General features: G+C 45.9%; 7 protein-coding genes across 23 annotated transcripts; 5 read left to right on the top strand and 2 right to left on the bottom strand.

Moving 5' to 3' along the window:
- Positions 1-1,648: 1,648 nt before the first annotated feature.
- Positions 1,649-4,875, bottom strand: LOC6506190 (POU domain protein CF1A). Its single transcript, XM_014909173.3, is given in 1 exon segment — positions 1,649-4,875. A coding segment is annotated over 1 exon segment (2,274 nt). The 5' UTR covers positions 4,081-4,875; the 3' UTR covers positions 1,649-1,806.
- Positions 4,876-31,991: 27,116 nt separating this feature from the next.
- Positions 31,992-39,524, top strand: LOC6493753 (radial spoke head protein 3 homolog B). 2 transcript variants are annotated; one of them, XM_001958339.4, is made up of 4 exons: positions 31,992-32,325; positions 37,941-38,031; positions 38,106-38,521; positions 38,633-39,524. In XM_001958339.4, the coding sequence occupies exons 1-4, from the start codon at positions 32,120-32,122 to the stop codon at positions 39,144-39,146; spliced, it is 1,227 nt and encodes a 408-aa protein (XP_001958375.1). In that variant the 5' UTR covers positions 31,992-32,119; the 3' UTR covers positions 39,147-39,524. The 2 variants fall into 2 exon arrangements, with proteins under 2 accessions (XP_001958375.1, XP_032310083.1); XM_032454192.2 differs by lacking the exon at positions 31,992-32,325 and adding an exon at positions 34,594-35,627.
- Positions 39,525-39,850: 326 nt separating this feature from the next.
- On the top strand, positions 39,851-42,099 carry LOC6493754 (IST1 homolog). 6 transcript variants are annotated; one of them, XR_001408941.3, is made up of 5 exons: positions 39,852-40,154; positions 40,209-40,920; positions 41,118-41,168; positions 41,335-41,402; positions 41,474-41,536. XR_001408941.3 is itself a non-coding variant. In XM_001958340.4 (5 exons), the coding sequence occupies exons 1-5, from the start codon at positions 39,973-39,975 to the stop codon at positions 41,969-41,971; spliced, it is 1,236 nt and encodes a 411-aa protein (XP_001958376.1). In that variant the 5' UTR covers positions 39,853-39,972; the 3' UTR covers positions 41,972-42,099. The 6 variants fall into 6 exon arrangements, 5 of the variants coding, with proteins under 5 accessions (XP_014764530.1, XP_001958376.1, XP_014764529.1 ...); XM_001958340.4 differs by lacking the exon at positions 41,335-41,402 and adding an exon at positions 41,744-42,099 and having other exon boundaries at positions 39,853-40,154; XM_014909044.3 differs by lacking the exons at positions 41,335-41,402; positions 41,474-41,536 and adding an exon at positions 41,537-42,099 and having other exon boundaries at positions 39,851-40,154.
- LOC6506189 (ribosome maturation protein SBDS) lies at positions 42,081-43,075 on the bottom strand. Its single transcript, XM_001958341.4, has 2 exons — positions 42,887-43,075; positions 42,081-42,814 (listed from the first exon to the last, which is right to left on the bottom strand). Exons 1-2 carry the CDS (start codon positions 43,015-43,017, stop codon positions 42,187-42,189), a joined length of 759 nt encoding a protein of 252 aa, XP_001958377.1. The 5' UTR covers positions 43,018-43,075; the 3' UTR covers positions 42,081-42,186.
- Positions 43,076-43,254: 179 nt separating this feature from the next.
- LOC6493755 (sentrin-specific protease 6) lies at positions 43,255-53,178 on the top strand. 4 transcript variants are annotated; one of them, XM_032454717.2, is made up of 9 exons: positions 43,255-43,880; positions 44,343-44,403; positions 44,510-45,208; positions 45,276-47,705; positions 47,768-47,879; positions 50,560-50,678; positions 50,740-50,968; positions 51,037-52,496; positions 52,557-53,178. In XM_032454717.2, the coding sequence occupies exons 2-9, from the start codon at positions 44,353-44,355 to the stop codon at positions 52,872-52,874; spliced, it is 5,418 nt and encodes a 1,805-aa protein (XP_032310608.1). In that variant the 5' UTR covers positions 43,255-43,880; positions 44,343-44,352; the 3' UTR covers positions 52,875-53,178. The 4 variants fall into 4 exon arrangements, with proteins under 4 accessions (XP_032310608.1, XP_032310607.1, XP_001958378.1 ...); XM_032454716.2 differs by having other exon boundaries at positions 44,343-44,427; XM_001958342.4 differs by having other exon boundaries at positions 44,343-44,433.
- On the top strand, positions 48,335-50,091 carry LOC26514721. The gene is made up of 2 exons (XM_014910171.3): positions 48,335-48,967; positions 49,020-50,091. The coding sequence occupies exon 2, from the start codon at positions 49,052-49,054 to the stop codon at positions 49,880-49,882; it is 831 nt and encodes a 276-aa protein (XP_014765657.1). The 5' UTR covers positions 48,335-48,967; positions 49,020-49,051; the 3' UTR covers positions 49,883-50,091.
- Positions 53,179-54,019: 841 nt separating the features above from the next.
- LOC6493756 (cat eye syndrome critical region protein 2 homolog) lies at positions 54,020-68,210 on the top strand. Of its 8 annotated transcripts, none has more exons than XM_032454839.1 (10): positions 54,020-54,117; positions 55,214-55,353; positions 55,424-55,512; positions 55,574-56,250; positions 56,313-56,510; positions 57,123-58,298; positions 58,787-59,323; positions 59,385-59,515; positions 59,571-63,743; positions 63,804-68,210. In XM_032454839.1, the coding sequence occupies exons 2-10, from the start codon at positions 55,326-55,328 to the stop codon at positions 66,437-66,439; spliced, it is 9,645 nt and encodes a 3,214-aa protein (XP_032310730.1). In that variant the 5' UTR covers positions 54,020-54,117; positions 55,214-55,325; the 3' UTR covers positions 66,440-68,210. The 8 variants fall into 8 exon arrangements, 6 of the variants coding, with proteins under 6 accessions (XP_032310730.1, XP_032310733.1, XP_032310732.1 ...); XM_032454842.1 differs by lacking the exon at positions 54,020-54,117 and adding an exon at positions 54,124-54,256 and having other exon boundaries at positions 59,186-59,323; positions 59,385-59,509; XM_032454841.1 differs by lacking the exon at positions 54,020-54,117 and adding an exon at positions 54,124-54,256 and having other exon boundaries at positions 59,186-59,323.
- The last annotated feature ends 835 nt before the right edge of the window (positions 68,211-69,045 follow it).

Here is a 69,045-nt window from a genome sequence, read left to right as displayed (position 1 = left end):
AGAGTTTTTTTTACTTTTTGCTTATTTTTTCTTCTTGGTTTTTCATCTGCATGTGTGTGTGTGTGTGTGGAAGTATCTGTGTGGGTGGAAGAGCACCTCTTTGTTGACTTGGTGCCTCCATTTTTCCATTTTTGTATGTGTGTGTGTGTATATATAATTTATTATACAATTGAGGGCATGGCTTAATCTTAAATATTCGGTTTCACTTCTCACGCTCTTATAGCATAGTTTTTTCTTGTCAACATTCCAAAACAAAGTACACTAAACAGAAATTTATTTTACTTTCTAGAATCTAGAACCTAGAGTCTAGAATAAATGGTTATTCCCAAAAAAAATAAAAAAATTGTAAATAGAGAATTTATACAACAAAGTTATCGTAAATCAAAAGACACATGTACGATTTTTTTACACAATTTTCGTTTATTTTTGTTGTTGAAATAATTTCAATTTTGTGGTTTAGCATTTAGGCTGCCTTCGGTTTTTTAATGTACATCAATTAATATATTACAATTTAGCATTTGTGGTATTTGATTATTTGTTTGTTTAAATTTTAAGATTTAGCTATATTCTTGTTTGTTTTCCATTCGATTCCTTGCTTATATAGAAAGTACAGTACTAAGTAACTAAACTTCACGTGCCTATTCATTAAAAATTACCTCCTAGAAATTACAATTTATATTTTATAAATGTGGTTTTGTTTTTGTGTTTTTTTTTCTGTTGGATTTTTATGATTTTTTTTAAGGGTTTATTAAAAAATCTACAATTGCATTTAAAGCTAAAAATATGACTTAACTGTAAGTTGTTTATTTACAGATGTTTTGGATTTTCGATTTTCATATTTTACTTAATTCATTTCCATCTCGTATTTTTAACTTCGCCGCGCGTTAAATTCTACGTTTTTCATTTTTCTGGTTTGTTTCTGGTTTCGTGTATTTATTTATTATTATTTTTGTTTATATATAAATTTTTTAGAGTACAATCTACTGGCTGTATATATATAATATATATAAACACGGCTTGCTTAAGAACCTAGAACCCTAGCTATAACCGACCAAAATGTCTTACTGCTGCTGACGTGTTTTTTGCTTTACTTTTACCCATTTTTTTCTTGAGCGTTATAACTTGATCTATGTAGACGCCGACATAGTGTTGAACGAAATAATATTTGCGGACTTTTGGGCATGGAAACATTTACCTTGCTTATGGAGAGCAGCTGAGGAATGTGTGTTTCTTTACTCTTCTTTCCATTTTTTGGTTTCATTAACACTTGGGTCGCACTTTTAACTAGTTTTTGTTTTTATGTTCATCATTTAAGTTTAATTTTTAGCATTTAGTTTTCTTTTTTAAGTTTTTAGGTTAAAACAACATCACTTGGTTTCACGTTTGATTTGAATTGCGTGTTTCTTTCGCTTTTTATACAAAGGAAATTTCGTTTAAATTGTAATTTAATTTAGTTAATTTGATTTAATTTAAGCAAGTTTTTCAAACTTTAAAACAAACTAAACTGGTGGATGGCAGCCTCCCCATCTCTCCTACCCGCTCCCTGCTCACTGCTCCCTGCTCCTATTTAGCTGAATTTAACACAGATTAATGCACTGGTAAAAAAGAGGATCTCCCAATAAATTAACATCCTTACTTTATATTTCTATGGATTTCCTGCGACAGCCGACCTTCTCCAACCTCAACCTATACACTTTAAAGTCTTTAAAATAACGTTCTCAAACAAATAACTGGCTACAGGACGTCGTAGCTCTTAGGAAATTGGCCACGGAAGAGTTGACATTGGAGAAGCTCGACTGTTCGGCTCTAGGGCTGCTCCCGCTTGAACTGCGGCCACCCGTTCGACACCGAGTCCTAGGAGGACTCATAGCCGAACCAGGCGGCCGACGAATGCTATTCGCCGCCCGCTCCGCCCGCCCCGCCGAAGCTGTTGAAGTGACGGACCGCTCCGGGCGCCGCCGCCGCCCCAAACTGGAGGCTCAGCTCAAAGAGACGGCGGGCGTGGAGCTGCTGCTGTTGCTGCTGATGATGGTGGTGCTGCTGGTGGTGGTGGTGCTGGTAATGGTGGTGCTGGTGCAGCGGATTAAGATTTAGGTGACCGCCCAGCACACTGGAGGCGGAGCCGGCGGGCGAGGCGGAGCTGGGCGGCTGGAGCGGTAGCCCGCTGTTGCTGCCGGCGCCGGGCGACAGTTGGGAGTTGCTGCCGGGTCCGCTGCCACCACCACCACCTCCACCGCCGCCGCCACCAACGCCGCCGCCGGCGGACTGCTGCTGCGAATGCTGCAACTGGTCGCTGGTATGGAACAGGTGCGGATGGTGGGCGGGATTCAGGTGCGGATGCTGGTGCGGATGCGGGTGGGGGTGATGCGGATGCTGGTAGCGCATGGGATCCATGTACATGGCGGCTGCTGCAGCGGCTGCTATGCTGGAGGCCTGCTGTTGTTGCTGTTGCTGATGGTGTTTAACTTGCTCCTCGTTGTTGTTATTATTATTGTTGGTGCTGCTATTGTTGTTGTTGTTGTTAGCCTGATTGCCAGCGGAGGAGCTGCCCAGCGGACTCTGTGGCGACATCACCTGACTGGTCATCGTCACTGACGATCCCGCACTCGACGACGGTGTATTCGGTGTGTGTTGCTGCTGCTGGTGTTGCTGCTGCTGTTGCTGGTGTTGCTGCTGCTGCTGTTGTTGTTGCTGCTGCTGCTGTTGCTGGCTTAGACTATTGAGGGATGCAGGAGTGGACGCAGCTGCAGCTGAGTTCGACTCCTGGATTTCTGATTGCTAGTGGGCCGCCAACTGGTGCGCCGCTGCCGCTGACTGCATGTTCTGGGGGCTCAGCATCGGCGGGCTGTGGGAGTGCGAGTGGGTGCCCATGGGACTGCCGTGCATGTCGTGGTGCGGATGGTAGCCACCGTGATGCATGTGGCCCGGCGGCATGCCGTCCATCATGTCCCCGCCTATGGTATTCGGTGGCGTCATGCGCTTCTCCTTCTGCCGCCGATTGCAGAACCACACGCGCACCACCTCCTTTTCCAGCTGCAGGGAGTCGGCCAGCGAGGATATCTCCTGGGCCGAAGGCTTCGGTTGCTTGTGGAAATGCTGCTCGAGGGCTCCCTTCACGCTCACCTCGATGCTGGTCCGTTTCTTGCGCTTGCGTCCCTGCGCCGCGATCTTGTCGATCGACGTGGGTGATCCCGTGGTGGAGTCGGCCTCCTCCAGCCACTTTTGCAGCAGCGGCTTCAGCTTGCACATGTTCTTGAAGCTCAGCTGCAGAGCCTCGAATCTGCAGATCGTCGTCTGGGAGAAGACGTTGCCATAGAGGGTGCCCAGGGCCAGGCCCACGTCCGCCTGGGTGAAGCCCAGCTTGATGCGTCGCTGCTTGAACTGCTTGGCGAAGGCCTCCAGATCGTCGGAAGTCGGAGTGTCCTCCTCGCCGCCGCTGATGGCGTCCCGGTCGCCGCCGCCCATGTGGTGGGCGTGGATGTGCAACTGCGGGGACTCCCCGCGCAGGGCGTGATGCAGTGGCGCCACACTCTGGTGGTGGGCAGCCGCGGCCGCATGACCCGGATGATGAAGCATCCGGTTCATCGCATGGTGGTACTGCAGCGGCGATCCCGTGGGCGCATAGTGGCCGGCATGGGGGGCGTGCCAGGCGGCGTGGGGCGAAGGCGAGGCCATGCTCTGCTGGATGCGAGTCTGCTGCGAGAGATGGGACATCTCCTGCTTCACTGTGTCAGCCGCCGAGGCAACGGCAGCGGCGGCGGCGGCGGGATGATGGTGCGTGTGATGGGTCGGCAGTGACCACGGATCCGGGTGCAGGGCACTCCACGAACCCAGACTCGAGCCGGGCCCCAGGCCACCCAGTCCACCAGTGCCGTTGCCCTGGCCATTTGGCGACGGGGACGAGGGCAATTGGTGATGGGCTGCCGCCGCGGCTGCGGCATGGTGATGGTGATGGTGTTGCATGTACTTCATCTCACCGGCATCGGCCGCCGAACGGGGCGACGAGGTGTGGTAGCCACCGCCGCCGAGGGCCATGTCCAGGTCGCCGCTCGGAGGGGTCATGTACGACGTAGCGGCCATCCCCACCGCTCTGGGGCTGTTCAGGCCCTCCACGCTGGCGGGGTAGGGCTCCAAGTTGGGGCTCAGTTTAACGACTTTGTAGACCGATCGATCGAAAGGAAGACCAGGGTCCCTATGCTCATTCCACTCGAACCGTGAGGCAACCGTCTTGACGTCTTTTACGGGTAACGTGGCAGGCGCAAAAATCTTCTAATTCTTCCGGGGGCGTGGCTCCCGCAGCGCGCGCTCAACAAGTTTGTGGGACAAAAATAAATTCCGTCGGCAAATCACTTTTGACTAGCTGTAGTACTCCTTAAGCTGCTCTCTTAAATCTTCTTTTTGAAATTTTCAACTTAACTTTTTCATCAATTTGTTTATTTTCTTTATTAGTTAGCACTCTTAAACACTTGGCACTTTTTGGCTTATTTCGTTATGGAAATTTCGCTTTCGATCATATCATTGCTCTCTGTTCACAAATAAACCCGAAACTCTGATGCAGCTACAGATGCGATATGCGAGATGCGTTATTGGGACTCGAATTCAGATTCAGATTCAGATTCAGATTAAGATTCACATTCAGATTGAGATTGAGATTGAGATGAAGACTCAAATTTAAACTCTGATTGTGTGTGCGTGCGTGTTTGTTGGTTGACCGATTCCGATTGAATTTGAGAATTGAGAAAGCCAGACGACAGCCGAGAGCCCAGGGAAAATTCACGTGCAGACTCGTAGAGCTATCGAAGTGAACTAACGTCATGTCTCGCACCGCAGCGCTACGTTGAGCGCTCTCGACGGTCCCGAGTATCTGTGAGATACGCACGCACACACTCGCAGCCGCAGTTGCTGCCACAGGCACAGGCACACACACACACACACTCGAACCCCAGCCGCTTGGCGCTGGGAAACCAGTTTTCAGCTCGGCTTCCAGCCCTCAGCGGGTTAGAGCAGCTCAGCCAGCGGTGCGCAGAACGGGACGGACTACGGCCCGTAAACTGGAAGGCGACTTGCGCTCTATTGGGCTCGCTGTATTCCAGCGTTACGCCCCCAAAAAAGAGTCCAACAAAAAAAGACGGCCTGACTGACTGACTGAGTGGAAGAGGAGAAAAAAGACAATCGCCGAGCCGGCTCTGAGGCTTCGAAGCACAGCGTTTCTTCAGTGCATTCCCATGCAGAGTGACATTTTTAATTGCCCGGAGTGCGAGCGAGAGGGCCAGAGGAACAGACGGCGCGCAGCTCTCTGCGTCTTGTCACCAGGACTCGGGACACTGGATACTGGAGTGCCGGTGGAGCTTTCGAAGCAGGACATCTCTCTCCCTTTGGGAGCTTTGTTTCAGTTCCTTGCAGCTCCTTGGTCAGACAACTTTTGCTTTCCCTCTGCCAGTGTGTGAGGGTGTGTGCGGGAAAGGGGGAGGAACTGGGGCGGTTGTCATTTTGTTTTCCAAAATATTTCAACTATTTTGTGCTAAAATAAAAAAGGAACAAGAAACCCGAACTAAACAAACACGTTCTACTTGCTGGTGTTAAAAAGATGAATTCAAATTCCTGCCAATAAAATGGCAACAGAAAAATTGCAAAAATGTGTGAATGAGATACACAAACATGGCAGTTTTTTAAATTTTCAGCTCATTTTTTGTTCAAATTTTAGGTTTAATATTAATTGTTCCATCCACGTGACACAAACTTTTACGTTTTAAATTTAAATATAGAAAAAACTCTCCACTTTACTTGCCGAATTAAATCGAAGCGCCTGTCGTTCATTTTTTGTTATGCATATCAGTCTATTATCCACCATAAAAAACGCACCTTTCTTTGGCCTTTGTGATTGTGACTGTGTTTTGACTAGTTTACAGTTAAATTATGTGCCCGCTTACAATAGTTATTGATTTACTTTATCTGTCAGCTCCATTGATTCTATGGGCACTTTGCGAAATTGCCGCAAACCTCACCAATTTGCATACCTAAAGGAACTGGCATCTCGTTAGAGCCGCCATCAAAATTCCACTTTTGTCTCTCAGTGTGCAATTTTTGATTTAGTGGAGCGGCTTGGAGCGTTGCGGGACAAAGGGAAGAATCGAACGGAAAACCTCTCAAAAGTTTATGTTTTTTGGAACAATGAATGAATGGAGAGCGAGACAATCGCAAATTTTACTAAAATGAATGCACGGCAAAAAAAACTATTCTTTTGTTTTCAGGGAGAAATAAATATACAATTTTTTCATAAACAAAAAAAGAGTTTGATTTGGATCTAAAGTAATTTCCATTAAATACCGTAATCCCCTCAAAGTCATACATTAAAGCCAACCACCCCCCACAAGTCTTATCATATGCCAAGACCTCTTTTTGTGGCAGGTCAAGAACTCAATCAGAAAAATTATGCAAACTAAGGTCATCCCGGCCAGCCAGACACAAGCCAGACAAGCCGGAGTTCAACATTATTTGCATGAATTTGTTTACATTTTTTCCATTCCATGACCATATCCTTTGGCCACGCACTTGGGCATAATTAATAAGCCAACCGTTTTCCATCCCAAAATTCCAAAAACCCGGTGACAAAACAAAGTCACAGTCACTCATCGCATTGTTCGTCCTTAGACAAAAATTTACATGATAATTAGGTGGCGGCGCTAAATACAGCGAGTCAGCGAGTGGTAGAAAAAACTCTGTATTTAAATTTCAAATGTCGATGGAAAAAATCCTGTTTTGGGTTTTGTGCCGGCCTGGCTCTTTCCCACTCCTCGGAGTGCCATATGCTAAGTGCGCACGCGCCGCGTTTTTGGTTTTTGTGGCCACGAAAGGACTTGTTGCATAATTATGCGCCGCATGCGAGTAAATAAAAAAAATGCTTAAAAAAAACGCCGCAAAGGAAAAAAATAACTAAGCGCTGCGTTTATGAATGGGAAGATCTCTCGTGGCCGCCGCGGCCACGGCGCCGTTGATTTGGATGATAATGAGCCCGATTAGCATTTTGGCTGCATTTTTATATCCGCCCTCTCCGCCCCTCCCGACGTCTATCTCTGTCCCACACCTCGTTCAGTGGCCGTCTTTGGGCGCACTTGTTTATAATTATTAGCATAATTTTCTTCTTATTTTGCATTAATTTGTTGTCGGGCTTCTTCAGCCCGGATCGCCAGAGCGAGAGGGCGAAAACTTCGGGGTCTGTTTTGGTAATTAAAGTGCCATAATTTCCGAATCAAGACATATAAACTGGTCTGCTTTTGATCGCTTTGTTTATCGCGCAATACAATTAATGCACACAAACACACTTTCGAGTGCATATAGTATAGCTCTCGGTATGAGTGGGTTGGGGGCTCCAGGGGACGACTAATTTGTGGCAAATGCAAAGCAATTTTATTCTGTTCGAAGGCATTTATTGCTTTTAAACAGGATTATAAAAACCGCAGCATTATTTTATTTGTCTCGCCTTAAAAGTAAGTGTTAGGTAAGTGTGGGTGTAGTTCTCGTATTGGGTGACAACCTCGAGTAATTCAGCATTAGCCTAATATTATGAGATTTTGGAGGTAATCTCTCAAGTTTTGACAACCATATTCAGCTGAATCCAAAAATGGAAAATTTCAGAGGAGTTTTCATAAAAGGTTGCAGGGATTTCCGGATTTCTTCAAGAGCCTAGAAAAATATATATTTATTAAAAAATATTTACACTGCCATTAGAGTTATAAATCATTAAGGTTTCAAGTATGTTAATTTTAAGATTTATGGAAAATAAAATGAGGAAAATACACAATCTTTAGGATGGTTTATTGTTTAATAATGAGTCTGGAATAAAAATTATTACGGTCTGAAAATAAATCTCAAAGGCCTTTGAATTTATAAAAATCACCGAAGCCTATAAAATCGATTTAAAGATTCGCCAACAATTAATCCAAGAGTCCCCAGAGCCTGTCCTACCCAAATCATCTTCAAAATGAGTTTCATGCAAATAATCCTTACATCATCTTCCCTCCCGATTTTAACCCTATCTTATTGCTCAGCTCATTTGCAAACAAACGTTTCATTAGAAAGACACATCAGAGGCATCATCATCATCGTCAGCCTCAGCTGCAACCCATTTGCGTAGAAGGAAGCCTCGGACAACTCGTTACCATATGCCCAACTTTCGATTATTTTTTGCGCGCCAAAAAAACAGACAACTCCTGAGGAGGCTCCTAAGAAGGGCTAGACGGAGGACGAGCTGAAGAAGACCGCCGCAGAAGACAACCCTTGAGCAACCCTTTATTTCCCGTCTTTATTTTTGGCAAGGTCAACTATATCGCTCACGTAGGCAAATTGCATATAGGCAAATGCGAATTGTAGTCTCCCCGTGGATGCAACCAACCCATTTATCATTTTTTTATTTTCTTCGGCGCGCTCTGCAATTTCAATTTTTTGCGATTTTGCATGAAGCGACCGTTAAAAGTCTCTGGGTATTGCAATCAGGGCGCTTATCCTTTCGGATCCTTTCACTTTCGCTACCTACAAGCCGGCACCCCACAGCCAGACCGTGAGTTTGCCAAATTCCAATACACACACGCACCGAACACATCCTTGCTGTCATATGCAAATTAGCTCAACCGAAAATAGAAAATTTCCGCGTCCCGCCAAAAAATACACAGCCGAAAAAAAGCAAGCCGGGCACAAAATGGCAATTGTTGTCGAAGGGGTAACATGGTGGAAACGGGCCAGTCACTCTTTGGGTTTAAATGCATTCTCGGTGCGCCTCATTGGCTTTTGGCAGTGAAGCGATCTCCCGGCGCCCAACTGTCAATGAGGCCGCGCAAAGGGCAAATATGCAAATTAGTTAGCATTTTTCCCTTTTTTTATTTATTAACTAATTTATCTTTGCGGCGCTGTGACACGTCCCATAGGCAGGGCGAACCCGTCAGGGTCGTGAATTATTGGCAATAGCATAGAGGAGGTATGAAAAAAGTGTTGCAACACCTGGACATTTTTTTCGTTTGTGGGGTAAACGATGCTTTCAACGCTTGTTAAGTAGTTAAGTTGGTAATCGCTTAGCAGATTAAACAGGGATTTAAAGAATTACTTAAAAGCCTTACAAAAAACATCCAGAAATTTTAGCGAGCTCAGCTTATTATATAAGACAGTGTCTCCAATCTACTTTCTTTTAAAGTCATAAAGACTAGCCTGTAGTCCTAAACTGGTTTAATAAAAAACAAATAAATACATAGTTATATATTCAATATAGATCATAACGACTAATCATAAAAGCATCATAAAATATATCCAAAACTTTCAAACCCGAAAACCCAACTCACTTTCAAGATCTTCCAAGTTCCATGATTTCGATTATCGTTTCGATTTATTGGAAAAGTCAAGCAAATGGAAAAACTAGAAAAATAAATAATTCATTAAGGCGTCAAATCTCCATAAACTTCACTTTTGTGTGTGCTGTGCTCTCACTTTCAGCCGCAACCCAATCCGAGTGCAACCTAAGCCCAGCCCAGCCCAAGAAGTATCGCTGGAAAATGTATGAAAATTAAAACTCTGTTCACACCCACCAAAGTGGCGACAGGAAACCAGGCGATACACATATACAAGCGGACCAGCTCCGTCCCAACAAAAAGCCAGAAACATATGTCAATAAAAATCTCTTTCAAGGCGCATTTGCATAATGCAGTCAAAAGGGCAACGCGTTCTCGGCCTCGGCCTCGGCCTCTTCCTATTCGTATTCCTCTTCCTGTGCCCAGGTGAGGACTTCAAACAGAACCCAAAACTATGGCACAACTACGGCACGCATGTGGGTTTCCTTCGAAAAACAGCAAAAAAATAAACGAATGCGTCAAACGATATCCATCGCATTTGAGGGGTCGCGGCCTCGGCAGCCCAAAAGGGTGCATATCATTAGCGACAAAAACAGTGGCACACATTTCCCGACTGACACTTTTTTCCTCGACCAAATGCCTCCCGACACATCAAAGGCCAATCAACTCTTCCAATTGTTTTTATGCCCTCTCATGTTCTTAGTGGCTTTAAAGTCTTATAGGAAGCGGAAGTGAACCCTTTCAACCCCATTAGTCTGCCTTAGCCTGTACATGAACCATCTGCCCACAGGGGGTGGAATTCGTGGTGAGTTTATGGCAAGGCTGCCATAAAAATTGCAAACTCGAAAGGGAGTTTCTTTCATTCTTGTTTTCATACTTATCATTTAATTTTAATAACTCTCTTACTAGCAGAATGCCCTCGAAATTTCAGCCGCAATTACATAATTCCAGACTTTGTTATTATGCTTGGACAATGAATTTTAATTGAAACATAAACGAAGATTTTTATTGCGTAAGTCGCACGCGCCACTGGAGGGCCGAGCACACAAAAAATTGACGTCGCAAATTGCACAAAAATCGCAAATCGCCCATAAGACATACATGAAATTTTTATAATCGACGCGAAGCGTTGACCAAAAGCGTATTGGCTTTTGTGACTGCTGGTGGAATCGTTTATACTGTTACTGTTATTGTTATTAACTTTGGCTGGCGGTGACAGGAGCTGCGGAAAAGGCCTTGTGCCGACAAAGAGTTGACGCCCTGACGTGACATGGTCAGCTCTTGCAGTTTTTTCTGTTTCTCTTTCTGGACAAGGGATAACCCGCTTTGATCTCGAGGCGACCGGGGGTGGCTGTAGCACGTGCAACTCTCAGTCGGCGATCCTATCGGTGACTCCACTATCCTCCAGAGATGTGGTGGAAATCAAAAGACTTCGGACACAAACGCGTTTTCATTGAAACCGCTTTAAGCGCGATGCTTTACACCTGATAACCGACCCAAAAAGCAAAAAATACAAAAAAATGAAAGCAAAAAAACCAGGAGACTCATTCATTGAGACCGCCACAGGACTGTGATGTAATCAGACTCGGACCACTGGCCCCTCTCCGCACTGCCGCCCCCCGCGATTCGCCGTACGTGATATTGTTAAAAGCTTTTAATTGAAGTCATCTTCTTGCTCAAAACAGGTAGCTGCCCCCAAAGAGTTGTCTGAGCTGGCTACTTGGGCTTCTGCGTCTGCTTCTGCTTCTACTTTTGCTGTCGATGTCGAGCATTTTTATGATTAAACTAATTTTTCTTTACCCATAGCAGGTGATGGTTCCCCCCAGAGATCCCTCGGATCCGTCCATTCCTGTGCGTCCCTCTAGCCAAGTTATTTTAATAAACTGCGCGACGTGCCGAGCATTCTGAAATGCGATCAGTTTCAATTTTATTATTGCTGGTGCTGCCGCTGATGCGGTCGCTTCTGCTTTTAGATTATGTAGTTCCATCACTTGTAAGTGTTGTTAGAAGGCAGCCCCAAAGATCCAAAGAGGAGTGCCCCGGACACGGACGCGACTGACCAGGCACAACGTGCTCATTTAACAGTAGCCAGCAAACGTTTCATATTTTCCTGTTGTTTGTACCTCTTTGTATAATAATTTAAAGCGGCGTAAAAATATTTTAATGATAAGACATAATGGCCGTTCAAGCGGCGATGGCGCCTAAGCCAAACAAAGCGTTTAGTGTGTGGCTTCTAACATGAATTTTGAAGAGGTTTTTCATTAAACTGTAATAAAGATGATCTTTTTTTTAAGACATACGTTGACTGTTTCCCAAAATTTCCTTAGGCTATTAGTATGTAAGGTTTTTCTGCAACAACTATTAATGGGTTGGTATATCTTCCAAAAACAACCTCCCATCCATTGCCATCTATTTTCAACTTATTCAAAATTTCCGCATACGTTGTAGACAACCTGTGCCAGGTTTATTTATTTTGCAATCCTTACCCCTTGTCATAATTTATGCGCTGCAATGACACTTGCTCATGACCTTATCGACGTCGTCATCGTCATTGCAGTTGGGCTCTTTGGGGCCCGGACTTTGGCCAGCGGCACACATATTTTTCGTAGCTGGTTTTGTTTTTGTTTTGGCCCGACCTAAACGAAAAACCAAAAACCAATAACAACAATTAAGCACCTATACACGATCATGCACAACAACTCCGAGCGGAGAATTGCCATGAATTGTATTGTTGCCATTTTTCTTTATGGCTTTATGCGTTTTGGCATAGAGCTCGGGCCGGAGTCGAAGCGGAGTCGCCTGCGAGTTCGATATTGAGCAAATAAATCAATTTATTTCAATTATAATTATAGACCCGAGTGCAGCCCATTGCAGCGAGTCCGGCTCCTCTTCTCGCTGCATCCTTCTGATTTCGCCGGAGGGGCAATGCCTTTTTGCCCCTTTTCTCCCTCTCGGAGCGCGCGTGGCCAACTGCTCATTACTTTTGTGGCAGCACACGCCCCGTTTTGGTTATTGAGGCGTAGTTTTGGCCAATTGTTGAAAAATGAAATGGTCTGGCACATAGTTATGGCCCGGTATCGGGCCGGCATCTCCCTCGCTTCTGGCTAACATTCGAATGTTACATGGAGATGTATAAATTCCATTTTTTCATTTTTGATTTTAATCAATAGAATCGCAAATGCCCTGCGCTGCTCAAGTGTCGGTTATTTATACGCCAGCGCTACTTCACAACTTTATTTGAATGCCCCAAGGTTTGCTCTTTGTTTTTTTTTTTGTATATTTTTAAGGTTCGGTTACAAATTATATGCATTACGCATACGCAGTGGGGAAGTCCTCTTTCTGCCAACTGCAGTGGCCTGAATATGGTAAATTAACTTATAAATGGAGCTACAGAAAGAAAAAAGGCTCCAGCGATGGCCACGATAAGTAAATGGAATTATTCAAGGTTTTTAATCATTGTACATTGTTGCATTCAAATAAGAAGTTGAGGATGATACGACAATAACGCAAAAGGCATATGAGACTTGGCGAAAAGTTATTGTTTCTCTTAAAACGTTTAATAATAGAATACTAGTTGCCTACCATAGGAACGTACTATGTCTCTAGGTGGATCTCTGCCCTTTACCTTCTGACATTCTCTCACCTTTTGAAAAAAATCACATCGAATCTTTAGGTCGATCTCGAAACTGTACTGCACCTGCTATCCCCACCGAGTTGTCAACGCCAGTAGCGCGGGTCCCAGGTCCCAGACTTCAGAAATAGTTGCTGCCGCTCCGTACCTTAATATACATACGTAGCGAGATACCGGGTCCGGTGCCTTGCCAACCTGTCTCACATTTCAAAATACATAATTAAGTATGCACAGCGAGTTTGTTAGATAAAAATCTTAAAAACCCTTAAAAAGCTTTAAGCGCCTAACACACATCCACGGAGAATATTTACCTGATGGGGGATTTGTTTTCGGGGCAGGGGAGTGAACGAGACAAACAGTGAACTGTGGTGGCAATACTTGATGGATAACTTGATGAGTATCAGGAAAGTATTCCTCTTTCTGTTGTTGGCCACTTTTTGTAGCAGAGCATGGGTACAAGAAAGCAACAAAAATAGTCAAAAAGCGGCAGGGACAACAACAATCACGTAGCCAATGAATGAATCGAAAACACTTTGGCGACAATCATGGGAACGATTTTTGGTTTTTTGGTTGTGCGCCATTAAAATGACCAAACCCACAGAAGAGGTCAGACCGATAACGAGCGAAAGCTAAAAAGGCAGTTAAGACGGTCTGGCCCGGCACCTGATGGTCATTTTGGCCGATTTGTAACAGAAAGCTTTCACATGTGTGTCTCCAAAAACTGAGTCGAGTCGAACCGAGCCGAAAACCGAACCCGAGCGGTGGAGGGCCAATCAGCGGACAAAATCGATAAAGTTTCCCAATGCCAGAGCGACACAGAAGAAACTTAATTAAAAGGTCTCTCTTAATGTTGTTAATTTGAAAATATTGTCGAAGGAAACGACCTGACATACCAGCACACACACACAATCACACGCTCTTGAAACAAACAAAAGAGGCTGCGTTATAAAATCGTAGAAGAAACGCCATAAAAAACGGCAGCCAACAGCATCGACTAATTTTATGGCCCCCGCATTTAGCGTCTGCGTTGACAGACATCTCGGCGGGATCGGCTCGAAACGGATCGAATTGGATGGGATCCCCTTTGGTTCAATCCCTGGTGCCGGGGAGGGGCCACCTGGCTAATCAGGGTCCCCGCTGCAGTTGATCAACAAAATCAGTCCGATGACAAACAAGTTCGTTGCTCAACTGCTGCTCTAAATATGCGGTTTAAGCAGAAACATCAAAAACGTCTATCGATAACAAGTTCGTTGCCTAAGTCTTTTGTTTTCATTTAAATATTTACCATTAAATTGAGAAATTCAGACTGAGAATATTAGATCATTAATATTCGAAATATATAGATGTGCCATTTAACAATTGGGTTTATTATTAACCAGAAATGTCATGATCGTTGATATTCTAGATACTAATACTTATTGCCTTTTCGTTTTTAAAAACTTTGAATTCAAAGACTTCACTTTTCAGAATCTCCTTTATCGAAGAACCTGCCATTCTCCAGCTCTTAACCCCTTTCTCGCTACAATTAAAGTCTAAATATATGAGACCACAGAGTAAACGGGCACTACTCGCATACAAATGACGTCCATTTGGCCTTAACCAATTCGAAAATTTCACTGAATTTTCAATGCGACAACCGATTTCCTCAATCAAAACGAAGGCATTGAAAACGAAGTCCCCCACCCACCCACGTCTGCCCCTTAATAATGTTAATAATAAGGCATACACCTAAAGCTAGTTGCACCAGCTGTGGCAGCAAAACAAAAACCAAGATGAACGCGGGTAGGGTGGCGTGGTGCGGCTTGTGGGTGGAGTGGGTGAACGGATGGATGGATGGTTGTTGGATGGGGCCAATTGCGATTGCTGCGTGGCCTCCGTTTCATTTTTATGTATACAAATATATATATAATTTTGTGGTACGCCCGAATGGCGTTGCTCGCACACACTCCCAACTACAGTACACACACACTGGCACACACGCACTAGCTGTGTAACTTCAACCTTCAATTGTTGTTGGCGGTTGTCACGAAACGTTATTCGTGCGGCGGCCATATGAGTTCACTGACTGCCTCCCCACTCTGCAATAGTGTGTGTTTGGCGGCTTTTGGTGCTTTTCCCATAAATACAGTGAAAACTGTTTAATGTGGAACTGTATAACAGATACAATATCATATCCATTCCCAAAAATTGTCGACAACAATAAGCCATTATTCCAAATAAAATTAATCACGAAGGAAGTTGTAAGTAATTTTATAAAATATGTTAAAAAAATAATAAATAAAAACAATACCAGTTTCGGATAACGGCAATAAATGTAAATATTTATATAAATATTCAACATTTAATACTTTTCTTTCAAACATTCTGTCAGCAAGGCTCTTAAACAAGTTTTTAAACATTCAACACATTTGTTCCCCAGTTTTTTTTAACAAATTTGTTATAATTAATGTAAATAAAATAAATACAAGCCTTTGAACTTTGAAATTAAATGCAAAATATTTGTAGCCCATTATGTCCGATTTGACTGTACAACCACATTGTATAATGCTGCTGGCCGTTCGCTTTGTTTTTATTGCTCTTCGTCGCACTCGTGGTTACAACAAAAAAGCCAAAACAACCACAGTGGCCACAATCAGAGCCAACTCCCCGCCATGGCGGCCATATTAACATGGCTTAGAGTACAGTTTGCACCTGCAGCTAAGGCGGGAGGGACAGAAAACAAAATATCGTTAACTGCTCACAGGTTTAACGACAGAGAATCTATTGTCGAGCACTGCACGTGATTGAATTGGACAGGAGGAAAACCAAAAACAAAGCCACTAAAAAATTGCGTCTGTTTTTTGGGGGCGAATTAGAAAACCCGCTCACGCTCATGCTCCAACCCAACTACAAGAACACAAAACCACCATCTGGGAGAAATATATATAGTGGGGGCTGGGGGCCCAGGCGGGAGGGGAATCATAGTAAAAATTTCCAAGCTCGGGGCTTGCTAATTGGTCAATTCAATAATAACAATATATTTTTCCTTGCCGCTTTTTTTTTGGCAATTTGTCGGCTGTCAACACTCAATCAAATCGACAAATATTTATGGTCGGCTCTTTTTTTCTTTTCTGTCCGATTTATGGTAAACGATCATAAACAATAAATATTTTGCATTCCTTTTAATTTGTTCGGCTTCTTGTAATGCCCGGATACCCGGATAAATATAGTAATCGGCTAAAAAATAAGTTGGCTCGCAAAAAGAGATATTTAATTGCCCAGATACATGCAAGTGTGGGAGGGGGAGGAGCAGCCGTCCCAGACATGGTGAGAAAACTCATCAGCCTGGCTAGCTGACATGCAATTATAATCTACTCTATTTACACACACAGATACTAGAGTATTTGCCGACAACCACGACTCACACAATAAATTCATTAGTTATTGTCTAATTGGCGCATATAACGAAGGCAATTTCGAATGCTCAGCGAATCATGGGGGAATTACTTTTGGGCAGACACTCTCGTACGCCTAAAGAAATTATACGTGGAGCAGGTTGAAGGAACTCTCATCCAGCGCTAATCACATTTGGGAGAGTTTTCTTCCTTGACTTTAACGGCGTCTCATTGATGCTGCCTATTTAATTGATTCATTACTTCCTTTGGTGAGCCCTTTGCTTTTTTCCCATTCCGATCCTCCTTCCACGACAATAACCCACACATAGTCATTAATTTGGACCAGAGCTTGTTGCCATTTTACGATTGCCATTAAAGTGGCTAGAGGCTTCCTCCACAAGGTGCTATTCTCCCCTACTTACGTCCAAATTTTACGACAGCCATCAAGCTCACAACATTTGACGCTGATTCCCTGATTAGGCTTAGATCGAGGAATTAAGCAGCTGATATGGGGAAGAATGTGGCAAGACGGCGGCAAAGTCAACAAATTGAGGATCAAAATTTCTATCCCAGAAGATGGCACCCTGATAAGGACTCCCCCTCCCAGGTGTTAATCCCCAACCTAATGTGTGAATGGTGTGCAAACATTGTAGGATGGAATTAAGTTAATTTTATTTTCAATTTTATCTCGGTTGCCCTGCCTCCGATTAATATTCATGAGGACAAGGAAGATTCTCAAAAACTGAAGCCTTTGAGAAGGGCGTCTCTCGCTTAGAAGTCAATTAAAAAGCGGAAGTATTTCGTGTCTCACTCGCCACGACGGCGATATCGGGTGTCCACGCCCTTGACAGACATTCCAGCTGCATAAATCAGAGCTCTCCGGCACTCCGAGTACTTGGCTAATAACAGCAATTGTTGTCAATTTGCCACAAGAGCAGGCGCGAAAAATGCAGACACAATTTTCTCGTTGTTGCTGTCGTCGAGCTTCGAACACACCCTGACAATTGCCTGAATTTAAATTGTTTATAAAAATAGAATTTGTCCCGAAACACGCGTACAACACTCCACACTCAACCGAAAAAACGTACACGTTGTGCAAAAAAAATGCAGCTCACCCTGACTGCGTGGCAAGTTCGTGTCTTAAGTCTTTCGTTTTCGATTCGGCGTTTTGGCGTTTCGGCGACAATGAAAGCCTAGGAGAGCTGCCTGCATTTCGGTTCCGTCGCAGTCGCGACATGAGCATGCAAAATGTCATTAAAAATTTGCGCACATAATGCCAAGGCAGCCACAGCCCGTCATGGAGGCAAAAAAAAAACAATTTATATGAAAAAATAACAAACTGTTCCACGCACAACTCAAAAGACCAAAACACAAAGAAATAAGTGAATAAAAAAGCTGTCTACAAGAGTTTTGAATTTATTTATGTCAGCAATTATTTTATTTATATTGTCGCCGTGCCGTTTGCATTGTCCCCATCGCCATTCTGATTTCGTAGTCAAAATATGTTTGCAGCTTACGATGCGCTACTTGTTTTCAGCGTTTCTGCCTCTGCCACTGCCACTGCGACTGGGCTTAGGGCTACTGGTCTTGTGGCGGCAATCTGGGATTCACTCACCGGCCAGATGCACAATCCAGGCGATTAAGGCACGTAGATAGTCATGCCATCTACGGGGTGGCATAGGTGGCTGGATAGATGCAGTTAGCAAGCCTATAGAGTTCTTTTAAAATTTAAAAGATTTTTAATAGGTATATTTTTTTACAGCTTTTATTTTTTTAAGAACAAATGAAGCTTAAACAAAGCTTCATAAATCTTTATAGAATAATAAATATTAAAATTTTAAAATATAATATTATGGGTAATATTATTAGAAAGTATTATAAGGTAAAAGTGTTTTTTTCATTTATAAGTGTTGTTTTAACTTTATAAGTTTTTGTTTTCATATAAAATGAAATATAATATGAAATTTGTTTCAAATTTTAGATACGCCGCCAAACTATTTCAAAGTTAAATTATATTTACGTAATAAAATGTATAAATTGTTCAAGAACTTCAAAAAGGTTTTAATCTGTGAAACTCGAACCCGTAAATTTTAAATACATTTTTTATGAACAAATAACCTTAATTTGGAAAAGGATGTGAAAGAAAAGAGCTCGGTTATAATAAATCGAAATTCCACTCACACCGTCGTTTCTTGTCTAAAACAAAACATTGTCAACACCTCCTGTTTTCTTTTCTTAGGCACCTTTCTATTTTTCAGGAAAGTTTCTGTACTCAACAGACGACCCAAAAAAAAATAAAATACGGGGAAACTTCAGCAACGACGATGCGGCATCGTCACCAGAACTGTCACCAAATAATGTCGAGAGGCAGCAACACCCAACCAATTCCTTAGCCGCCTCCGCCTCAGAAGTCTCCTCCATTTCTGGGACCAAGAAAGACTACAGTAGCCCCAAGCACGGCAGTCCGTCAATTGTCAGCAACATATAAATTTTTGAAACGAAACACCAAAAACGTAGTCAAAAAAATAAAACACAACCACAAAAATCGCATTTCAAATTCAAAACGCGATTCTTGCCGAGGTTAAACTATTTTATCATTGTCACAAACGGAATTTTTCACCAGCGATCGCGGATCGTTGCGAACGCCTGTGCTGCCCTCGCCCTTGCCGCCACGCCCACTGGCCAACCCGTGGCAGGCCGCCCCTTTCGCCGCAGCCCCCATTTTTGCGGTGCGTGCGAAAACGCAGCAACAACAGCTTTGGATGGCTGTGATTGTACGTTTTGGGGCGTTTTCTGGCCACGGTTTTCATTCTTTTCTCGGCCTGTCTTTTATTTTCATTTGGCCTTCTCATATGCGTTTTGCGTATGCAGCAGGGACATACACTTTAAAAAAATAGGAATATCCTTCGAAACTTAGAGAAAAAGAATTGCAAGCCCCTCTTTAGCTCTTCGAGGTTTAGCAATAAATTTTATATAATTTTTAGTTCATATATATGAGTAATATTTTGTTTTAAGTGCATTGAAACCAAGTGGGAGGCCGCGGGGGGCTGGACTTGGTTTATATCTCTTCATTTGCTCCGGTCCGGGCAGTTATTTATTGTATTTTATATGGTTGCTGTTGTTGCTGTTTAATTGAAGGCCAAGAGCTGCCGCATTGCTGCATGCATGGCAAGCATGTCCTGGTTGTTGCCGTTGCAGTTGCAGTTGCTGCTGCTGCTGCTGTTGCTGCTGCTGCTGCTGTTGCTGTTGCTGTTGTCGCCGTTTCGCTGCCGATGGCCACTGGCCAGACATGCCCTTATTTGAGCTGCCAACCAAAACGTTCAGTGCATAAATTATATATGCCAGCAACACAAATTTTTTGCTAAATACCCTTGATATTCAGTTACGACCCGGCATTGTGATTAGTTTTCAAAGAATTTTAATATATATCTTAATGTGGAAAGTACAACAAAGTAACTAGTAAATTATCAGACTTCTTCTTAATCCACGTATTGTATAAAAGATTCTTAAGATATTTCTCCTTGAATCAGTGATGTTTAAACGGAAATTGACGTCTTCAGTTTGCATCAATTCATAGACTACCTGCAAAGGGTTTAAAGTTTTTTTTTAATAAAATGTTTATTCAATGAATCTGTAAGTCCAAAATAAAAAAGAAACAAGGGCATTCCCGATTCGGTACCTTGATCGATAAGCCTTCTCCCACTGCGGTAGCAACTTGATTTTCATTTTGGCATTGGCTGTTTTTTAAATATATTTTTTACTCTTTGGGCTTGACGGACAGTCTTTTCTGGGGATACGGGTATAAACAATTTCATTTGTACAATGTACATATTTTATATGGCCGGAGAAAAAGGGACTTGCGCAACTCGGGGCGAACCACTTAGAATATTGTAGCAATTGTATTTGACATCCATAAAACATGCGATCGATTGGCCTCTTTTGGTTCGCAGCAGATCATGCAAATCGGGCGATCGGAGATCAATTATAAATGCAACAGCCGCCGTTGATAAACATAACTCGGACCCGGTGCTGGCGGTGCCAAATACAGTGGAGATCCCCAAAGACAGACAGGCTGGCCGACTAGGGGGGCGGGGGGCGACACTAGGGTTGGGGTTGGGGTTGGGGTGGAGACTCACGATAAAAATCTTGGGTCTGGTCTGGCAGTTTATATAAGCAACCAGCATCCGTAGAACGCGATCGAAGTGACAGACATCGATCAGCGAGGCGACCAGCGACATTAACGCTGCATAAATTGTCATAAATTACATCAAACAGACTCGCGAGTGCGAGTGCGAGTGCGGATAGAAACCGAAACCCAATCTCGAATCCCAGACCCAGACCCAATCCCGAAAACTCCACGCATTGTGTGGGTATGATCGTGGCAGAGATATGCGCAGTTGCTGTTTTCCTTCATCTGTCTTATTTCATTTTGTAATGCGATAAGCCCCGAAAAAGTCAGCATTTAAACCAAAAACAGTTTCGCCCGCTGACGGAACACCCCAAAGACACATCCAAGATCGGGCACATCCCAGATCCCAGAGCGCTATCCCGATACGCATCATCGTTTGGCTAAATGTTTACCCAGTTTGGGTAACCCTGCTCCCAGGCCGCCCCTCGAGTGCCCCCGACGGCTGGCTGACGAAAACCCAGATCGATATGTTAAAAATCGCGATTAAATGCGTCGAGCCAAGACATTGTGACAAAAACTTTGATTGACACGGCCTTTGTGCTGGAATTGGATTGTAGATGAAACACGGAGTGTGGAAAAGAAAAAGGGACTGGTGGGAGTTCTGAAAATGTCATTGTTTAGGATGAGATCCTTCAAGAAAAGGACTGACATTTTCACACTTACATAGCTGGAGGTGAACGAACTGTAGTTATGGAACTAAAGAATTGAGTTTTCTGACGCATTAGTTTCTTAAACATCTTCTTAACTGTTTTATCAACAAATTACTTTCTGTTTGAAGTCCGAACATAAAAAATAACTGCCAAATAGTCAGCCAAATCTAAGCCCTACCAAAAATGGCATAATCGCTTCATAAACCTTTCATAAAAATGTGCAAATATTTGAATTGTAATGCAAATTTTGAAAAACAAGAAACCAACAAAACCTCGGCCACAAACCGAGAAAATCAAAATCAACTGGAGAAACAAAAGCCGACTTGGCAGGCAACAGGCATAAAAGTCGTGATACTAACAAATTTCATTAATGTACAACAGCGGCAACAAGTTGCAGGCAGGCAAACTGGCTCGATGATCCTCATCCTCATCCTCATCCTCGTCGAAAGCCACATCCACATCACCATCTCAGCCTCATCTGCAGGCGATTCCATTCATAAAACGAAGCGCACTCGGGCCCACAGACAGACAACAAACACTAAGCGCATTGCATGATTTTGCATAATTTTATGCAAATTTCTGCTGCGAGACGCTCTGCTGTGGTGGTGCGCAGGCGCAGATTCGGGCGGATTTTCGAGGGCGTTGGGGCGTGGCAATGGCCATGTCTACGGCCAATACGCCTCGACTCAACGACATGATATATGCCACATGATGTGGCCCACGATGCGGCGAACAGTAGCAATTGCTTTTGTTGTACAAGGACACGATTATGGGCCGTCCAGGATACGAGGACTCCGGCATACGAATTCGAATTCGGTTCGTATTTATTTTGGTTTTTGAGCCACAACTTCACACAATTTATGCAAAGTGCAAAACGTGGCGACCAAAAGTAGATTTCTGCATTTTTCTTTTGTCTTTTCTCGCATTTTGTTTTCTTTATAAATAATTTTGCCAAAAAATAAAAGATGCAAAAATCATTGACCATTTCAAGGCAAATCGACTCATATCGACGACAATGAAGTCCGATTTATGGTTTAAAAGAAGACTATGGTTTAGGCCCCCAGCCCAAAAGTAAGTGCCATTTATTTGAGATCATCGAAGCAGATATTTGATAAATCTCATTAAAAGGAGACGGAATAACATCAATCGTTTTAAAATAGAAAAAACTACCATGGTGTAAATACCCAGTATTTGTTGAGATTAATCAAAAGTATACAAAAAAATGATTTTCCCTAATTTATTATTTGATTTTAATTTTTTATTTCATTTTATTTCAGCCCCTCAGAAATCTTTTAATTGAAATCTTTCATTGTTTCAAAAACACTACAGAAGCATATCTAAAGTGTGTGAATATCAGCTGTTTAGAATTCAAAAAAATGGTTCTGAAACATTTTAGAAATATTTCAGAAGTATTACAGGAACATTTCAGACTCCTTTTATTTGAAATATTTCAAATATGAAATACTGTAAATAAATACGAAAGAAAAATGTTTTAATAATTTTTGTAACTTAATCGTTATTTAAAAAGACTCTTTTTTTCGGTTAAATATGAAAACTCTTTGCAAAGGTCTTCAATTTAAGCCGTGGAGTGAACTGGCATACAAAAAATACTATTAAGATACTTCACCTTGAAATTTAAAAAAAAAATTTTAAATAAAGAATTATTTTAATAAAGGCCATATTTTATTGTAACATTTCAAGACAGGAAGTGCTAGTCACTCTTTTTTTTTTGCCTGAAAGTCAACTGTATAGCAGGGAGGATCCCTCGATGTCTGTTCCTGCGAATTGCGGTTGCAGTGGTGCCTCCGGTGGCTCAGTGGATCGATCGGTGGCTGCAGTGGTTCGGTGGTTGTGTGGAGGCTGCCCATCAGCCAACGTCAAGTTGAAGCGACAGACGGACGAGGGCTGGGGATCAGGCTGAGGACGACGAGTTGCCTTCTACCTCTAATCAGATTCAGATGTCGTCGAAAAATGCGCGACGCGCTGGCCATTTTAGCCAGCATCGCGTAACACGGTAGTTGGGCTGCCTCTGCGATTCCAGTGGCATGCCACTCCACCAGCAGTACCAGCAGCAGCTGAAGAGCTGAAGAACCGAGAAGAAGAATGACGAAGTCATAGCCGAGATGCGTCAATTTTAGATTCAACAAAAATGATTGCAATGCATGTTGGGTCCGGGCTGCCAGGCTGGAGGAGCTTGAGGAGCTGGCCAGGATGAATTGAGCTGGACTTGAAGGAGACGGGCTGGCAACCAGTTTGGTGGCAGTGGCAGCCTGGAAATCTGCCAGGCAACCGGCCAGCCAGCCAGCCAGGCAGTCGTCTGTCTGTCAGGGGCAACTTGTGAAATGCCAATTTATTCGTTAGCAAATATTGCATCTGATAGAACAACCAGAAGGAAAGGGATACCCACAAAGACGACAGTCAGAAATACTCTAAAAAAAATGAAATTAAAATTTCAAATATAAAAGACTCTTACCAATAGAAGATATATATTTAAAAATACCTAACAAACTCAATGAATATTCGGCTATACCCTTTCAGCATATATATCAACCGTAAAGGCAAAACTCTGAACCCGGGCTTCTGATTTCGATTTCGAGTGGCAGTGCAACATATGCAGACATGACTGCCAGGATCGAGACTCGGGGTCTTCTGGCTACTGAATCATGTGTAAAAATCTTAAGTGCAAACAATTGTACGCGTTTATCGTGTCTCTGGGGCGACGACCACCATTGAAGCTCCATCCGGGGGACCCAGGGAAAACACAGAGTGGAACAGTGTGGAGCAGAAAGGGCACCAGGAGCGAACCCAGATCGCTGGCGATCGGAAGAGTTGGGGGTCTGGACAGGAAGAGATTCCGTTTAATTAAGCTCGCCCAGTTTGGGTTTTAAGTAAAAATTGGTTTAAGCATTTTTCGGAAAGCCCTTAAGGTGGTACATCGATCCGATCGGATCGATCGTTCGATCGCCAGACTTTTGCCAAAAATATCCATCAAATTGATCAATGCTCATAAATCATATATGTGGATGCCACAGAATGTTATAAAGTTTTTGACTCTCTTCGGAGCGCTTGACTTTTACTGGAAATTGCCGGCAAGAGGGCCTGGCTGGCCGAAATTAGTTTTGCCCTTGCCCGGACCGGACCGGGCTATGGCTTTTGCTTTTTGGCCCGATGCGTCCGTTATGACGACGCACGCTGACCCAATAATTATGCCTACCCCTTCCCCAATCCACACCTAACCATCACCCATCCATCCATCCAAAGATCCATCCATCCATCCCATCCTCTCGAGAAATTGAGAGTGAAACGCAAGCGCAGACATTCTATAAGATACATTTATTTTGTTATTTTCGGAATGCCCGCGGCGGCTTAGGCATTTTTGCTTATCAGTTAGATAGAGGCTATAAAGACTTTTCGTGTTAGAAATACTCTATAAATTATAGTGGGGTATAACAAAGTGTCGTACTATTTGATAATGAGTTTTATAAAATATGTTGGTTAGGTTCTAGACTTGGTTTAGTTCTTTTTACCAAAAATTGTTCCACTAGACATCATCTAGACATTGTGTAATATATTATTAAAATAATAATTATTAAAAATATATATCTCAAATGTACTTTAATATTTCTAACACATATATAGAGTATTAAAAAGTTTGCCATCGTAAATATCCCTTCTAATACTTTCCTTTTAACTAATGTACAAAATGATTGGCTAAAATATAATTTTGTGATTGCCGGCCTATAGCACGCGACACAGGCAGATTAGCCCCAAAAGAGTGGTTGGCTTTTGGGAGATGTTTTGAAGCCCCGGGCCGCGGGGCAAATGTCACACCACGCGATAGGCAGAAGAGGGTTACATTTTTCCATCCATCGGGCCTCTCAGCTGTGTCTAGACATCTTCTAGAGACTATAGTTTGGGGCCTTATATTTTGGATTTCGGAATTCGGATTTCGGTTTCAACTTGACCGGGCTAATCAATTTTAAATGTGTTTTTGCGTGTCAATCGCTTGTTTGCGTGTGCGACTTTTATTGATATGCTTTTTGGTCTTTGGAGCTTGGATATTCGGTTTTGGATTTGGTTTTGATTGTTGCCAAGGCATTTTGGTTAATAATTATTGCCTGACTTGCCTTGAAGTCACTCCTTCTCTCCACTGGCCCCTGCTCCAATCGCCCTGTATAGTTTCTCGATTGTTTTTCAGAGTGAAATTCATTTGATTTATTGCACAAATTATGGAGACAGCAACTGCCTGGCTGCCTGAATGCCTTACTGCCTGACGATTATGCAAGCCAACAACCTGAAGCGGTGGCAACAAGCAACAATGGTAACAACTTACGGTTGTCGGTTGTCGATGAGAGGAGCCAGCCATCCAACGATCCAACCATCCAACCATCCAGCCAGCCAGCCAGCTTTACACTTGTCTCTGGCGCATTTTTACAAATTTGGCACGCCTGCCCATAAAAATTGGTTCGAATAAAAAAGTGTGAAACTGCAAATGGCGTCGCCTTGGTTAGACGAGTTCTTGACTCGATTTGGCATCCCGGCGATTAGCATAGTTGCTGCCAGCGATACGATCACCTCTATATCTGTGTCTGCGATATATATATTATATATCTAATGATGACAACTGCATTAGGGATAGAAAGGATGGCGCGGCAGGAGGCGTGGCATTGGCGCACGCGCTGCAACGGAAGTCCAGCTCATTTGGCCGCCGTAACGGATGGGATTCCTTTTTTAAACGCATCCTGGACACACGTTCGAGGACAACTTCATTGATATATTGTTTGTTTTTCCTCCTTTTTTTTAGACCCATCCACACTTCCTGTCTGCGACCTTTTGTTTGCCAGCAACCGGCCACCGAAAAAAGCGTAATAAATATTCTCGAATTGTAGTATTCCTTGGTTCGTGTGGGGTGGCTCGTTTTATGAACTTGTCCATCCATTTCGAGCGTTCCCGGCTACCAGCCATAAACATGTATAAGAAGTATTTTCAATAATTAAAAACGAGTTGCTTTTTATCGCAGCTAAGCCCCCAAGTCCATGTTCCCAACAAATAATAAATAAGGCCAATAAAAGACCCACAAGGAAAGTCAAAAGTTGTAAAAGATGATGCGATGAGAGCCCCACGCAGCGCCACCCAAAAATCAAAGAAATAAACCATCCAAAAATAACAAAGTCCGTAAAAATTCATTGATTGGTTAATTTCGTTCATAGTTCCCCTCGGATTTTATGATCCAGCGATGTCTGCTTTGTGGAATATGCTCCTTCGATATGTTGACAATAAACAAAAGATGGCGAGTGAAGTGGATGACTGTGGAAAGTTGATGAAGTGAGATCGTTTCGCCCGATATCCCAGTGACTATACTCCACAAACAGAGGGTTAGCTATTAAATACCAATTTGTAGGCAATCGTTAATGTGGAGGATACATCAGGGAGGGGGCTACGCCATTCGCCAAACCCATGAAATTGTTCTATGAATATATGATTTGAGGGTGATTGGTTGAGAAACTTCCGCTAATTTTGGTTATAAAACTGAAGTCATGGAAAGGGGAAAAATCTGTGAAATGTTACCTTAATAGGGGCTTTTATTTTTTTTATAGAACTGGGATTCCATTTCCTTATTTTCACAAACAACTTTCTCAATCAATAGTTACTTCTATTGAAATATTATCTAAATTAATCACTAGGACAATAAGATACCACATCCTCTAACTGTAAAGAAGACCTCATCATCACACTACGCACAATTTTGAACCCGCTACTGCTACGTGACTTAATTTGTGGGTCCCGGTCACGCGCATCCTTAACACTTGTTCTCGATAAAGTCCCAACAGGAAGAGGAACATTTTCCACACCTTTCCGAAAATCTTCCAGGGAAAACGGAAGTCATCTTCCAATTGTCCTGTGGTGTGGCCACAACAGCCAGTCCACGCCTAATAAAGATCTTCAGGTTTTAACACCACACGTAGCAGTGCTGGGACATTTTCCGGCTAATTGAGTTATGAGCCAAAACAAGGCAGCACCTACATACAAGATCGATTACGATCGAGTCCCAACCAACCATATAATGGACAATTTTTTCCAGGTAAACTGGACAGAGAATTGCACGTGTAACAGGTAGATTCCTTGGAATTTTGTCTGGCATGTCGAGAGTGAAAGTGTGTCCAGCAGGGAGATCTTTATCCAGGACCTTTTTGTTATCCTTGAAACGGGATGTGTCTAGTACAGGTGGCGCCTAACGGTGTTTCAAGTCAAAATAATGGTTTATTGTTTGGGGGTGTGTGAAAAAAGATTTAGATTTTCACAAAAAGAAAAGAGAAATGTTTTTTGGTTAAAATAGAGATTTTCTATAAAGAAAATTGAAGAAAAGTTGGTCCAATGTCATCATGGTGATGACACTTTTCTGAAATCTTTATAAAAACTGCAGTTGTTTAAAACCTTTCAACAAATCCTAGGAGTCTGCATATTAATATATTAGAAGGGGATTCCTTTCCAGCAATGTGTAATTGAAAAATTGCGGCTTTTCCAACTGCATTTCATTTTCCAGCTCACAGACAGCTCCCAATCCGACAAAAAAATCTCTGCTGCAGCAAATGAACTTTACCATTTTTTCATGGGGTTTCGGTTTATTTTTTGTTTCATGGAGGAGGAGCCTTTTCATTTCGGGTTGAGGGGGCGACTCAATTATGAGGAATGGTTTCTGGTTTCGGGTCCTAAGCTCGACTACTGCCACAAGCATTCGCATCAATTATGCATACGCCGAGGCGCACACACACACACACACCCACCCACCCACTGAGACAAAGGACTGCCAGCAGATCCTGAAATCCTTGCTGCCTTGAGTTCAGCCTCACCGCATGGCAAATTCGACGAATTTGCTGCGGTTTTCAAGCATTTCACTTGCTGTGCAACTTTGATTCGGACAACTCGGAAGGGATGGGGCTGCAAAGGACACTCCGCAACCGCAACAGCATTGGTCAAATTCAATTTATTGTAAATGTGCAAAAGGATTTGTTTCGGGCCGAGAAATCGAGCCCCAGTGCAGCTGCACTCGAACAGTTGTCCTCTTCTCGTTAACATGGCACATCCGCATGTCAAAAATGTCGCACAAAAATCAATCCGACCGCCGATTGGGGTCCACTGGGGTCCAAAAGGGAGGGTCAAACGTACCAGGAACCCAGACCAGTGGTGCGGCTAAAAAAAAAAGAGAAAAACAATTTACAAAATAAAAACAAAATAAAAACCCAAAGGCAAACCCAAACCGAAGCCCCGAACCCCGAGCAACTGAAAAGCAAATTAGCAATTCCGATGCGACCATTTATATTGTCCAGTCTCATTGTTGTTGACGATCAGACGATCGCGTTTTTATTTTATTTCATTTTCTATTTTCACAGTGTACGAGTGTGTGTGTGTAAGGTAACAATAAACCGAAACCGAAGCACACAACGTTCATTTCTTAAGTTATTCCACCGTGTAGCTTGGAAGCGATCGACAAACGGATTTTGCTGTTATCAAGTCCCGACCCAATGCAAATAAGACGCACAAAAGTCGCCAAAAGGTGGTGAGGTGGTGAGGTGGTGGGGGCACAGACTGGCAGGGGCAGGGGCAGGGGCAGGGGCAGGAGCAGGGTCTGGGGCAGGCAATGTCTAATGCCTGACTAACCGACTAAAGACTTACATTTTCACTTACCTCGCACATTTGTCAGAGGCAGCTCTCGGCCAAAGTTAAAGAGCCATTTATGCTCTGAATGTCGGCAATCAATAATACTCCAAAATATTTCAGTCATGCAAACTTGTAGCCCCAGAAAGCCACAAACTGTTTGCGTGTTTTGCATTTCTTATATATGGGGCTTGTCATTAGGAGAAAAATTGTTATATTTATTTTAATTTGGGTGAGTTTGTTTATCGGCTAAACGGCAGAATGGGCCGAAAATAAAGCTCATTTACAATAAACTGTATCTGTCACTTAGCCTAAGTTTTGTGGCATAAAACAAATAGTTATGAGTTCTTGTTTCCAGGAATATTAAATGATTGTTTAAATCAGTATTTAAGTATTTTACTTAGGCTTATTATGTTTTCTCTTGGGAGTTATTGAGGTTTATAGGGTTTGAAGTAGAAAATTTAAACTTTCATTTACGACACTTATGACAGTAGCACTTATAAAATTGATCTTTAATATTCAGTAATAAATAAATATTTACATGTCCATTAAGGCCGATTAAAATTGGAATCCACGAAGTATTCTATCAATATTTTACGAAGAATGTAGGGGTAAAAATAATAATGTTCGGACTACAATGGTCTCTACCATATCTTATCAGTTTGCTCAATGTATAACTTGAATCCTTTTATCCTTAAGGCTTCATCTTTGCAACACTCTTCCTCGTGATACTTACTACCCTGACTATCTCAGATCTATCCCCGCGATTCTAGCCGTACGTTATGCAGCAGCGCCCCTCATCGGTTGGGCTGGAGGTGGGCTGTACGTATGCAGCGGGAACCGCGCGAAAAAAAAAAATTTCGTTACCCATGAAGACAAAGAAACAGATTTCAAATTATAGTATTTTTAGCATATTATTTTTATTTTCTTAAAATACTCCTTAAGGTCCTTAGAGTCTTTATAATGTCGGAGATTATTCCTTTACTCCATTAGAAACATCTTAAAAAAATCAACAAACTGGGATAGAACTCTGTCTAAAAATTAAATTAAATTAAAATAAAATTAGGAAAATCTCCTAATAATAAACGTAAATAGGATAATAAATAAAGCAATACATATCTCAATTTCTTACCGCCTAGTCTCCGAAGTAAGAGGGGCTCAGAAAAATTTACACCTTAATGGTTAGGCATTTTTATAATATTAGTATGTAAGTTAGATTATATATTAGCCATGTAAGAATATTAATTCATTAGCCTAATACATAAATAAATAAATATTAATTACACACTTTTTGAATTGATATAAACGCAATCTACAAGTGAAAATTCATTTCACCTACTCTCTTTTTACCGTCTTAGTTAATAATTATTTTATTTCCCAGTGGCGCCAGTGGTGCACATAAATAACTCATAAAATCATTAAAACATGCCCACAACAGCAGCCCGCAGATCTTTACAATTGTCTGCCGAATGGAGTTTTTTACGAACCTTTTCTACCGTTAGGCAACCGGAGATCACTTTCCCTTTGGCATCGGGTAATAAATTAATCAAATCCCGAGCTGGACGCAATTTTTCCTGGGAAAACTGCAGCTCACACCTAGAAGCCAGCAAGCAGGCACACGTGTGAGTTTCTGGAGGTAGAAGCATCCGAGTAAGTGATTTGTTTGACAACAACAAAGTGGGTCTCCTTCGCAGAAAGGTATCTGTGCAAATGATCGGGAAACTGGACAAGCTGGACAAGATCATCGAAGTCCAGGCCCGCCTGTGTGGCCTATCATTAACCTTTTTCGGGAGTCGGGGGCGGCCCTCGGAGGGCAAATGTCGAGAGTCATGGCCACTTATCGATGTTGACTCACTGCCCGCCGCCCCTGTGATCTTAGGACGACCCCTTCGAGTCGTCCGGCCACAAAAGCGGACACTCTCCCGGCAATTATCACCCCCGCATAAAGCGAAACGTCATCGCTGACAGCCCCGTAATTGTCCTCCAAAGCATTTGTTAATGAATAATCCAAACAGTCCGAAGGATTTCAAGCAAAACGGACGAATAAGCGGGGTTGATACAAATGACAACCGTAGGATAATGCCAGATATTGATACCGATTGGGATCATTCGGGAAAAAGTAATTAAATGACACGTTCCGAGGAAATTTGATTCGGGCGGGGCTTGTGGTTTAAATGGAGTAGCGTTTGGTAATCGAATCGACTTCAATCAAGGAGCATATCCCTGTAAATCTCAGTCAGACTTGGAAATTTCAAGGAATTAAGAGGATTTATTTGACTTGCATAAATTTATGTTTTTAGATATATAAAATTTCAAATAGTTTGTGTTTTTTTTATAAAAAGCAGATGACTTTATAAATTATTTCTTTTGTTGGATAATATTATTATTATGTTTTTTATGTCTTTAAAACCAAATATCAAAATTATTATGATTAATATTTAAGTTTCAATATAATAAATCGATGTAAAATATTTTAATATATGGATAAATACTAAAAAATAATTTTTTAACTAAAAATCGAAACAAATCCCGCGCTTTTTCTGAATATAACGTATTTTACACTGCTTTTGTGTTAACTGCTTGCTTAAGAATTCTAATTGGAAAACTGCTTAGCCATAAAGTTGCCACCTCGTTCAAAAAACATCGCTCTTAGGCCGAACAGTAAAACATAGACGTTTAAATTTGAAAAGAAGTTGCAACTTTCGCTTTCCTTAGCTTTTGGTCAAAAAGCTTCCAAGGAGTTATGATTTCTTATGTTTGAATAGGAGATATAAAAATAGAATACCCCAATCGAAGGATAGTCAGTGGAGTTTAGTCACAAAAGGAATAGGAGTCATAGGCAGGAAAGGCAAAGAACAACAGGATTTTTAACTAAATAAAATAAAATTACGATAGTTGCAAATAAGAAAAAATGATGGGAATCGAGTGCACAATCGAATGACTCGCATTATCCCATCACATCCCGAAAACCCCATCCCCACACAGCAACAGTTTAACAATGCCGACATTGAATTCCCATGGCAACTGAGCGAATTCCGCCGTTGTTGTTTATTTTGGATACAAATTGCAGCCACAGCCAGCCACCGACAACACAAACTTTAAATCAAATTCAAAAAGTGTGCTGAAAAGTGAGCCAAATCCGAACAACAGCCTTGTGAAAATGTGTCAGTTTGTAAAGTCATTTTTTTACACATAAATTCGGCAAGCGGCAAGACCTATCCGAGATTTATAGAATATATTTTATTGATACGCAAAAACGAGACAAATCCGTAGAATAGTGAGCAATGCCCACAATCCCGAAGCGCGACCACAAGCCCAATGGCGGCAGCAAGGGCTCCGGCATGGACTTCCTCAGCACCGGAATCAAAGGCACCGAGGTCACCGAGATGCAGCTCAAGTGGCAGGACACCCCCTGTCCCGCGCCGCCGTGCAAGCAGGCCTTCTGGTGGGCCAGCCAGCCCAAGCCGATCAAAATCAAAGGTTGCCCCAAGTGAGTAGCAAACCGTCCACACCCAAGGGATTAAAGAGATACCCCTTAATGCCTTTTTCGTGGAGTATGTTGTTTTTAGGGTTTGTAGGATAACTACCTATATTAGACTATACTTGTGAGGAATTAAAAACTACCCTATTTGTATCGCGAAAAAAATGACCATTTTCATAAATTAATTAAAAGAAAACTACCAAAATTTTTGAATCATTCATTTTATTTTCTAAAAATACACAGTTTAAATAGAGTATACTATTATACTCTATTCTAGTGGGCTTCTATAAGCCCACAAATTTTTTGGCAGAATCGGTTTTGTAGTTTTTGAGAAATCTTGGTCACCGACTTTCAAAACACTGCTTCCAGAAAAACGAGTTTTAAGTTTTAACTTACCCTTCGAGGCTGTATATCTTATTCCATTTTTGAAATACCATCTTGAAATTTTACAGACATATTTCTAGGAACCTAAGCTTTGAAAAGACTGAAAAAAAATCGAATTTTTGAAAGTTTAACTAGGGTTGCCCCCTTAAGTAGGAATTAATCCGTGTATTATAAAAACCTTACTTATAAGAAACTAAACAATGCCATATTTAAAATTTATATATACAACTTTATTAAGATTTCTAAACTGTCAGTGAGAAATAATTTGTTTACCTTTAATTTTCGAATCTCAATCGCCATAATTTGATTTGATTTCACACTTGCTGCTTGGGGTGTCCTGCATGCCTCCCCTTTTGGGGTCAATGGAATCCAGGGAAAAAAACGAAAGTCATAAATTGCGTAAATAAATTATTAAACGCCGCCCGTGCTCGGCCGATGGTCAATACAATGGCCCAACCAAAGGACACGCGAACTTGCTACCATTTTGAACGGAAACCTTCGTGTCCCGACCGGCAAACAATGGTTTGGGGGACAAAGGACTCAGTGCTTAAAACTAGCAACTGACGCACTATCGTAAAAATATACATATCCTTCTACAGATAATGACGGGGACAGGACTTGGGTCGGATTAAGGTCAAATTGGGGATATAAAGATGATCCAAGGAGTTGATAGGAACTATAATATCTAAGGCTTTAATAGATATTTCTTAATTCTAATTAAGGTCGTTCAAGGAATATTTATTGGGTGAAAATTAAGGATATTAGCCACATATGTTATTAGGGATTAGGGAAATGGTAACGCCATACAAACTAATAATATCAAATTATACCAACATTTCGTCAAATCACATGATCAGAACATATTAATGGAGGTAAACTTTCGATGAGTAGGAAACCACACATCCACTCCCCTATTCTCCAATGGAGGTGTTGAGCTTTGGAGGTGCTCTCCCCCACCCAACAAAGCCATTAAGTCACAATCATGCATCTCCATCTGATCCCTGACCTTTCTTCCGCCGCCTTTTCTTCGAGGAGCTCTTTCGGGTGCCAAGAAATCCACTTAATTATGCTGTTGAATTCCACTTATCAGCCAGGCCGAGCAGTTGACCTTGGCCATTGACATTAGCCGGAGGAGTTCTAAGTAATAGGTCCACCCGCCGCCCACCTCCGACTTCAATGTCAGCCAGCGAAATGCGTGAAGTCATCTCCAGCAAAGTGACAGGAAATGTGGACACCATCGTGGGAAATTCAAGGTCCTTTGGGTGGCAGGTGGCAGGTAGCAGGTAGCAGGAACTTTAATTGGAAATGGCCCCACCTGGGTGGCAAGTTCTTATGCAAAGTACAATTCCAGGCAACTTGGATTTGGCATGCCAGCGCTGCCCGCCTGTTAACAGTCCGCATTATTATTGCAACACCATTACTTACTTGCCCCAAACACAAGAACTAAAAATACGAAGAGGCACTGAAAGAAATTTACTAGAAAGAGATTTTTTTAGAGTGCTAGTTTTAGGCTTAAGTATGAAATATGTATATATTTTATTAGAAAAGTGTTTGTGGTTCTTCATATATTTTTTTCAATTCAAAAATTAGAGTACGAATTTTTCAAATTTTTATTCCAAAAAGAATAAAAGTTGAATAGAAGCTAAGGTCATAAACTGAAATTCAAAGAATCAGGCCTTTTTTCGGAGTACATAAACCGAATGCTGACCACGGGCCGAGGCAGAGTCGAAGCCAGGTCCGAAGGCGAGTCCTTTTAGTCCTTTGGTCATTTGGCGTTCGCCACTCGAACGGTGCGGTACGTGTTCCGCGGTGAAATTCAAAATAGAAGCAACACCTCCACGCCGGTGGAGGGGAAACAAAAACGAACAAAACTAGAAAAAATTATTGATTAACTTTTTCGGTGTGCGGTGGGTGAGAGAGCGTGTGGTGGCTATTTATAATGAACGAGGTGACCGGTGGCCGGGCGCAGGGATAACCGAGGACGACGCGGAGACCATGCCAGAGACGAAGCAGGAGCAGCAACAGCACCCAGCACTTTCACATCCTGATCAAGATCCTGTCCACTCTACCGACAATAGACCGGAGCGCTCGCAGAACTTCTCCTTCGCCAGCAGCTATCCCTACGCACCAGGAAGGATCTCCAACTCCAACTCTATCGGCAACTCTTATTCGAACTCCAACTCCAACTCTTTCAACGTCCAGCGCTATCAGAGTCCCTACAATTTCCAGCACGTGGTGACGAACGCTTTCTCGGTGCTGCGTCATCATCCTTCGGAGGAGCAGGAGCTGGACTCGTTCCCCAATCGACCCCAGCAGGCCATCGTGCGTCCCATACGCCGCCAGGAAGTCGCCAAGGACAGCGGGAATGATCATGTAGAGCCCAGCCGGGATCCGGCACGACTGCACTTCTCCCGCAGCACCCAGGAGGTGCGCAGCTTCGCCGATGAGCTGAGCCAGAAGCTGCGCTTTTTGGCGCCGGAGGAGAACTACGGCGGAGGCGGAGGAAGCAACTACAGCTCAAGTTCCGGAGCCTGGATGGACTCCGCGATGGCGCAACGGCCGCGATTCGAGACGACGGTGCCGCAGGGCATTTTCCTGCCCCCACCGCACGAGCTCCAAATGATTCCCGCCACTATGTTGAGGAGGCATGTCTACGCCTACTCCTCCTATCCCATGATCCTGCAGAGCTACTACGGCAAGGAGCAGCCTGTAGCGGGCGATGCCAAGGAGCACAAGGTGGCCGCCACCCGTTTGAACGGGGTGCGTGCCACGGCGGCCTTAGCTGCCGGCGCAGCTGCGGCAGCGGCCTCCAAGTCCTCCAACGACTCCCAATCCCTCGCCGGCGGCCTACACATCACCAAGGCGCAGTTCCAACAACAACTGCAGCAGCGTCGGGCCACCAACAACAACAGCAGTGCCGAGAAAAGGTAATAAAAAGGCCAACCCCCAGGAGGGGCCGGGGAGCGAGTGCGAAATAAGGGGTGACAGGGCCACCCCGACCCGACCCGACTGACCACGGCAAAGTGGGCCAAAATGTATTACCATAAATTCAAATGAGAAGTGTAGCGCCGGACAGGAGTGGAAATGAAACCAGTTCCAAGCGCCCCTCGCGCCTCACAACCTTTATCGATTGACACTTTACAGATCAATTAGAAAATGCGAAATATCCTTAATTGCCAGATCCTTTGAAGCTCTAATTATTTTTAAAAAATTATTTATTTCAAAAACAGCTATAATTATTCCCTGTACTGGAGGATATGTCTATCAAGGTTCTGTCCAAGATCTAAATTAAATAGCTCCACTTTTTAGAAGCCCCCACATTCCTGTCCCGTCCATTATTGATTGGCCAACAAATCCAACAAATCAATTAGATGGAAATACCCCTTTCCAATACCATTCAGACATTCGGACATTCGATTTTAAATTCCCTGAACGGCTTGATTAATTTATTTAGCGCATTCTCGAATGGGAAACTCGTTGCCTTGCATAAAGGAACATGCGAGCGGCGAGGACAAAACGGACCCAAACATGTCGTGCTAGTGGGGAATATCCCATATTCCCAGACCGGGCTTAAATAATTTAAATCAAGATTTCGTAAACAACAACAATGGGGAGAAACGGCGAAAAATAGTGCCACAAATGGGGAGGAATTAAGTTCAATTACCACACCAAAGGGGCCATCAGGACACCTATGATGGATACGGTGCCTCCCATAAATGGAAGCTATTCTGGTAAATGGGCTCCCTCCCAAAGAGGAAAACACTTTTTTACTATTGAAGAATAATATGAAATATCATTCAACGGCGAAATTAGAAGGCCGTAAAGAAGCCATTTCCCTAGATTTCGCTACAGGCCGGCGGAGGGAGGCCGGCGTGTCCTGTGAGTAATAGAAGTTGGCAGACCTGACCAGAGACTCCTCCTTCCAAGTGATTGCTTTGGACTGCAGACCCAGACCCAGAGAACCGCTGTTAGACATTCGCGAACAACTTCAATGTGACTTCCTGTTTGTGGGCCAAAAGTAGCTGAAAATTTGCATAGGTCACGAGTTCAGGTGCCAAGTTCTTCTAGTGCAATGTCTGGCAATGTTAGGTCCTCCACATATGTACTACACATACTCTTCCCTCCATGTATGTAGTGTTTTCTTCCCTCTATGTACAAATTAGCAAGTCATAAATTACTCAGCCGCGGCGGAATGGACTCGCTTTAAAGCTTTAACTCGGAGCTCGCCGCATTCGCATTTGACCCAAAAGTGTAGTGAACTTTGGGGAAATTGATTCGAATCGGAGATGACTTGACAAGCGGATTGCGAGGGCGTTGAGAAATGCACAAATTTGATGGTTATCGCCTTGCAAGTGCAACAGATTTGGGTCTACCAAGAAAACAAAGGAGCACTGAGAGAGCAGCTATCTTGAAGACATACCAACCAAACAGTACTAGATATTTAAGAACTATAACATAAAACTATAACATAAACTTAAACCAAAAATAGAAAACTATTTTTATAATGTTTTCTTCTTATTAGATACGAAATTTGGAAGAATCAGTCTTTTAAAAAATTTGGATTTTAAAAAAAGGTCTGAGAAATCAAGGCCTCTTCCAACGAAACAATACTTATTTTTTGTTGATATTTAAGAACGTAATATAAAACTGTAACATAAACTTAAACTAAACATGAAACAATATTTTTTATCATGTTTTTTTTCTTAGGAGATCTAAAATTTGAAAGAATCAGTATTTTTAAACATCTAGTTTTCTAAAAAAGCACTGAGAAATCAGCTTACTAGCTAGTAGCTTATATATATCTAGTACTATGTATTTAAGAACTATAACATAAACTTCAACTAAATATAACAAATTATGTTTCATCATGCTTTTTTTTTATTAGATACAACATTTGATAAAATCAGTATTTTCAAAAATTTTGTTTTCTAAAAAAGCTCAGAGAAATCAGCTATCTTCAAGACTTACCAACCAAACAGTACTGGATATTTAAGAACTTAACATAAAACAATAACATAAACTTAAACTAAACATAGAAAATTATGTTTCACAATGTATAGATACAAAATCAGATAGAACCAGTGATAGAATCAGGCATTTCACAAATGGTGTTTTCTACTAAAAGTATTTAAAATTATTCCCTTAACATTTCTCTTTGTGTGGATTTTTATGAACTGGGTCGAGGTTCACTAATTGATGGCTCTCACCTGCCATCCCTGTGCTCCTTTTCTCCTTCGCAGACCCATCGTGCCTCCGCCGGAGCCATACAAAAACGTTATGTACGACCGCCGCGTCATAAAGGGCAGCAACTTTGGTAACTCCTCCCTGGTGGTAAGTACTCCAAGCTGGATCCACTGCCAGCCCTGACCCGGCTTGAACTAATCCACTTTGCACTCTGCCGCCAGACGGATGTGGATCCATTCGACAAGGCCGCCGAGTTGAGGCGCCGCAATATGCTGCGCAAACGGACAGTGCAGTGCCGCAACCAGAGAAACGTCCTGGGCACACCTCCGCCAGTCAAGGGCCGAAAGCACGAGAACATTCAGACGGAGAAGTACCTCGAAAAGCTAGTGCAGCGTCCGCCCGAGTTCAACGTGGACACGCAGACAGATTTATTCCTGGAGAAGCCGCCGACGCCGCCGTTCGTTCCCGCCAAGGTGGGTGTGGATGCGAGCACCGAGATCGGCGACGGCGAGCTCTTCCACTTCGATGCCGAGGCGCAGCCCATTATTGATGTCCTGGTTGATGCGTGCATCGAACAGAGCATGCTGGAGGTGGCTCACGAGATGGAGCTGTCCAGCCTGAGGCGCAAACAGGAAGAGTAAGTAATATTTGTCCTGCAAGGATGTGTTTAAAGGGTTTTGAAAATATGAATCTTGTTTAATGGATCACTTACGTATCGATTTTAATTAATTTACCAATTATTTCACAGATTCCTGGCCCAACGGGAGGCGGAGTTGGCCGAATTGCGCCGCTTGGAGGCCGAGGAAATGCGCCTGCAGGCCGAGAAGGAGCGCCGCCTGCGCCAAGATGCCATTGCCAAGGAGCTGGACGAGGAGATGCAGAAGAGCGTGACGGCGGCCAAGTTGCTCCAGGGACACATTGCCAGCCTGGTGCCGGAAGTACTCGAAAACATAGAGCCAGCCAGCGATGCCGTCAAGAAGGAGCAGCTGATGAAGAGCATCTGTCCTTGGCTATCAGCCGAAGTGGCCGAGGAAGTTGGCCACATTGTCGATTCAAGGGAGATCCTTACGGCCATCATCCAGGAGATCATCAAGCAGCGCGCCGAGATCTACGCCGGCTACCGGGATGAGTCAGAGCCGTCCAGTAGGTCCAAGGATATCTGCGAGGAGGAGGGCTGCATGATCGACGAACTTGAGGCATGTCCTTGCGAATCAGTGACGGAGGAGTGCCCCGAATCGCCGCCTACGCCCCCGCATCTGTAGGCAGCCTACCGAATCGATGATTATGTTCCAGTTTAGTTGACAATTCGAGGCCCCTCTCAGAGGCTCTCCCCTACACGTAAACACATCCTCACACATCTCTCCCTGAACACCCAAACACACACACACACACAATTAATTGCGCGTAATGCCGCTATAAAATCGCAGCATCGAGGATAATGCGCCCGCAACTTTGTTTTTGTGTTTGGCGATTTGCAGAGAGCCTCGAGTTTATCGGCCGGCGAGCGCCAAACACAACTGCACTGCGGCGGATTGGCAGAAAGGATTGAAATGGAATGGCATATTGTAAACTGGATATTGTTAAAGGTTTTTGTGTTACCGAAAATTCAACGAATAAAGCTCGAGTAACCAGATTTGAAATAACGTCGTTTTATTGGCTGTGTGGGTAAACGCATTTCGAAATTAAATATCTGTCGGTTATACAATATCTAATCCTTGAGTTTTAAACATGAGAATCCTTGTTAAAATTTAAATTTTTTTTCTGTAAAATAAATTTCTAATGAACGTTGATCCCAAGTTTATTGTTTTCGAATTTTTTAAATTTGCGAAAAAGCAAAATAATTATTTTTTACGTTATTTTAATTTAAATTTTTGAAAATTATTTTTGAAATCAAGTTTTTTAAAAAAAGCTATTTCTAATACAAAAATAATGCGTAACACAACACTGAATCTCGATAACCGCTTATCGTCGATTGGTCCGTGACGTCACAAAACAATTGTTTTTCCCCAACTAAATGAATCACCAGACAAAATTTCATTGTTTTCATTAGAGAATCGGCTGCCCAGCTAGGTTAATTAACTCGCTAAAATGTTCTCCAGCGGCCCCAACTACAATAAACTGAAGACAAATCTTCGATTGTCTCTGAATCGCCTAAAATTGCTCGAAAAGAAGAAGGCGGAGCTGACGCAGAAGTCCCGGAAAGAAATCGCAGATTATCTGTCTGCGGGAAAAATCGAAAGAGCAAGAATCCGAGTGGAACACATTATCAGGTATGTGAACGTGTTTTAGTTATGCTATTTAGCTAAGCATCTACGTTATCCCAGGGAGGACTACTTGGTGGAGGCCATGGAAATGGTGGAGATGTACTGCGACTTGTTGCTGGCCAGATTCGGGCTCATCACCCAAATGAAGGAACTGGACGTAGGCATAGCGGAGCCCGTGGCCAGTCTGGTGTGGGTCTGTCCTCGACTGCAGAGCGATATAGCGGAGCTGAAGATCATCTCTGACATTTTTGTGGCCAAGTACGGACCGCAGTTCGGAGAGAACAATCGCAACGCTACTGGAGAGCATCATGTGTCCGAGAAGCTGATGCACAAGCTAACGCTGCAGGCGCCACCGAAGCTGCTGGTGGAGAACTACCTTATTGCCATTGCCAAGAACTACAACATCGAGTACGAGCCCGATCCACAGGTGATGCAGGAGGAAGATCCCAATCTGCCGCACTTGATCGATCTGTCGGATAGGAACAACCTCAGTGGAGGAGGAGGAGGTGGGGCCGCCCCGCCCCAAATGGGCTTTATCGGTTATCCGTCGGTGCCCCCACTGCCCAGCATGCCGATACCACCAACCAATAAGCCCTTCAATTACCCATCATTCGGTGGGGGTGCTGGAGGTGGAGGTGGTGCCGCTTGCGCTGCACCACCACAAGCGCCGCCACCATTTGCCTACAATATTCCGCCCAACCAGCCGCCGAATCTAAACGTGCTACCGGCGAAATGTGCCGAGGAAAAGGATCTGAACACCAACTTTATCAATGTAAATATCCAGAACACTACGCTTAATGCCAGTGGCTTGTACAGATGCAGTCAGAAAGTCACTTAGCTTCTAAGATATTAGATTTGAAAGTGCAATAACACAAGACTCTGACTGCTGCTATATTAAGCCCTTTTCTAATATTGATGTATAGTTAAGTTTTCGCATGTATTTTGTGCATGATTTTTGGGCTGTTACAGCACGAATTGAACATTACGGATGGCTCCGGCAGCCCGGATGAGAACATATTGGTAGGTTATCTCTGTGTAGAACTCTCCTAATACTAAACTAACTCGCTTATCGTTCTGCAACATCCACTAAACAAACGAATACGGCTTTTGGGCTCGCTTCTTCGCCTATGTATGTTATTCTTTCAATCTGTGTGACGTCAATGGCCCACTGTGCGTGTAAGTCCAGTCATCCAAGTGATTCATAGTTAGCTGCCCACTCCTCCGCATTCCTGTTATCATTGTGAACTTGTTGATGTAGCTATTTAATTATTGATGGCAATTTATTATTTTCAACTGCATTTTATTCTTTTAATTTTGCTTGACAGCGCCCCAAACCCGAAAATGATCCGCCGCCGCGTTACACCTCGATTAATCCCGCAAATCTGCAGGTCAGGATCCGGGATATTAACCCAATCCAGCAATCCAATCTAAAGCACCCGAAACCTCAATGCCAATCACTTTTTCTGATATTTCGTTAATCTGACAAAATTCACTTGTTAATTTCAATTTATTAGTTAATGCTAATCAGAAAAAAATTGGTCCATAAGATAATTTATATGTGAATCAAATTAATTTCTCTTTTTCCCCCAATTTAGAATGCCAACAAACCGAAACCTCAACCACGATCCAAGCTACCACCGGGTAATCCCACTCCGCCCAGTGCTCCGCCAGCGCTTGATTTCCCATCGCTGCCCAACGTACCCAACGACTTGCCCGATTTGCCGGACATACCGCCCACAGGACCAGCCAAAAAGGACGATGACGACGAGATCGACTTCGATGAGCTATCGCGGCGCTTTGAGAACCTCAAGAAGCGGAAGTAAAGCTGGGCAGCAGATTTATATTTTGTAATTTTTCAGTATATATTGTTATAATCTCGGTCCTGTTCTATTTGAATAATCCTGTAATCTGGTAGAATAAGTAAACAATTTGTTCAGCCCTTGAATTTAAACTGCTTGTTTAAATTATTTTCTTTATGTTTCACATAAATATAAACAAATGTACACAGAAAACAATTGCCATCAAAACGGAAGTATTTCTAAAAGAGTTCTTCGCTCTCCACGACCTCCTTGAGTTCGAGCAGCTCCAACAGACCCTTTCCCTTGGTTTCGTTCCTGACCAGCTCGTCTATGACGCGGTATTGGCCAGGATCTATCAGCAGGGTCAGGTGAAGCGTGGACTCCTCCCATTCCTCGTGCTCCACCGCGTTGGCAAGCTTCACCACTGATTCTTTCAGTTTACCGCCACCCTCTTTACCCGCAAAGCTGACTCTGAGCTTCATTCGGGATCTTTCAATCGGGAGGTGCTCTCGCAGCATCTTGATGGCTTCCAGGGTGTTTTGCTTCGTGTTCTTGTTCATCTTCACGGAGAAATGTGCATCCTTCAGGGATTTCTCGATAATGGAAGCCGGGTAAGGACGTCTGGTTTCAGGATTGACACACAGAGCAGCCACGCTGTTAACGATGCTGTTCAGCTGCGAGTCCAGGACACTTTGGCGTTCTTTCTCCGAAACCTGCAGCTCCCCCTTGCTCAGGATCTCTTTGCAAATCTCAGTCTCATCCGTTTTGTTAAAGGCCTTCTGTAATTCATCCTTCTTGGCTGCCTGACCTTTGGAGACATTTGTAAACACCGTATGCGTCTGCAGGACCTCATCTATATCCTTTTCGCTAAACAAATGCGCAATTGGAGAATAGTTTTGAATTTTACAGAAGCACGTGCTGAATAATTCTCAGGTTTACCTGTTGTTTCGCCACGAAAGGACCTTGTTTTTGTAACAGGCTATCTCGAAACGCTTTCCTCCTTTTTTCAGTCGCACTATAGCGACGTTTGTGAGGCGAATTTGATTTGTAGGCGTAAATATTTTGGACATTGTTGTGAAAATAACAAATACGGAATTAGTGGTGGGAAGTCAAAAAATAGGCACATCCGATAAGAGTTTTCGATTAACAAAAACAAACTAACTTTATTTTAAAATTCATACAGATTTAGAAGCAGCAGAGTATTTAAAAAAAATTTAAAACACTAAAGACGCTTTTATTAAATATTTAATTGTTTATTATCTATCGCTCAGACTATCGATTTTGTACCAGCCCTTATCCCACTGTTGTTGTTGGCTCTTCTTCTTCCCCCAATTCGGAAGAGCGCGCTGCTAACAACAAAACACCCAGTGACCATACCCGCGATATCAATTATCAAAAAAATTCGATATTCCCAAACTTTTACCTTAAAACTTCACCATGTCGCCAAAAATCAAGTTCATCAAAAGAATGGAGAGTTATTCGCGAAAATTAATGGAATGTAGTGCAACTCCAGTGGTCTGCTCGAATAGAGGTCCCTTTATTCAGGCTACATGCCAAACAGAGGGACCACTAAACATTAGACGAAGAAGACGGCGCAAGGCACACTTCGATAAACTAGCGCCACAAGACGGAACGCAGCAAAATGTTTGTAAACAGCTGACGTGGGTGTCTGCCGCGAGGGGGCGCTCGCGCATCATTGTTGGCATTGCCAGTCGCGAGTGGTGGAAATGCTGCCCTGCAAACGCCATATTTAATTCTGCCTGTTTTAATAAAACGCGAAGAAAGTCGGAATTTTCACGCAAATACCATGCTCAATTGCGTTTAAAGTGTGTTCAAAGGAACTGTTTTATAATGTTTTAACTTTTGAAGGAATTCGAAACGATTGAGCTAAAGGAGCGGCTCCCACGCAGTTGCGTTTTTGGAAAGTCCGGAGGTGTGTGTGTGTGTCCGCAAATAGCCAAAAAATGAGGCACAAGAAATGCCTCGTAATTGTATAATAAATTGCACCTTAAATTAGGGAACCATGTGAGAAACTAGAATGTAGGACATCTGCATCTCTCTGCAGTTGAATATGTTTTGGATTTTGGTTAGAAGCTACTTTTTTTGAGGTCGGGAAAGTGTCGGGAAGCAAAGGTGGCCTAACAATGGTGTCCGTGTATCTTTTTATGAATTTGCTTAAAAATTTGTGTTAAAAATATATCTTGCAGATATTCGTGTACCCGAAATGCAATGCCACTTGTTAAAGATTGTTTGTTTTTTAGGTTTAAGAGATATTTTTGTTAATTACTTTCACAATTCCTATACATCTGGGTGTCTGGGAAGAAATTAAAGCTAAAAAAATGTGCCATTTTAAAGTGGATTTTAATATTAACTATATATTTTTATTACTTTTTAGGTAGCGAGAAATGGAGCAGTATATTGTTCCCATCGAAGAGCCCGTCTACTCGGATCTGCAGGTAGTGCAAGTGCCCCAAGACGAGGTGGGGGTGAGTAGTATCAGCCTACCTTCACAATAGAATCCATATTTTATTGATTTTGTTCTCTTACTTCGATATATTTTAGTCGCTGGTCCTACAGGATGACCAGCAATTGGTGTTCAATGATCAGCAGCAAGTGGTGTACCAAACAGCAGCTCCGGCGCAATACCAACCGGCCCAGGCCCCTCCTGCGCCGACATACCACATCATAGGAGGCGACGATGTGGCCCAGCAGCAGCAACACCAACAACAGCAGCAGCAGCAACAACAGCAACAGCAGCAGCAGCAACAACAAGTCGTGATGCACCACCAGCAGCACCAAGTGCAGCAGGTCCATTACCAGCAACAGCAGGATCCGCAACAGCAGCAGCAGCAGCAGCAACAACTGCACCTGGAGCAACAGCAACAGCAGTACGTTCAGCACCAGCAGCAGCCGCCCGCCCTCCAGCACACGCAGCAGATTTATTACACTTCTGAGCAAGTGCTGCAATCGAACGCGATTGTTCAGCACATGCAGCAGCAGCAGCAGCAGAAGAAACAGCAGCAAGTGCTGCAGCAGCAACAGCAGCAGCAGTACCAGCAGCACGCGCCCTCCTACCAGGTTCAGGCCAGTCCGCAGCCTCCCCAGTTGCTGCAGAGCCCCCAGCAGCAGCACCAGCAAACGCAGCAGACGCAAACGCTGCAGCTGCAAACATCGCCCAGCCAGCCGCAACAGCAGCCGCAGCAGCACCAGCAGATCGTCTACCGCATGACCACCACGCCCCAGCAGCAGCGGCCCATCAGTGTAAGTATCAAATCGAAGTTGGCCATGAGTTTCTGACACTAAAATTGAAATTTTTTTCAACATTTAGATGCTAAACAACACACACGTGATTGTCCAACAGCAGCCAGTTCTGATCCAGGCTCCGCAGCACCAGGAGCTGATTATGCGCCAGGCCACCGCCATCCATCCGTATAACAACCGAGTCGTGTACGCCACCTCCCCGCAACAGCAGCAACAACAGCACGTCCTGCAGCAACACGTTCAGCAGCAGCAGGTGCAGCAGCAGCAAGTCCAGCAGCAGCAGCAGCAGATGCAACTGCAGGCCACGGCGCAGACAGCTCACCTAGTCCAAACCCGCGTGGTGCCGCAGCAAACCCAGAACGTTGTCTACCAGCAGTTGCAAGTTCAGAAAGTGCCTCAACAACAACCCCAGCAACAGGCGCAGGGCCCGCAACAGCAGCAGCAGCCGCAGCTGGTCACGCAGCAGCAACCCCAACTCGTGGCCACTTCGGTCGCTGGAGGAGGAACGCAGTTAGTTCGCGCTTCGTTCAGAGCGAAGTCTCCGCGAGGAGGAGCGGTTCTGACCAGGCCAGGGACTTTAATCACCACCAGGCCCACTCTGACGCCCACGGCTATCGTGAGACAAGTGCGGCCGAGAGGAGGAGGAGCAGGAGCAGTGGCAGGAGGCATCGTCCGGGGAATGCGACCGACCGGCGTGAGACCCAGGGCTCAGTTTGTGGTGGCGCAGGCCAGCGGAGCCGAGGGCCAGACTATGCAGATTGTGACACAGGCCCCCATGAAGCAGATCACCATCAGCACGAACGTCGGACAGGCGCAGCAACAGCAGCTGCAGCAGCAGCCGCGGCACATCTACCGGACGCACATGGTCGCCGATGGAGGGCAGCAGCAGCAGCAGCAGCAGCAACACATGCTGATGATGCGACAGTCCCCGATTCGGTACAGAGCTCCGGTCTCCCTGACCTCAGCAGTGCCCGCCCCCGTTCCAACTCCAGCGGCCTCCACCAATGCTCCGCCCCAGCCATCTGGGAGCATTGGGATGGATTTGGAGGAGAGGATCCAGGCGGCCGTGCTGAAGAAGGAACAGCAAAAGCCACCGCCCCCCATACAACCAGTCGCTCCCATCCAGATGCAACCCATGCAGATTGGATCGGGCACCACCCTGACCACGTTTTATCCTGGAAACACTGCTTCCCAGGAGGAGGATCAGCAGCAGCAGCAGCAACAGCAACAGCAGGTGGTGCAGAACACCAGCCAAGTGGTGCGCTCCGCCAGCGGGCCCAGCATGACCTTGGCCGAGTTTAAGAAGCGGACAACACTGACAGCCTCCCCAGCACCGGTGGCCGGATCGAGTCCGGGACTGTCGCCGTTGCGGCCATCGTCTGCTGGAACCCTAATACGTCCTGCGTCCAAGCTGACGCAATCTCCACTGCCACTCGGAACGAGGATCATGCAACCTCAACGAGCAGTTCCAGCACCCGTTCCCGCCCCCGTTCCGCAGCCATCCGGCACCCAACAAGGTGCCGGCTCCGGCTCCGGCTCCTCCGTGCAGCAAACTTCGCACAACAACTACGAAATACACTCGCAGCACGTCCTCAACAACCGAGCTGGCCAGGCCATAGCCGATCGGGACAGGAACAGTGCCAAAATGCTGGTCATCCTGGCCAGCGGCGAACAACGACTGATAACCTTTACTTTACCGAGGGAGTCCTGCACCGTGCAGGATCTGCTCGAGCAAGTCGGCGTGCCCTTCGACAATACCACCACCATCCAGTGCGTGGAGCACCGGGGTGCTAATGTGGACTTCGTGGTCACAGTGGGATTCTCTGTGAACGAATCGGCGAGTGAGCTGATTTCCCGGGCTGAGGAGAGCCTGCAGATGAACCGCCAGCCGGAAAGTAACCCCCAATCCGGCGGAGCTTCCAACAACTCCACGAGTGTCTCGCCATCCTTCGCCCAGGCGAATGCAGCCGCCGAGCAGGCGAAACGCGAGGCAGCCAGTTCCTCTGCCGGCAACCAACCCAGCACCCCAGCAGCTGCCACGGCTGGAACCAATGCGTCCGGTCCCACGGCAAGCAGGAAGCTCATTGACGGATTTCTGGCCGTCTGCCAGCAGTGCGGCTTCACTGGAATGGATCATGCCCGCTGTGATCGCTGCAAGCGCGTCTTCTCGGAGCCCCCGAAACGAAAATCCTACATCCTCAAGTCGAGTGCCGCCTCCTCGCCAGCCTCCTCGACCTCCAGCGAGCCGGTCACGACGGTGTCAGCTGTGGTGGTGGAAAAGAAGAGGGAAATGGTGGCGGCGGCCCGTTTCAACAAACAGTTGGCCGGAGTCACCTACGGCACGGGAGTTGGTGTGGGACCCCGTGGCAGAGGGTCGCTAACCTTGCGCGGAGGGAGATCCCGGGGAGGCAGACGTGTGGCCGAAGTAGATCCCGTCGTGCTTCTGAGCAGCGAGGATGAGGCCGATGCCGACGAAGGAAGGGCTGACTCTGGAAATGTAAATATTCTTGTTTTATTTATATTTGTAGATTTTTTATGATATACCTTGTCTCTTCTCAGGTGCCATCCAACAATTCCAAAATAAACTCCAACGGCACTCTGCACCAAATGTCCACTTCTTTCGCCTGTGAACCAACTCTCCCCGAAATCGATGAGGAACCTCTGTACAAAGGTAAGAACTTTGCTTGTTTATATGTTTCAGTTAAAGGATGGGAACTATATTTATTTATAATCTATTGTAAGAATACCACCTATTACTTATAAGAATATGTGATATCGGTACGAATACTTGCTGGGAAGTAGTTCTTCAGTTACCTGTTTATTACATAGTTATCGGACAAAATCTTGGGCTATAGTTGAATAAGGAAATAGAATTAGAAAATAGGAAAGAATCTGTTCTGTGCTAGAGCTTAACTGCTGAGGTTATTCGGAAAGAAGCCTTTAAAAGTCAAGCAAGAAAGAGCTAAGCAGTGCAGATACCCATTTTTATTTAATAATCGATTAAAATCGATTTATTTAAAATAAAGAGAGATCCCTTATTTTTTCTCATTGCTGATTGATGCTCACCACTCTTAGCCTTGTGGCGAAAAAATTCTTTTAGTAGTTTTTGAAGAAAACTAAACTTTAAGAATATCAGAAAAAATCCAAATAGGCCTTGCTTTTTCGAAGTCATTTACTGTTCAAATTCCTGTCAGCCAAAATAATCGATAATTTCGGTTTGGGAATCGAGTTATTCCCAGCTCTAATGCAACGCAGTCCTTCCATGCTGGCAGTGCCTTGCAACGATAACTATCGGAACTATCGAAGGGCGCTTCTGATTCAAGGCAGTTACAATTCAAGGCGAAAAAATTCTTATAGTAGTTTTTAAGGAAAACTAAACTATAGGAATATCAGAGATAATCAAAATTGGCCTTGCTTTTATGAAGTAATTTACTTTACAAACAAATTCCTGTCGGCCCATACACAGATTCTCTCAAAAACGGTGTTGAAATCTCCACTAACAAAATAATCGATAAATTCGATTTGGGAATCGAGCTATTCCCAGCTCTAATGAAACGCAGTCCTTTCATGCTGGCAGTGCCTTGCAACGATAACTATCGGGTCTATCGAAGGGCGCTTCTGAGTCAAGGCAGTTGATTTTCTACGCCTGGCACTAAAAAGCTGCAACTCGTGAAAGTTTTCTAAGGAAGCACCTTAACTGCTTACTATCCTTGCGGTGCGGCGTTCCAGGAAGAGCATCAACAACGGCCACCTCAACAAGTAAACACTAGTCAAGTTGCGCGTTCATTTTACATCTGAAACACCTCTCCAGCACCAAGTCCAGAGCTTTCGCCCAGAACTAAAATGGCACCGAAATTGCCGAAACGCTCATACACTCCTCTGCTGCGCGGAAGACAGGTCCAGGGGCAGCAATTAGCAGCAGCCCTCGATGAACCGGCCCAACCGTCACCAAACTCGGGCTTGCTGCAGATTTCGCACAACAACTATGAAGTTCAGTCGCAGCTGCTGGTCAGAAACCGACCAACTTTTCCCGAACGCGACAGGAGCACTGCTACCATGCTGATCATCCTGTCCAACGGCGGCCAGCGACAGGTGAACTTTCCCCTACCAAGGGAGTCCTGCACCGTGCACGATCTCCTCGTCCGATTTGGCGTGCGCTTCAACCGCAACACCACCATTATTCAGTGCGTGGACCACAACAGAGATGGCATCGACTTCGTGGTGAGAGTGGGATTCTCGGTGAGCAGACTGCTCAGCCAGCAGGTGGCCGCTGCTGGAGAACCACCTCACCACTCGCCAGTGGAGCAAATCTCGACGAACAACTATGCCGTTCACTCGCATCACATACGCACCCACCGAACTCGGCGGGCCATAGCCGAGGGCAATGGAAACCTGGCCAAGATGTTGGTCCTCCAGGCCAGTGGCGAGAAGCGACTGATAACTTTCACTTTGCCGCGGGTGACTTGCACCGTGAAGGATCTCCTCGAGCGGGTCGGAGTGCCCTTCGACAGCACCACCACCCTTAAGTGTGTGGAGCACCGGGACCCCAATGTGGACTTTGTGGTTGGAGTGGGATTCCCAGGAAACGAGTCGGCCAGACAACTGAGATCCCGGGCCAATGAGAGTCTTGCGGCGATCGACTATTCTTCTATGACCTTAGATCCCGAGCTATAAGAGCACAGCTCGGTTATCGGAGGATTTTATGCAGAAGGATTTGGAGGAAACCTATTTATGGAGAAAATATCAGTTTTTTAAATTTCAAAAAGTAATGGGATGCATGGATATTTAATTTTGTCGTTTCTAATACTGATATTTAATTCGGTATAAATTGTAACCGCTTTTTTTTGTTCCCCAAACAAATACAAACATACATACACAAATAAGTATTGTTATTTGAGATTTATTTAGGTTTGTGATTTACGAACGGGTGGTAACTCTAATGCATAGGAATGTTGTCTTTGCTGGCAATGCCGTCTCGCGACAGGTACGCTTTATTTCCTACAGAGGGCGCTTCTGGAACCACGCCATTTTTGTGGCTGGCAAAAAAAAAGTAGGAAGAAGGAGAAGCACAAAGCGAATGCGTGAAAACACATCGTTGTGTAAAATAATTTTAATATTTTCGCGGATTTGACTCGAAATAGCTTAATTTAATTAGTTTTTAACGGAAAATTTTTGCGACGACCGGTTTACACGCCGGCACCAGCATGAACAACGAAGGTAAAAGGGCGAAAGAGCCAGACGGGGGAAAAAAATGTGACGGACAGCCACGAGGAAAATAGAAAAAAGAGAAATGCGAAAAATGCCATTTATTAATATCCGTTTTGTGTGTGTTTTTCTCGATTGTGATGCAGATTTTACTCGCGGCGATGTTCTTGATCTGTCCGACGTGCAGGAGGCGGAGAAGTTCTCGACGTCCTTGATCTGCTGCTCCGTGCGTCTGGTGCCCTACCGCTTCGATGTGACCGAGCCGGTAAGAGTTTTCAGCCTCCGCCGCAGTAATCGTGTGTATAATAGGACTTTTTCGCCGACAGATCTACTTCACCGCCAAGGGCATCCGAATCTCCGGCATTGTGCAGGACAAGGAGAACGACAAGGACGAGAAGTTCACGCTCAACATATACAAGCACGAGGTAATCAAGGTAATCGCACACTTCGGAAATGTGGACAAGGCGCAGCCGCTGGTCACGCTCTACTTGTTGAAAACCTGCGCTCAGTACGTCAAGTCCCAGCTGCATCTGCCCGACGATCCCCCGCATGAACGTAAGTGAATTTTTGTTAAAAAAAAATTATAATTTTGTAATAAATATATATTTTATTTATATTTGCAGCCACTCCCTTTAAGTCACACAGCTCGGTGCACACGCGGCGCTTGATCCTGCTCTTCGACAGCATATCCCTTTCGGCCCGCGAGACCATCAAGTCCATGTTCAGCTGCCTGGACGAGATTTCAGCCACGGACGCGGCCGAGATCCTCGAGCGAATAGCCGACTCGGATCGCAAGGCGCTGGACAAGAGCACGCAGCCCACCTCGCGACAGCTGAGAGCCGACGAGCAGGTCAATCTGCTGATGTATCCACCGAAGGGAACCGGCAGCTTGTGCATTCGCATGGAGGACTATGTGTGCCTCACAAAGGAGTCGTACCTCAACGACATCATCATCGACTTCTACCTACTGTGGCTGCGCAACAATCTGATCCCAGAGGCCCAGCGCGAGAGGACGCACATCTTCAGCACCTTCTTCTACAAGAGATTGACGACGCTGACCCGCCCGGCTGACATGAAGCAGACGGCGGCCCAGAAGCGCCACGCCAGGGTGCAGAAGTGGACGAAGCTGGTGGACATTTTCGACAAGGACTTCATAATAGTGCCCATCAACGAGCAGTCCCACTGGTTCCTAGCCATCATATGCTTCCCCAACCTCAAGGGCCCTGTTACCTACGATACCAACCAGCCCGTGGAACCGCAGCAGCTGAAGAGGCCGCGCGGGAAGAAGGTTTCCCTGCAGATTGGAAACACGACCATAACCCCGCTCTCGAAGAGGGACGGAGGTGCGCTGCCGGCCTCCCTCACGGCCGATAATATTTGCAGGATAGCGGACGACGAGAGCGAAAGGGACGAGGCGGAGGGCGATGACAGCGACATGGCCTCGGACGACAGCGAGAACTCGAATTCGGCCAAGGAACCGGCAGCCAGTGCTGCCAATACTCCCACCAGCACACCAACTGCGACTTCCCAGCCCGCATCCAGCGGGCCAGCGAGGGCAGGAAAACAGGATGACGTGCCTGCTGTCAAGCAGCCACTCATCCTGATATTCGACTCGCTGGCCGGTGCCTCCAGGAGCCGGGTGGTAGCCACTCTGCGAGATTATCTCACCTGCGAGTACCGCGTGAAGAAGCCGGATGCGCAGGCGCACGTCTTCAACAAGGACAACATGCCGGGTCACTGCGTGAAGGTGCCGCAGCAAAACAACTTCACCGACTGCGGGCTGTACCTCCTGCAGTACGTGGAGCACTTCTTCAGTGACCCCATCCGAGACTACAGGCTGCCCATCAAGCAGCTGACCAACTGGTTTGACTTCCTTACGGTGACGAAGAAGCGCGAGGACATTGCCAATCTCATCCAGCAGCTGATGGACGAGGGCGACAAGCAGCAACAGCAGCGACGCATCCTGCCCGTCATCGAGTTTCCCACTCTCAATGGGCAGCTGGTGGAGTATCCGGAGGATACCGAAAGTGCCGAGTTTGAGGAGGAGGAGGGCCATGACGACGAGGATCCGGGGAGTGAGCTGGTAAGTCCACCAAGGGAGCTTCCATAATTTCAGTTCTAACAATTCCTTCTTCTCACTTAGCACGACGAGAACAACGCCATTACTGAGATGGAGGTAGATCCCGTGAACGAGGAGCCGATGCCAGAGGCCAAAACAACCACAACGATGTCCGTGACCACGACGACATCGGGAAAGCGGTTCGTGCTTAAACGGCGTCTGCAGAACGGATCCTTGTCCAGTCCCAGCAACGGCAATGGCAACGGGGACTCCAGCAACGGCGGAAACACCATCATTCCCCAGTTGGTGGCCACGGGAACGAACTCCACGCCGGGCACCGCCACTCACCTAGGTCCCCGGGGTCCGAGCGGCAGTCTGAAGATCCGGAAGATCGAACCATAACATGAAGCGACTACTCTCTTCAGGAGAGAACATCCCGATCATAAGCCCTACCTGCCCGCGCTCATACAGCTGCCACAGTTGCGGCGCCCTTTGTAAATAGACACCTCATCGGTCATTTTATTGAGTACATATTAATTCCAATTGTTTCATAAACGAGAAGGAGGAGGAGGCGGAATGACACCACTTGATGAGAACACTAAAATATAACAAGAAGACTACATTCATTTGTATGCAATACAATACAAATAAACACTTTTATAATAATTGCTAGAGAAGTTAACATATTTTTGAACGTTTGATTGCATTGCGAGTGTTTACAATGCCATTATAATTTATATTCTGCTTAAATTAAAAATAAAAATTATTTTTTAAAAATTATTTCAAAAAATGCGTATGTTTTGGGTTTTGGGTTTTTTTTTTATTAAAAAAAGGGATAACTTCCACACGAATAATTTAATTTGGATGTGTATATGGGGCGGTTTTTCTAATGCACCACCGCAGTTAATTTTTTTCGAGAGTAAAGTCCGCCCTGTCTACCCAAACCAGTTTCTCATGTCCCACCATGTAGGCTAGAATCGTCATGTAGATGGACCTACATGGTGGGACTCCCAGAGGCAAACCGGTACAAATTGATTGCGTTTTTAATACAATCACATTAGGAGATGATGTTGAAAAAGTTAATCTTCAAAAACTTTCAAAAGTGTTTTGTTAAAGTTGTTGAATTTACTTTTGTTAAATTAATCTCTTATTTATGACCCTTCTCCCCGCGATATATGCCATGTAGGTTCTGTAATATACATGGCGGCCTACATGGTGACATGCACACACGCACACACGGCCATGCGAAACAACAACACACACATGCACGGCCGCCATGTAGTTGGCGGGTGAAAAAGTAAGGTTAGATTCACAGCTGGTCGAGCGGAATGTGGAGGAAAGGAATGTGAAGAAGAAGTGAGGGATGGGACGTCGGAGGAGGAGCCAAATGGCAAGGCGAAAAGCTAAAGGGTGATAGTCATCGATGTATCGATGGCACGATGGTGATACAAATTGGAAAGCAATAATGAATTAAAACGTCTATTTTCATTATACAAAATACTCAGAACTTTAGAAGGCTCTTATTTAGACGTGACAGGAACCTGATTATTATGGAAACTTCAACTCAACCATTCATGATCATCTTTATCTCAAAATAAATGAATAAATGAATTATTTGAAAATATCGCACAACTTTCGTTCATCGGTGAGTCCCATCGCTAAGCCTATCGATACTTGTATAGCTCTTCGCCGCGTTTGCTGCCTCGCAGAAGGAAAATAAAAATTAACGCAGGAGCGCAAAAAGCGGAAAATAGAGTTTAACGGAACCAACGGGATTGCAAAGTGTTAGTAAAGTATTCTGCCCGTCGCCCCGCCGAGTGTTTGTTGTTGGCGGAGTTGTTTTGCGAAGCAATTAATAATAATTTTTGGGTAGATGGAGCCCCTCTGGTGCGAAAGTGGCCGAGTGTGTGCGTGTGTGTGTGTGGTGTACTGGTGTGCTGGTGTGTTTGTGTGAAAAAAGAAATTAAGGGGGGAAAGGAAAGCTAAAGGGGCAAGACGAATGGGCGTCTCTTGAGTTAAATGACATTTTCGCACGTAACTGAAAAATATATATACGTGTATTAATAAAAATAAATACACACTGCCCAGCAGGCGCAGGCATCGGGGCAGAAGCAGAAAGAAGCAGAAAAGGCGCATGCTCGGAAATCGAGAAATTGGAAAATCCGCACATCCGCACATCCGCGCCCAAAAAACCTTTCCTGAAAACCCAATCCCGAAACTAATAGAGACCCATAGTTAATCGCGTGAGATTGGCTGGCTGGCTGGCCTGGAGCGAGGAGGAAAAAACAACAACAACTGCGGTGTAATTTACACACATTATAATTGCAAAATAAAAGTGCAGTGATTGGTCGTCGCTCCTAGTGACGTCCTGCTCTCGCGCACGCATCTCCGGCCTGTCGGTAGTCTGTTTTGATTTTCGCTTCGTGAAAATAAGCGCGCGAAAGGGGTGCTCGTGTACTTTCTTTTGACCTACCAACCAACCACCCACTCGCTACCGCACGACCTCTCCCGAGTGCATCGCAATGTTTGTGATAAGCGATAAAGACAGATGTTTGTGTACATAACGGTCCGCTAGAACAACAAACCACGCACACACACATGTTGCACATATATTTTTTTTTTTCTGTATTTTTGTGCTGGATGGCACTTTTTTTGGTTTTTTTGTTTTTTTTGCCGCCATTCGTCGTTTGTAATTCGAAACTAATTCGTTAACGCTCGACAACTTTTATTTGTTCGAACAGCCCGAACTTACCGTCAGACAGCAAGCAACCAAAGAGAGCCACCACCAATTCTTTTTAGTCCAGAATCCAATCCCGCAGAGGAGCAAAGTTTCCAATAAGCAAGCATACATAAATGGTTTCTACTTTCATTGGCCTATTGGGTGAGTTGGATTACGTTGTGACTCCAGCACTCCAGAATACAAAAATTTAACTTTTCCTTTTTTTTTTTAGACATTCAATCATGGTGGGAGATACCGTGTATTTCGCATTTCTGTTCATTGTTTAGTTCCGCCTTTGATCTTCCCGACATCGATATCGAGGTAACAGCTTCGCTCCACTATTCCCACTAGATTTGATTAATTCAACTTTTTCCTCCTGCAGGACCTCGAATCGGCGCTGCTCTCCGATGGTACCAGCGATGAGGATCAGGTTGCCCTAGTGCCCGAGTTAATTGTGCGCCTGCTGAAGGGTTGCGATGCGCTACAGTCGGTAGCCAAGGAAATCACACACAGCAACTATCAGATGTTCTTGCGTCGCTTCCTGCGCCAACAGTGTCGCCTGCACCAGACCGAGAACCACTTCGACACGGACGTTGACTTCCAGTCGCTGCCCGTGCGCAAGCGCCTGCACATCCTGCACGACCTGTGCCATTTCCGCCTCGACTCGGCCGATGTGCAGGTCATTCTCAGCAACTTAGAGGCGGACAGTCTGCGCGTGGAGCCCCTCGGCTACGACGCAAAGAACTCCGGCTACTGGTACTTCTACGGCACGCGCCTCTATCGTGAGGACAAGGCCACTGGAGCAGCAGCATCTGGCTCGTCTGGATCTGGATCTGGGGCTGTGGGCGGAGCAGCGTTCACTTCAGCGGGTGGAGCTGGTAGCAAGGGCACCGTCTGGCAGGTCATCTGCTTTACCGAGGAGGATTGGCAGAATTTGGCGGCCAAGTTCAAGACCTCCACCAACGCCAAGGAGCGCGAACTATTCCAGATACTTGATGAGAACTTTTTGCCCAAGCTGCCGCAGCTTTTCCGTGAGCGTGAGCGTTTGAGGCGCAGGAAGTAAGTGAAGTTTTTGTGTAAAAATAATGCAGAATTTTAATAAAAAATACTAATTATTATAGACTCCTGCAAGTGCGCAACTCCAGCCGTATTCGCAACCTTGCCGAGCTAAAGGCGCGCCAGGAAGAGGAGCGCCAGCGTCGCGAGCGTGAGAATCTCTACCAGGAACGGCAGAACGCTAACTGGGTAGCACTGCCGGCGCAGCAGCAGCAGCAGCAGCCGCAGCAACAGCAACAGCAGACCCAACGCACACGCAGACGGTTAGATCGAACTAAATTCTAACCGCCTGGCGGATAGCTCATCCACACAGCAGAACCAGACACAACCGAAACAGACATCCAGACATCCACCACACTCGCATACCGAAAGCATCTTTGAGTTACGTTTTCAATTGATCTTTTGAGTTGCCGTATACTTATAATTTGTTGAGCCCGACACTTTTCGCTTGCCATTTGTGTTGCGTCAGCAGAACCACTCTCAGCCGAACCAAAATCGAATCGAAAATCAAGCCACCAAGCATCAAGCCAAGCATCTGCGTGTTCGAGTAGCGAGGCCCGGAACTATGACGATCGGAGCGAGGAGCAGCACTTAATTTGAGTTTACCCATCATTTAGTTTTGTATATGGGAGAATTGGTTGGATTTCGTTTTCAAAAAAGATCTGTAAGCATGCTTTCTGATATATTTACATTTGATATTCGACCACCTTATGATTTACGTTCGATTTACGTTGAGTTTTCAATCGCATTTAACTCACCAGCCACAGACAGGGAGAGCTCCAACATTGCCATCCAACCATCACTCGAGAATCGCCTAGTATTAGATGTATTTATTAAATGGATTTCCCCTTATTTTATTTATTTCTCGCATCCAGATCGCAATCGACTTCAACGGCTAGCGGTATTTCCACATACGCAAGCTCCCTGAGACGAACAACCACAACTAATTCGAGCGAATTTCTGTGCCACAGGGAAACCTTCTGCCTCACGCCAGAAAACGAAGACGAGGAGGCGCCAGAAAACGACGACGAGGAGCAGCAGAACCCCGAGCAGCCGCAGGAACCAGAGCCAGAGCACCGGGAGGAGGAGCACCAGGAGGAATCACTAGCGGCTTCAGCAAGCGGCAACGATTTTCGGTCACCCCAAACGCCTCCGGAATTAAAGAGCAAGAGCCACCATCACCGTCATCATCATCAACACCACCACCACCACCACAAGAAGAAAAAGTCGGGTAAGAAGCAGAAGAAGCGCCATCGGGAGAGAGATCGCGACAGAGATCATCACCATCACCATCGCCGGCGACACAAGCATGCCTCAGAGGCCGACGAACCGGAGGACGACAACAACAACCACAACCACAATAGCAACAGCAATAGCAACACAAACAGCAGTGCCAGCAGCCGACGACGCTGTGGCCACCAGCAGCAGCAACAGCAGCAGCAGCCAGAGTCCAGCCAGGCACCACAAACCTCTCTAAGTCCCGAGGACAAGGAGAACTTCTGTAGGCAGCTTCAGCTCCTGGACACCAACTCGGCTGCCATTGCTGTTGCCACGAGCATCGCTGATCTTGACTTGCCCTCGCCGTTGGCACATGACAGCGAAGTCGAGGAGGCCGAGGAGCAGCACCAGCAGCAACCACCAGAAACCCCAGCACCATCCGTAGTAGCTGCCTCAATGGCGCCAGCGGCGAATGTAAAACTGCCGGGCCGGCAGACAAACAATTCCCTCAGTTCGCTGACGGGCAACATCTTCATACCGGCAGGAAGTAGCCAGCCGGCGCAGCAGCAACAGTCACAGCAGGAGCAACAGGCACAGAGCAGCAGTAGCACCAGCAACAGCAGCAACACCAACAGCGCCGCCAGCACAGTGCGGTCCAAGAAGCAGAAGGCCGTCCTGAACAGCAGCAAGGCGGCGGACAAGGCGGAGCGCAGCCTCAGCAAAGCGGAGGCGGCGGGAAAATCGAAGAAGTCCACGGCTGGGTCCTCTGCGTCCTCGTCCTCGAGCAAAGCAGAGCGCCAGAGCGGAGCCTACTCGGACAAGAGCGGCGATGAGTAAGTCGGCTGGAGGAGGCCCTCCACTTTGTAGAGAAAATAGTATTAAGTCTACTCTGGAAACATTCTTTGAGCTTTTGCTTGCTGAAAAAGGGGGAGACTGCATCGTGATGGAGGATATGTCTATAAAGAGATTCCTTATTTTTCCTTATTTTATAAATAAAATTATGATTTCAATTCCATCCCGATGCAGCCCCCTAGTACTGTTGTTGATTTTGATTATTGTGTTTGCGGTCTTTGCTGGGATCGTGGACCCTTCTCCATTGTCCCCCTCATGCTATTTAGTCGAAATTTAGTTTAAGCTTCGCATGCTACTCTCTCCTTCCATCTACTCACCCATCGATCTGTAAATAATGTGATTAATTGATTAACATTTTATCATTGTTATTGTAAATTTTTGTGCCCACCTACCCGCCAAAAAAAAAAAACAAAAAACATTCCGACTGTTCATCAAACTCCCAAAAAAAAAAAAAAAAAATATAATGTAGCCATGTAAATAGTAGCAACCGTAGCACCACCACCACCAACAACAACAGCAGCCTTAACAACAACAACAACCATAAGCACAACAACAACAACAACAACAGCCAGTCAACGACGGCAGCAGCAACAACATCAACAGCAACGTCGCACGGATATCATAATAATTCGAATCATAATCAAAATAGTCATCACCACCATAACCACTACCACCATCATCACCACCATCATTCCACTAACCATAACAGTAATAAACACAAATCCAAATCGCACCACTCCCTAACCCACCACAACCACAACCACAACAACAACAACAACCACACCTCAGCAACACCAGAAACGACAGCAAACACACCAAACAACCACTCAACGTACAACTCCTCCTCAAATCATGCGAATATTCTTAGCTTCACCGAAACGGAGGAGGTCCTGCAGATCGGGATGCACAAGGTGCTCGTCTACGTCAAGAACCACAGAGATGCCTGGCCGTTTATGGATCCCGTTGAAGAGGATATAGCACCTCGCTACTACTCGATCATCCGAAGGTAAGGCGGTTATCTAACCCATCATTTTCATATTCTAAGGCGCTCTTATGTCCTCTTACAGACCCATGGACTTGCTGAAGATGGAGGACAAGCTGGACAGTGGAGAGTATCACAAGTTCAGTGAATTTCGTAATGACTTTCGCTTGATTGTAAACAACTGCAGGTTGTACAATGGGCACAACAATGGTAATGGTAACAGTGACCAACTCCTCCTATTCCATCTAATGCAAAGTCCTAACCCCCTCAGAGTACACGGAGATGGTCAACAATCTGCAGGATGCTTTCGAGAAGGCCACTAAGAAGTACTTCGATAATCTGTCCGACGACGACGACGACGATCCGAACCTCAGCTACCCCGCCGCCGATTCCAAGATGAATGTCTTTCGGGAGAAGTACTTCAGCAAGAAGACCAAAGAGGAGGCGGAAAAGGACGTGGTGGGCCGGCCGGAGAGCAGCCCCGAGGAAGATCAGAGCGACATCGGGGAGGAAGCCGCCCAGAAGGTCCAGAAACGCAAGCGCAAGGAGAAGGACAAACGGCGCAAAAAGAAAACCAAGAGCAAGGCGGACCTCGACACCGATGACGAGGACATGGAGGCGGAGAGGGAACCCACTCCGCCAACTCCGCCTGTTCTCAGCAAGAAAAGCAAAGCGGGTAAATTGGCAAAGGATAAGGAGAAGGATAAGGACAAGGAGAAGGAGAAAGAAAAGGAGAAAGACAAAGAAAAGGACAAAGAGAAAGACAAGGATAAGGACTCGTCCTCGTCCAAGCGAGGCCGCAAGCTGAAAGGCGAAAAGTCCTCCAGCAAGCCGGGAAAGCAACAGCAAAAGACCAAAAAGGGGGCCAAGAAGTCTTCTCACGGAACGGAACCCGAATCTGACCTAGACTCTGGTCCCAGCGACGACTCCAGCGACGACGAACACCTGTCCCTGGTCAAGACCAAGTCCCTCATGAAGCCCACTGCGCGGACGATTGCGGCGCAGAAGAAGAAGTCTGTGCCCGCGGAATCGAAGGTGAAAACATCGCCGACAAAGCGGCAGGCGAAGGGGAAGTCCAAAGCTGCGCGCAAGGCGAAGGAGGACTCGGCGGAGAGTGACATATCCGACGTGGATGTGAAGAAGCAACTGCCGCCAACTGCGGCAGCGGCGCTGGCCGAGTCGGCCGCCGAGCTGGAGGATGACGACGAAGACGTACGTGGTGCGGACGGGGACGAGGATGACTCGCGATCGCGCAGCATGTCGCCCTTCAAGGTTGATCTCCACAAGAAATACTCAAAAAGTGCCCTTAACGATGATCTCTCCGAGCTGTTGACTACCGTGAAGAAGGTGCCCAGGCATAAGGAAGATGACGAAGACGCGGACCGAGTCCGCGACGCTGACGGCGATTTTAAATCTCTTAACAACAGTAGGGCCAGCTCCCCAGAGCATGCTGCTCCCATTTCCAAGAAGGGAAAGAAGGGAGAAAGTTCAAAAAAAGAAAAGGAAAAGGATAAAAAGAGCCAAGAAAGGAATAAAGACAAAAGCAAAGATAAGGATAAGGAAAAGGAGAAGGATAAGTCCCGGAAGAAGGGCAAGGAGGAGTCGGCCTTGTCGGCAGCAGCTGCGGCGGCCGCCGCCGAGCAGGCGGAACTGGAGATGCTGCTGCCATTCATGGACAAGTACGACGTGATTAAGTACCGACGAAGTCGCGCCTCCAACTCGCTAGCTCCCGCCGAGGACACCAAACCGGCCAGCACCAAAAACTCCAGGGAGACCAAAAAGACATCAACGAAAAGGGAGAGGTCCCCGGCGGAACCGGCGGAGCCTAAGCGCAGCAGGAAGAGCAAGGACCAAAAGCGATCGAAGGAGCAGTCGGAAAAGCCGGAAAAACCGGAGAAGGCGTCGAAAACAGATTCCGAGAAGCACAGCGAGAAATCAAAAAAGAAAGAGGAGCAATCGAAAGAGAAGGCGGAAAAGCCAGTGAAGGAGAAGCCAGCAAAGGAGAAGTCACCACCGCCTCCCTTGATATCGGAATCAGTCAAGGAACTATCAGCCCCTACGCCGGCAGCTTCCACCCCAGCGAGTAAATCGAAGGAGGCGCCCGGCAAAGCTGCTCCCAAGAAAAGGCCCGACAAGCAAATGCCTCCGCCTCCGAAGCCGGCCGACAAGCCACCGGAGAAGGGCACCGGCAAGAAGGCGGCCAACAAGAAGGCTGCCCAGAAGGCAGGCCAGCCGCAGACCAACAACAACACTAACCTGGCGGCCCTCGATGTGGAAACGGAGCAGACGCTGAAGGACATAAACCGCTGGCTGGAGCACACGCCGCGCTTCACGGAGTTCAGTTCGGCTAGCAACTCCCCGTCCCGCTACACTCTCCTGGACGACTTCGACTCTGGAATCGGCAATAAGCTGGATGCAGCGGACTTCAGAAGACCAGTGGCCCTGGCCGCGTCAAAGGCCGAGCTGGTGCCAACCAAGCTGGCCGAGGCACTCAACGAGTTGGTGAGCGATCCCAAGGAACCGGTCATCAAGTCCGAGTCCGAATCGGCGGCTCCAACGGCCAGCAGTGTGAGCAGCAGCTGCGGAACTCCGCCACATTCGATGCACTCCGGAAACTCCATTGGCAGCACATCTGCCACGGCTGCTTCCAGCTCGAGTTGCTCCATCAACTCGATGGCCACTCCCCTGCCGATAGCGAACACTCCCACGCCAACGCCACCGCCACCACCTCTCATGCCCCTGTCGAAGCCCAAGGAGCACGGTACCACGCAGCTGCTCCTGAACCCGCCACCTCCGCCGCACATCAAGCAGCAGATGGCCAAGGAGGCGAAGCGGAAGTCCTTGAAAGAAAAGCAGGCGGCCCAAGCGGCGCAGGCCCAGCAGGTGAAGGCCAAGGGCAATATAATGAGGACCATCGAGAGGCTCCAGCCCGGCAAGGCGAAGGGGAATCTTATCCAAAACGTCGTGGCGGGGAAAGCAACCGAAGAGAGCAGCGACTCGAATGTTGGCGCCAACTCAGTCAAGGAACCAAAGAACGCCCTGATCACGGAAACAAGCGACGGCGCTCCGAAGCTCAGTCTGGGCACCGTAATCAAGACCCAGGACTTTGCCTTGGGGAAGACGCTGGAGGAGCTGGCGGGCAAGAAGTCCCAAGACGAAGACGAGAGTCCCAGTGAGGAGGTGAAGCCAGAGGAGTCTTCGGCACCAACAACTCCGAACAAGGACCCCCCGAAACCCTTCGAAGCTCTGCTGGAACTAAGTAAAGTCGCCAAATCCTCAGAGGCGCCGAAATCGGAAGCAGGTCAAAAGGAGAAGCCCAATCTCAGCGCCTGGCTCAAGGCCTTCGGTGGCCCGAAGGTGAGCAAGAAGTCCGAGGACGAGGAGAAGCAACAGTCCAGCCTGCAGGACTCGAACAGCGACAGCAAGGTGGCCCCTCCGGCCCATTCTCCGGCCGGTGACAACTTTTCGCTGCCGACGGTCATGCGCCAGAGGAAACCGAGCACTGGAAGCACAAACTCGGAACGAAGTTCCTTCAGCCAGGACCCGGACTCGCCGAGAATCGCCATCGATGAACGATACGGGTCCTACGCAGCGGGCTCGTACACCTCTCCGATCGGGGCCTCCCCCATCGGAGCGTCGCCCATTATGGTGTCGCCAAAGCCAAACGATGATATGGGCAAGCCTGCGTCGCCCTACCCCTTAAACGGAGCCATCAAAGTGGGCTTCTACCAGGACACCACGACCAAGAGCAGTCCGGACAAGAGCTGCAGCCCCAGGGAGATGAACTCCCCATATCCGCAATACTCCCAGCACATCTACTCCTCCGCCTCGTCGCCCAATGTCTCCACTCCCGATCTGAGCGGAACTTCTCCGTACGGAGGGGGAAACAGCTACAATCCCTCCGGCTCGGAAGCGTCAAAGACACCCGCCTACTCCTCCACGTCGCCTCTGCCCATCTACGATCAGTACAAGCAGCCGCGATCCCAGGAGTCGGACTACAACTCCTCGATGAGTCCGAGCACCCCGAATCCCCACTCGCCGTACCAGCAGCCGCAGACCTCTCCGTACACCACCCCGCAACAGTCTCAGTCGACGCAGCCTTCGCCCTTCCACAGCCAGTCGCCTTACCACCAGCAGCAGCACTCACCATATCATCCGCCCGCGGCCCAGCAGCAGCAGTCCTCGCAGCAGTCGTCGCACAGTCCGGCCGCCCACCAACAGGCCCACAGTCCCATGCCGAGCAGTGTGGACTCTCCGGCCTCCTCGGCAGCCACTCAGCCTCCCACTCCGCTGGCCCAGTCTCCGGCGGAGCAGCAGCACTCGCCGTATCAGCAGCCGGTGCTGTCGCCATACCAGCAACCTCAGCAACAGCAACAGCAGCAACAAGTTCAGCCTCCGGTGGTGGCTCCAGTTCAACCTGCATCAGGTTCCGTGCCATCGACGGGTGAGTCTTCACTTTCTAAAGTGGTTTCTGCTTTACGTTTACCTCTTGGTCTATCTGCAGCTCTGGGCAACAACGGATATGGTACCTCTCACGAGGGCTACCAGCAACAGCAACATCAGCAGCAGCAACAGCAGCAGCAGCGCTCTCTGTACAATCCAGCCACTTTGATTAATCCCTTGCCAAGCTCTGCATCTTCCACGGCCTCCATTACTAAGCCGAACAACGACTGGAGTCTCAGTCGAAGCCTGTTGCCCCCCAGCATTACGAATCCTACCAATCAGGTGCAACAACAGCAACAGACAACTGGGCAACAACAGCAGCAGCCGCAGTTGCAGGCGACCCAACAGCAGCAGTCGCTCTTGCAGACGCCTTCACAACAACAGCAGTTGCAGGCAACACAGCAAGCTCAGCAGCAATTGCAGACGCCACAACAGCAGCAGCAGCCATTGCAGGCGCCACAACAGCAGCAGCAGCAATTGCAGACGCCACAACAGCAGCAGCAACAGCCAAAGATTCTGCCACAGCAGCAGCAACAAGTGTTGGGGCATCAACAGGCACAGAAGCCGAAATACCCAACATACGCGCAGTACCAGTCGACCAATGCAGCAGCCAATGCAGCGGCAGCAGCAGATGCAGTGGACACCCAGCAGCAACAGCAGCAGCAGCAGCTTCAAAAGATTGTGCCGCCAAGCTACGGCAGCGACATGGCCACTTTTATGCAGCAAATTCAGCAGCCTCCTAAAACGGAGACATTGATCAACCCTCTGAAAAGACCTGGCGAGGAAATGGGCATGGACTACAGTGGTAATTCTGTAAACAAATTGGCGAAAATAGATGAGACTGCAGCTCAGCAGCAACAACAGCAGCAACAACAGCAGCAGCAACAGCAACAGCAACAGCAGCAGCAACAGACCCATAACCAAACGCAATCCCTGATAAACAAACAACAGCAAATGTTCAACAGTTTCTTGGGTTCCATGGCATTCGGGAAGCCTTTGGGCAACATAGCGCCCGACAAGGCATTTGAGATGTACAACAGAGCGGCGGCCATGGGTTTCCCCAAGGACTTTGGCAAGGATAACAGTTGCCAGTTGCAGCAGCAACAGCAGCAGCAGCCACAACAACAAACTCCCCAAGCCAGCAGCAACAAGCAACAGGGTAACCAGCAACAGGCGCAGCTGAATCAGCCGCATCTGACTCAGCTACAAACGGCCCACAATCAGAACTATCAACAGCAGCAGCAGCAGCAGACGCAGGCGCAGAAGTTGACCCTGCAACAGCAACAGCCGCCGCAGCAACACAATTACCAGCAACAGCAGGCGCAGATGAACCATAACTACAACGCCACGCAGCAACAGCAGCCGACAACGGTCGAGAAACCAGCCGCTGCCCAGTCGGCGGGGGCTGCTTCGGGCGGCGATGCCAACAGCAACATGATGCATCTGCCATCCACAGCTCACCAGCATCATCTCAGCCAGACCCACCATTTGGCTGCCTACAACAAGCCCACGCCGCCTCCGCCCCAGACCTACAGCAACCCACTGATGCACAGCCTCACGGAATCAATGCTGGGCTATGCCGGCAACTACTTCGACAAGTCTATGCCGCCGGCGGCCCACATGTACAGTGCCTCGAGTGCAGCGGCCACGGCTTACGGCAATCCAGCGCAGCAGTTGCCGGGTAACTATGTTCCCGGTAACAACAATCCCGCGCACCAGCCGCAGCAGCAACAGCAGCAGCCCCAACAACAGCAGCAGCAGCAGCAGCCACAACCGCAAGTTGCGCCTGCCGAAGTCAAAGCTCCGGCAAAAAGAGGAAGGAAAAAGAAGGCAGCAACAATCCAAGCCGAGGCAGCGGCTGCCGCTGCAAAACAACAGCAGCAGCAGCAACAACAGCAGGCCCAACAGCAGCAACAAGTGGCCACGGCCCAGCAGCAGCAACAACAACAGCAGCAACAACAGCAGCAGCAGCAACAGGCACAGCAACAGCAGCAGCACCAGACCATGCCGCAGTACAATTCTGCCACGCATTCGCAGGCGCTGCACCAAGGATTCCAACTATACGCGGGCCTGAAATCCGGCGGAGTGTCCTCACCAGTGCCCAGCACAGGAGCCACGCCGGCGACAGGTTCGGGCAATGCCAACCAAACGGCGGCCGATGCGGCTGCCATTTCGCTGAAGACTTCCACGGGAATGGTTCCGGGCAGTGCCTTTAATTTCGCTCCTACACCAGGAGCCCTGGGATTGTATGGGGATCAATCGGCAGCGGCGGCAGCCAGTAGCTATCTGGACCAGTTTAGAGACGCACCCAATCCTTACTATATGCCGCCGGCGCCAGCGCATAGTGGAGCAGCCCCCAATCCGGGTGCTAATCCCAAGGACTCGAGTCAAAACCCACTAAATACAGCTGCCGGATCGTATCCGTTCCTGGCGGCAGCACATCCTTCCACGCGGGCAGCCGCGGCAGCAGCAGCATATCCATTTGGGGACCCCAACTCGCAGTTGTATCAGCAGTACTTGCGGCGCGACGACTTCCACTCCCGGATGATCTTCAACCAGAGTCTGCTGGGCGGGCCGGCAGCGGCGGCGGCGGCAGCAGCCGGATACGGGCAACCGCCGCCGCCGCCGTCGGCCTATCAACGGGCCACGCTGGGCATGCCCAAGCCGTATGACATTAACCGGCAATCATGGTTTTAGCAGTACGCCAGTGCCGCCAACGTGGATCTCCAAGGAGACGAACTGACGGGGGCGGCCACTGGATCAGTCGGAACATCGGGAACAGGAGCGTCTTCGACGGCAGCTACACAGCGATGAGATTGGGAATAGGATCTCTGGGATTAGAAAGGTTTCAGCCACAGGGGCCGAGTGGTTCCAAAGGGGTTAGCACACGCCTGAATTTTATTTTCGTTTTTAAATATTTGTTTGGCGGTCTTTTTTATTTTGTATTTAATTCCGCTCGTTGAAGTTCAAAGGGCTTTTATTTTTTTATTTGAACGCTATATTTATTATTTTATTAAATCCAATCCCGGATCGCTTTCGAAAATGAAAATACGAAGGGCAGAAGCCACTTTGCCGATCGTCCGGAGCGCGATTTTTAAGTACTGATATTTGATATTCATTTGCGAGACTCGAATTCCACTGCCCAGCCTGGTGCGTCGTCCCTAATTTTCATCATCCGTGATCCGTAGTACTACGACCACTTCTTTTGTGCAATGTTTCCTCTTGACTGCAGTTGCGCCCTGGACCTTGGGCACGCCTAATTAGAAAGTTTTGTTGGTCTAAGTATGTTTCATAGAAGTCTTTAGTTGTAAGCCTTCTGTTAATGACAATTACTTTTAATAGATGTAGTCGATTAGGCCTCTAATTTAATTTAATTGAACTTAATTTGTTTTAAATGCTTAACAAAGGAACGAAGCGAAATCGAAGCGAAGGAAAGGAAATGCAGAAATTCAAAGAATTGCTCTAAAGCTAACTCCCCAGACTATAATTAGACTTTAGTTTTTCCAGAATTTAACTCGTAGCTGTAGAACGTGTAAAGAACTACGATTATTAATTTTATTAATATTGATTATGTAATACGACTTTATAGCTATTATCGATTCGTGCTGCGGGCAATTTGTTGAAATATTTATTAATCAAACTGATCGAAGAGATTCGCAACACAACCTAAACTTAAATACTACAAATCGAAGAGAGAAGATACCTTTAGTTGTAGAACGCCAAGCAGATGTATAAACTTTTGTTACATATTCTAAGTGGAAAGTACGTCTATTTAATATAAAGTCCCCTCTCCACCCATCAAGTAAAAATAAACCGATTCAACCTATGTGCAACATTCCGCCACATCACCCACACCCCCTCCCAAACAAAATATTAATTGCTGTACATAAAAAACCGATAAAAAAAAAAACAGACAGTGAAAACAACTCAAAAAGTGTAGCTTTAAACGGTGTATAAATCGGTCGAGGAAAGCAGAACAATTCAAAATTATCAAATTAATGAAAAAGTGTCTTAGTCGCCGTTAAAAAGAAGGAAACGCATAAAACCGAAATCCCATAATAACGATAAATAAATAAATTCATATATATATATTTAGTGAAAAAAGAAAAACAAAAACAAAAGAACCCGTATTCGATTAAGTTGTTAAAGCTTTCGTTTTGCAAACGTACATATATTTAAAAATTCTTTACGATAACCTAGTTGATAAAAAGGATGAGATGGATGAGATGTGGAGAGAAAGCGGTACCTAGAGCATAAAGAGCAGCAACAAACATATTTAAAGAACCACAAGCTAAAATATTATATTAATAACTAATATGTATACATAAATTATATATATACAAACATATATATTATATGCAGTAAGTGCAGCGAGTGCACACATTATACATAAATCTGTATGTATAGGCTACGTCAGCAAAAACCAGAGTAAATTACAATAAAGAATTCTATTGCATATTGTACGAAATCCGAAGAACCTCTGCTCCATTGAAGGTAATAATTCGCCAATTTCGCCAGCCAGCATCCGAGCGAGCAATTATAATGCAATTTGACGCTCTCTCGACACGGCACGCGTTCATTTGCATACAATTGCTGTCCGGACCGGGCCACGTTAAGTGGGATTGCCCTTCACCAGCCCGTGTTCCCAGTTTCCAATTCCCAGACCCAGGCGATTGCAGACTCCCACCCAGCCAGCTAGCCATCTAGTGGATGGAGTCTAGGGGCTGGAATCTACACGGCCAGAAATTAAGTCAGAACTTGAATCGGTTGGTTAGGCGAGGTCAACTCGCTATTTTTCCAATTATATTTGAAAGTAAGAAAATCCAAGAGTATTTCAAATTAATTATCCAATTGTTATAAAGTTCTATTGATATGTTTCAAATTGGTTTATCCGAAACTTAAATAATAAATGGATTAATATTGAATTCAAAATACTTAGGAAACCATTAGAAAAATGTGTAATATCTCGACTTGAACTATCTCTAATCTGTTGCCGTAAAACCAGATCGCGTCTAAAAGCTTTAAATGAATGCAGTTTGGTTTTTCTGTGCACCGATCATCTGGACAGGTGTTTGAGGAGAACACGAAGTCGGGAAGCGTGTTGCTAATGTGCAGTACCATTTACCGGGTTCGCCCGGCCTGCCCCGACCTGCCCGACCTGGCCCGAAAGCTTTTAAATCGCTCCAAGCAATCGATCAGATTTAATTATCATCGCTAAAGCGATTAAAACAATGTCTTGGAGTGGTGACATGTGGCGGATGGCTGGCTGGCTTTCGCTTCGACGAGTTATCCCAGGAATCTCC

This window comes from Drosophila ananassae, chromosome 2R, assembly GCF_017639315.1.
Source record: "Drosophila ananassae strain 14024-0371.13 chromosome 2R, ASM1763931v2, whole genome shotgun sequence".
Lineage (NCBI taxonomy): Eukaryota > Metazoa > Arthropoda > Insecta > Diptera > Drosophilidae > Drosophila > Drosophila ananassae.
This window is presented reverse-complemented; position numbering and strand designations above follow the sequence as displayed.

Bases quoted from the DNA above. Each gene is read 5' to 3' on its own strand.
- LOC6493753 (XM_032454192.2), top strand. From the start codon at position 34,696: ATGCCAGAGACGAAGCAGGAGCAGCAACAGCACCCAGCACTTTCACAT. The intron at 38,032-38,105 runs GTAAGTACTCCA...CTCTGCCGCCAG, and splicing joins TTGGTAACTCCTCCCTGGTG to ACGGATGTGGATCCATTCGA. The intron at 38,522-38,632 runs GTAAGTAATATT...ATTATTTCACAG, and splicing joins CTGAGGCGCAAACAGGAAGA to ATTCCTGGCCCAACGGGAGG.
- LOC6493754 (XM_001958340.4), top strand. From the start codon at position 39,973: ATGTTCTCCAGCGGCCCCAACTACAATAAACTGAAGACAAATCTTCGA. The intron at 41,169-41,473 runs GTAGGTTATCTC...TTTGCTTGACAG, and splicing joins GCCCGGATGAGAACATATTG to CGCCCCAAACCCGAAAATGA. The intron at 41,537-41,743 runs GTCAGGATCCGG...CCCCCAATTTAG, and splicing joins TTAATCCCGCAAATCTGCAG to AATGCCAACAAACCGAAACC.
- LOC6506189 (XM_001958341.4), bottom strand. From the start codon at position 43,017: ATGTCCAAAATATTTACGCCTACAAATCAAATTCGCCTCACAAACGTC. The intron at 42,815-42,886 runs GTAAACCTGAGA...GCATTTGTTTAG, and splicing joins CTTTCGTGGCGAAACAACAG to CGAAAAGGATATAGATGAGG.
- LOC6493755 (XM_001958342.4), top strand. From the start codon at position 44,353: ATGGAGCAGTATATTGTTCCCATCGAAGAGCCCGTCTACTCGGATCTG. The intron at 47,880-50,559 runs GTAAGAACTTTG...ATTGTGATGCAG, and splicing joins TGAGGAACCTCTGTACAAAG to ATTTTACTCGCGGCGATGTT. The intron at 52,497-52,556 runs GTAAGTCCACCA...CTTCTCACTTAG, and splicing joins AGGATCCGGGGAGTGAGCTG to CACGACGAGAACAACGCCAT.
- LOC26514721 (XM_014910171.3), top strand. From the start codon at position 49,052: ATGGCACCGAAATTGCCGAAACGCTCATACACTCCTCTGCTGCGCGGA.
- LOC6493756 (XM_032454839.1), top strand. From the start codon at position 55,326: ATGGTTTCTACTTTCATTGGCCTATTGG. The intron at 59,324-59,384 runs GTAAGGCGGTTA...GTCCTCTTACAG, and splicing joins TACTACTCGATCATCCGAAG to ACCCATGGACTTGCTGAAGA. The intron at 63,744-63,803 runs GTGAGTCTTCAC...GTCTATCTGCAG, and splicing joins AGGTTCCGTGCCATCGACGG to CTCTGGGCAACAACGGATAT.